General features: G+C 39.4%; 1 protein-coding gene and 1 long non-coding RNA gene across 2 annotated transcripts; one reads left to right on the forward strand and one right to left on the reverse strand.

Moving 5' to 3' along the window:
• The first annotated feature begins 25,935 nt into the window (after positions 1–25,935).
• On the forward strand, positions 25,936–26,640 carry LOC107816313 (uncharacterized). The gene has a single exon (XM_016642010.1). The coding sequence runs from the start codon at positions 25,936–25,938 to the stop codon at positions 26,638–26,640; it is 705 nt and encodes a 234-aa protein (XP_016497496.1).
• Positions 26,641–35,116: 8,476 nt separating this feature from the next.
• LOC107816315 (uncharacterized) lies at positions 35,117–40,277 on the reverse strand. Its single transcript, XR_001654911.2, has 2 exons — positions 38,574–40,277; positions 35,117–36,950 (listed from the first exon to the last, which is right to left on the reverse strand). It is a non-coding gene; the product is annotated as an uncharacterized LOC107816315 (long non-coding RNA).
• Positions 40,278–72,089: the final 31,812 nt, after the last annotated feature.

A 72,089-nucleotide genomic window follows, 5' to 3' on the forward strand; every position in this document is an offset into this window, starting at 1 on the left:
AGTGTGGGGTGCCCGCACAAAGGATCATGCCTGGGGGAAGTCTGAGTACCCCGTGAGCTCTGAATTCTTCGGCCTTTGGCCTAATAGGGAGTCTCTTCTACCTTCTTGTTATTTATAGCATGCATTGAGGACATTGCACAATTTTAAGTGTGGGGTGAGGAGATTGTCTAGGTGATTTTCTGTGTTATCTTAGCTTAGTTGTAATACTCGTTCTTAGTATAGTAGTCTTTGTTAAATCGGAAAAAAAGTAAAAAAAATTGGAATTTTCCCGACGATGGATCGCATTTAACAGGTTTCTTGAGGGATTCAAGTCGAAATAAAGGAAAAAGACAAAAAGATTTTCTTTTATTAGGTAGTGTAATAATTTTCCCTTGGTTTTTCTTTGTGCCGTGGTTCTTTTCCAAGGATTTTGTTTGAACCGGGTATAGTTAGTTTTATTTTTTAGGAGTAGGAGCCATTATGCTGTGAATTGAATTGAAGCAATATCTCTTAACTTTGTTATGCCTTGAGAATAGTGAGTACTTTGGTTGTGACGTTCAGGCTCAGTTTTTGACTCTTGTATAAGTACCTTAAATTGTATGATTTTAACTTTGCTTAACTGCTTTGACTAGAGTATCTTGATGAGTCCAATCTTGAGTGAATTATGTACCATGTGTGTGTAAGGTTTGTGTGTTATTCTGTGCATTGCATTTGAGTCTAGAACTTGCCCTGTGTGTTGGCAAAGTGTGACGACCCAGCCAGTCATCTCATGAGTTACCGCTCTATTTTCCCCATTTCTGCTTCTTTATGCTTTGTTTACCCGTGTTATGTGGTATCGGGTTGGTCGGATCGAATCCGAAATGATTTTGGTAAGGTTTGAGACACTTAGTCTCTTTTGAGGAAGCTTGTGTTAGAAAAGTCAACCGGCTGTTGACTTATGTGTTAGAGGGTTCGGATGTGCGTTTTGATAGTTCAGTTAGTTTTGGGAGGTGATTTATGACTTAGGAGCGTGATCAGAGTGAGTTTTGGAGGTCCGTAGTGGATTTAGCTTGAATTGGCGAAGTTGATATTTTGGCGATTTCCAGTTGGTAGGCGAGATTTTGATATAGTGGTCAGAATGGAATTTCGAGAGTTGCAGTAGTTCCGTTGTGTCATTTGGGATGTGCGTGCAAAATTTCAAGTCATTCGGACATGGTTTGGTTGGGTTTTTGATCAAAAGCGTAATTCGGAATATTTTAGAAACTTAGGCTTGAATCCGATGTGTTTTGGTTGATTTGATATTGTTTGAGGTGTTTTGGAGATTGGAGCAAGTTTGAATAAGGTTTTAGGATATGTTGGTGCCTTTGGTTGAGGTCCCAGGGGCCTCGGGTGAGTTTCGGGTGGTCAATCAGATCATTTTGGAGTTAAGGAAATTGCAGAAAATATGTTCAGCTGTTGCAGGGATTTTACCCTTCGCGTTCGCGAAGGGCTAAGGAATTGGAGTATCGTGTTTGCGAGAAGGGATTCGTGATCGCGTAGAGGAATGAGGTCAGCTGGGTTGGAGGTCAAGTTGTTCATCGTGTTCGCGGGAGATGGAGCGCGTTCGCGTAGGTTCGCCTGGGTGAAGCATCGCATTCGTGAAGGCTTGGTCGCGTTCGCGTAGGTTCGCCTGGGCAGAATGTTTTTAAACTCGTCTTGTCGAGGATTGGGTTTATTTCCTCCATAGTTGGTCATTTTTGGATATTTTTGAAGGAGATTGAAGAGGGATTCAAGGGGAATCGTTGGGAGGTAAGATTCTCGGACTTAAGACTCGATAATTATATGAATTCCACCTAGAAAATCATGGAAATTAAGCTAAAAATTGCAGAGCTAGGGCTTGGAAATTTGGACTTTTGATTGGGGATTTGGAGGACCATTTGGGGTCGGATTTGAGAACTTTTGATATATATGAACTCGTGGGAAGATAAGGAATCTATTGGTTTAAAAAAAATTTATTTTCGAAACGTGGGTCCGGTGGTCGGGTTTTGGTAATTTCGGAATTTGTGCCTTTTATTGATTGTTTTTGCTTGGACTTTGTTCCCTTAGCATATTTTGACGTCCTCGTTCTGATTTTGGATAGATTCGACGCGCGTGGAGGACAATTCGAGGGGCAAAGGTATCACGAGCTAGAGATTTAGCCGGTTCGAGGTGTGTAATGATTGTAAATGATGTTCTGAGGGTTTGAAACCCCGTATTGCACATCGTAGTGCTATATTGAGATGAGGCACACGCTCGATGACGAGCGTGGGATCGTGCACTATTGGGGTTCGTGACTTGGTCCATCCCGATTGATGATTTTACCGCGTATTTGATTGAAAACTAATTGTTATCATTATTATTTGGGCTGGATGCCATATTTGGGCCTTGTGCCAACTATTTGAACCCTTCGGGGCTTTTATTGATATTTTCTCACTGTTTTGACTTTATACTTGAACTCAGTCATGTTATTTTTCCACTGTTTTCGTACTCAGCCGTGTTTACTCAGTTTTAAGTCTTAAATGATATTTTAAATGATGTTTGGGCGTAGAAACGCGGTTTTACTATTGCTCGAGGGGCTTGTGAGGATTTTCGATTGAGTAAGGCCGCAGGCCTATGTTGTTAGGAAACACTGATATTGATTTGAGGCCGAGGGCCTGAGATATGTACGCCATACTGTGGCTTGATCGATATGAGGCCGAGAGCCTAGTGATGATGCCACGAGATGGCTTGATATTGCACTTGGGCCGTAAGGAGCCCTTCCAGGAGTCTGCACACCCCTGGTGAGCACGAGTACCCATTGTGATGTGAGATTGAGCCCGAAGAGCTGGTATTGTTCTGAGATGTTGCCCGAGGGGAGGATTTGTGGATACTGTGCCCGAGGGGAGAATTTCTATTTGTTACTTTACCTTTACTACCTGTCAATTACTTGTTTACTTGTTGAAAGAGGATTTTACTTGACTTTTCACTGGCTTACTGTTTTTAAATGATTTTACTACTTCATTACAGAATGTCGTGTGCCTTATGTGTTTTCTTACTTTCAGTCGTTATTTACATTTGTTACTCACTGAGTTGGAGTACTCAATTTACTCCTTGCACCCTGTGTGCAGATTCAGGCGTTGCTGGTTCCGCTCCCGAGTGTTTATTCCTCCAGCTTCAGGCGGCGTTTGGAGATTACGAGGTAGTTGTTGACATCCGCAGCTCCGTGTCTCTACTCCTTTATTGCTTCTGTTCCTTTTCAAACCTTTGTACTAGTTTATGGTTTTAGCAGAATTGTATTATGACTTATAGATGCCCATGACTAGTGTCGGTTAGGGCTGTGTTGGGTTGTATTTCTGCATTTTATCGATATTATCTATTACTTCGTATTATTAATCATGTCTTAGATTGTTTTACTGTTATTTTAACTGTTTAACGTCGAATTGGGAATAGTTGGCTGGCCTTGTCTTCACGAGAGGCGCCATCACGACCGGGTCCGGGTTAGGGTCAAGCCCGTTTCCATGCACTTCCAGGCAGACCCGATGCTATTGCTTCAGATGCTGTCATTACAGGTATTGTCTCAGTCTGCCACAGAGATGTCTCTGTATTATTTGATCCCGGTTCTCCTTTTCTTATGTGTCATCATACTTTGCTCGTTATTTGGGTACACCCTGTGAGTTTCTTGCTTCACCTATTCATGTATCTACCCCGGTGGGCGATACTATTGTTGTAGACCGTGTGTACCGGTCGTGTGTGGTGACTATTGGGGGTCTAGAGACCCGTGTGGATCTTTTATTATTGTGTATGGTGGATTTCGATGTCATTTTGGGCATGGATTGGCTATCTCCGTGTCGTGCTATTCTGGACTGTCATGCTAAGATAGTCACATTGGCTATATCGGGTGTGCCATAGATCGAGAGGTGAGGTGTGACTGATTATGTTCCTAGTAGAGTGATCTCATTCTTGAAAGTCCAGCGTATGGTTGGGAAGGGTTGTCTTTCGTATCTAGCCTTTGTGAGAGATGTCGAAGCTGAGACTCCCAGTATTGATTCTATTCCAGTTGTGAGGGATTTTCCCGATGTGTTTCCTGTAGACCCGTCGGGCATGCCACCGGACAGGGATATTGATTTTGGTATTGACTTGGTGCCGGACACTCAACCCATTTCTATTCCGCCATATCGTATGGCACCAGCGGAGTTGAAGGAATTAAATGAACAACTTCAAGAACTGCTTGATAAAGGGTTCATTCGGCCTAGTGTGTCACCTTGGGGTGCGCCCGTTCTGTTTGTGAAGAAGAAGGATGGCACTATGAGTATGTGTATTGATTATATACAATTGAACAAGGTAACAATTAAGAACAAGTATCCTTTGTCTCGCATTGATGATTTATTCGACCAGCTTCAGGGAGCGAGAGTGTTCTCCAAGATTGATCTCCGTTCAGGTTATCACCAGTTGAAGATCAGGGACTCAGATATTCTTAACACAACTTTCAAGACCCGATACGGTCATTATGAGTTCTTGGTTATGTCGTTTGGGCTGACCAATGCCCCAACAGCGTTCATGCATTTGATGAACAGCGTGTTCCGGCCTTATCTTGACCCGTTTGTCATAGTCTTCATTGATGATATTCTGGTATATTCACGTAGTCAGGAGGATCACGCGGAGTATTTGAGAGTTGTGTTGCAAAGATTGAGAGAGGAGAAGCTTTATGCAAAATTCTCCAAGTGTGAGTTTTGGCTCAGTTCGGTGGCTTTCTTGGGGCACGTGGTGTCCAGCGAGGGTATTCAGGTTGATCCGAAGAAGATAAAGGTAGTTCAGAGTTAGCCCAGATCGTCCTCAACCATAGAAATTCGCAAATTTCTTGGTTTGGAGGGTTATTATCGCCGTTTTGTTCAGGTATTCTCATCTATCGCATCACCCTTGACCAAGTTGACTCAGAAGGGTGCTCCATTTGTATGGTCAGATGAGTGTGAGGAGAGCTTTCAGAAGCTCAAGACAGCAACTCCAGTGTTGGTCTTGCCATCAGCTTCAGGTTCATATACCATATATTGTGATGCTTTGAGAGTTGGGATTGGTTGTGTGTTGATGCAGGATGGTAGAATTATTGCTTATTCTTATCGTCAGTTGAATCCCCATGAGAAGAACTACTCCGTTCATGATTTGGAGTTGGCTTCCATAATTCACGCATTGAAGATTTGGAGGCATTACTTGTATGACGTATCTTGTGAGGTGTTCTCTGATCATCGCAGTCTTTAGCATTTGTTCAAGCAAAAGGATCTTAATTTGAGGCAGCGGAGATGGTTGGAGTTGCTTAAGGATTATGATATCACTATATTGTACCATCCAGGAAAGTCCAATGTGGTGGCCGATGCCTTGAGCCAAAAGATAGTAAGTATGGGGAGTTTGACATATGTTCCAGTTAGGGAGAGACCTCTTGCAGTTGATGTTCAGGCCTTGGCCAATCGGTTCGTGAGGTTGGATATTTCAGAGCCCACTTGGGTATTGGCTTGTGTGGCTTCTTGGTCTTCCTTATATGATCGCATTAGAGAGCACCAGTATGATGATCCGTACTTGCTTGTCCTTAAGGACAGAGTTCAGCATGATGATGCTAGATATGTGACCATTGGATATGATAGGGTGTTGAGGATGCAGGTCCAAATTGTATGCCCAATGTGGATGGGCTTCGGGAGTTGATTTTGGAGGAGGCCCATAGCTCGCATTATTTCATTCATCCGGGTGCCGCGAAGATGTATTAGGATTTGAGGCTGCATTACTGGTGGAGAAGAATGAAGAAAAATATTATGGGATTTGTATCTCGGTGTCTCAATTGTCAGCAGGTGAAATATGAGCATCAGAGACCGGGTGGCTTGCTTCAGCAGATGGATATTCCCGAGTGGAAATGGGAGAGGATCAGTATGGACTTTGTTGTTAGACTTTCACGGACTTTGAGAAAGTTTGATGCTATTTGGGTGATTGTGGATAGGCTGACCAAGTTCGCGCACTTCATTCCTGTGTGTACTACCTATTCTTCGGAGCGCTTGGCAGAGATCTATATCCGAGAGATTGTTCGGTTGCATGGTGTCCCAGTTTCCATCATTTCAGATAGGGGCACTCAGTTTACTTTGCAGTTTTAGAGGTCTGTGCAGCGAGAGTTGGGTACTCGGGTTGATTTGAGCACAACTTTTCACCCTCAGACGGACAGGAAGTCCGAGCGCACTATTCAGATATTATAGGACATGTTGCATTCTTGTGTCATTGATTTTGGAGGGTCATGGGATCCGTTTCTGCCGCTTGCATAGTTTGCTTATAACAACAGCTACCAGTCGAGTATTTAGATGGCTCCATATGTGGCTTTGTATGGGAGGCGGTGTAGATCTCCAGTTGGTTGGTTCGAGCCCGGTAAGGCTAGGCTATTGGGGACCGACTTGGTGCAGGATGCTTTAGAGAAGGTGAAGGTGATTCAGGAGAGGCTTTGTACAGCGCAGTCGAGGCAAAAGAGTTATGCGGACAGAAAGGTTCGAGATGTGTCCTACATGGTTGGCGAGAAGACCCTGTTGAAGGTTTCGCCCATGAAGGGTGTTATGAGATTTAGGAAGAAATGGAAATTGAGTCTGCGATTTCTTGGAGCTTTTGAGGTTCTTCGAGGATTCGGGAGGTGACTTATGAGCTTGTTTTTCTACCCAGCTTGTCGAGTGTGCATCCGGTATTTCATGTTTTTATGCTCTGAAAGTATATTGGGGATCCGTCTCATGTTTTGGATTTCACCATGGTTCAGTTGGATGATGATTTGACTTATGATGTGAAGGCATTAGCTATTTTGGGTCGGTAGGTTCGAAAGATGCGGTCAAAGGGTATAGCTTCAGTGAAAGTGCAGTGGAGAGGTCGGCCCGTGGAGGAGGCTACCTGGGAGACTGAGTGAGAGTTGAGGAGCATATATCCTCACTTGTTTGAGGCTTCAGGTATGTTTCTTGATTCGTTCGCGGATGAACGTTTGTTTAAGTTAGGGAGGATGTGACGACCCGGTCAGCCGTCTCATGAGTTACTGCTCTGTTTTTTCCATTTCTACTTCTTTATGCTTTGTTTACCCGTTTTATGTGGTATTGGGTTGGTCGGATTGAATTCGAAATGATTTTGGTAAGGTCTGAGATACTTAGTCTCTTTTGAGGAAGCTTGAGTTGGAAAAGTCAACCGGATGTTGAATTATGTGTTAGAGGGCTCAAATGTGAGTTCCGATGGTTCGGTTAGCTTCGAAAGGTGATTTATGACTTAGGAGCGTGATCGAAGTGACTTTTGGAGGTCCGCAATGGATTTAGGCTTGAATTAACGAAGTTGATATTTTGGCGATTTCTGATTGGTAGGCGAGATTATGATATAGGGGTCGGAATGGAATTCCGAGAGTTAAAGTAGTTCCTTTGTGTCATTTGGGATGTGTGTGCAAAATTTCAGGTCATTCGGACGTGGTTTGGTTGGGTTTTTGATCAAAAGCGTAATTCAAAATATTTTAGAAACTTAGGCTTGAATCCGATGTGTTTTGGTTGATTTGATATTGTTTGAGGTGTTTTAAAGATTGGAACAAGTTTGCATAAGGTTTTAGGATATGTTGGTGCTTTGGTTGATGTCCCGGGGGCCTCGGGTGAGTTTGGGGTGGTTAATCAGATCATTTTGGAGTTAAGGAAATTGCAGAAAATCTGTTCAGCTGTTGCAGGGATTTTACCCTTCGCGTTCGCGATGGGAGCTTCGCATTCGCGAAGGGCTAAGGAATTGGAGCATCGCATTCGCGAGAAGGGCTTCGCGATCGCATAGAGGAATGGGGTCTGCTGGGTTGGAGGTCAAGTTGTTCATCGCGTTCGCGGGAGATGGAGCGCGTTCCCGAAGGTTCGCCTGGGTGAAGCATTGCGTTCGTGAGGTCTTGGTCGCGATCGCATAGGAGGAAAATTGGTCAAAGTAAAATTGTGCTTCACGAATGTGAGGGTTTGACCGCGTTCGCGAAGAAGGAAATAATGCCTGGGCAGAATGTTTTTAAACTCGTCTTGTCCGCGAGGATTGGGTTTATTTCCTCCATAGTTAGTCATTTTTTGAGATTTTTGAAGGAGATTGAAGAGGGATTCAAGGGGAATCGTTGGGAGGTAAGATTCTCGGACTTAAAACTCGATTATTATGTGAATTCCACTTAGAAAATCATGGAAATTAAGATACAAATTGAAGAGTTAGCGCTTGGAAATTTGGACTTTTGATTAGGGATTTGGAGGACCAATTGGGGTCGGATTTGAGAACTTTTGATATGTATGAACTCGTGGGAAGATAAGGAATCTATTGGTGTAAAAATTTCTGATTTTCAAGACGTGGGCCCGGTGATCGGGTTTTGGTAATTTCGGGATTTGTGCCCTTTATTGATTGTTTTCGCTTGGGCGTTGTTTCCTTAGCATATTTTGACATCTTTGTTCTGATTTTGGATTGATTCGACGCGCGTAAAGGCCGATTCGAGGGGCAAAGGCATCGAAGCTAGAGATTTAGCCGGTTCGAGGTGAGTAATGATTGTAAATGATGTTCTGAGAGTTTGAAACCCCGGATTGCACATCTTAGTGCTATATTGAGGTGAGGCACACACTCGATGATGAGCGTGGGGTCGTGCACTATTGGGGTTCGTGACTTGGTCCGTCCCAATTGATGATTTTACCGTGTATTTGATTGAAAACTAATTGCTATCATTATTATTTGGGCTGAATGCCATATTTGGGCGTTGTGCTAACTATTTGAACCCTTCAGGGTTTTTTATTGATATTTCCTCACTGTTTTGACCTTATACTTGAACTCAGTCATGTTAGTTTTCCACTGTTTTCGTACTCAGCCATGTTTACTCAGTTTTAAGACTTAAATGATATTTTTAATGATGTTTGGGCTGAGAAACACTGTTTTACTATTGCTTCTGTTCCTTTTCATACCTTTGTACTAGTTTATGGTTTTAGCAGAATTGTATTATGACTTATAGATGCTCATGACTAGTGACACCCCGGTTAGGGCTGTGTTGGGTTGTATTTCCGCATTTTTATCGATATTATCTATTACTTCATATTATTAATCATGTCTTAGATTGTTTTACTGCTATTTTAACTGTTTAATGTCGAATTGGGAATAATTGGCTGGCCTTATCTTCACGAGAGATACCATCACGACCGGGTCCAGGTTAGGGTCGTGACACAAAGTGAAATAGTAGTTTTGTTCAGTCTTGAAAGTCATATAGGCATTTCTTTGTTGAGCCAGATATTTATATTTTACCCGCCTAATTGTTATGTATCATAGTTAACCCTTTGAGCCTGTAATCCTATTTCTTTGGCAACCACATTATAAGTCTTACCCATTTGTTTGAATGGACCATCTATTTGAACCTTTTCACCTCTCATGAACACTTGAATTGTAATGAACTTTGTAAAAGTTAAAGTGTGGGGTGGTTGGTTTGGCTTTTGAGTGGAACCAATGAAATAAGGAGAAAGGTGCACTCTTTTGAAAAAGTAAAAGCTACTTGAATTGAAAAAGAAAGAAAAACAATAATTGTATTGCTGTGTAAAATATTCCTTGATAGTGGTAACTCTTGATGTAAATGTGCTTAAAGAAGTATAGAGTTAATATACATTGGTGTGAAGGTGGAGTTATGGTTTGACATAAGTGTGGGGTTTTAAATGTTAATGTGTATGTATTTCTGAGAATTAGTCCCACTTGATCCTAGACTGAATGAGCTCGATTAGTAGAGTAGTATACTACGGGCAAGCCTATGGAGCATCTTTTGTGGCATATGAATTTTATTTCTAAGAGTGAGTGAGTTCTTTCTATCTTGAGTTCCTAATTATTCATAAATTTTATTGTGTGTGGAACTACTCTCGTTTGTTATGTGATGACACTTGATTCATGAAGAAAAGGTAATGTCATTGACCTCTATGTTAGAGTAAATGAGTGAGTTGTGAATAATGTGTGGTACTTGTGAGTCAAATATTGAGGTGAAGATGTTACACTCTTGTGCTTAGTCTATTTTAAATATTCTTGGTGTGATGAGTTAGGAGAATTATTTAAAAAGGTCATGTTGTTGTAAAGTGTAGCTTGATTGCTCGAGGACGAGCAATGATTTAACTGTGGGGTGTTAATGGTAGGCTATAATTACGTATTTTAGTCTCTTATCGCACTCTAATTTACTACACTTTAATTGAGCATGAGCTTCACTCGCTAGTGTTTTGCACTAATTACGTGTTTTATACCTTGTAGGAGTGATTCCGAGCTATGTAGATATTAGGGAATGAATTCGAGCTATTTGGAGCTTTGAAGTCTGAGTAAAAGCCCAAACGATTAAGCCGGGATCGTGTTCGGGGTTTGCGGATCAATTCTGGACGTCAAAATTCAAGGAAGAAGCAACTCCTGAAGAAATGCACTAGTGCGACACACAGTGAGACGCATTAGTGCAAATCTTTGTCAGAAATTTTCAATTCCATATCTTCGGTTGTTTCTCTAATTCTGTGCATGATTGCTTAATTATCTGGCTAGCAGTTGAGTTCTATTTACTATCTATGCTATGCTTGGGAAAGTTGTGTTTAGATTAAAGTAGAATTAGAGAGAGTTTGTTTCTGAACCCATGGCTCGGGGAAAGATTTCGCGTTAGGATAGGAATATACCTAACAATCTTGCTTAGTTGAATACCATATTATATTCGTTCACGATAGATTCAAGACCTTAGGAATATAGAGTTGATATATTATGGATAGACAGATAGTATTATGAGAACATGCTACTTATATAAACGATCAAGTCAACTAGCAATCATAGATAATTCGGACTAACATGTGTAATTATAAAATCAATAGGATTGACAAACCGACCATAACCCCGGAATCTTCATCTCCTTTGATTAAAATCCAACCATAATCGCTTGCTCCTAATTAATTTATCTAATTACTTTTTAATTTCCACAATAGTAGTTTAGTAAAAAATAATATATTTTTATTATCTTGGACAGTAAATTGATTTTAGTTTTCTTAGTTAACGATCAATTTAAGTCTTTATGGGTTCGACATCCAACTTTCGAGTCACTTTATTACTTGACAACTACGTATACTAGCGTGTACTTGGGGAACCAACTAGTTTTTGGCGCCATTGCCGGGGACTTAGTTATTGATTATTTAGTTAAGTTAAGCTTTTATGCGTTATTGGTTCATATTTTAATTTTTTAGTTTGCTTTATTTTTGATAACGCAAGCTCTTCTCTTGAATGTGGAGGAGTAGAAGCGCAAACAACCTCCTTCCTCTTGATCCTGAAATCGAACGAACACATCATAAAGTGATGAGGGAAGTCGAAGCTAGAACTAGAATTGAAAAAGAGTTGGACATCGTAGTTAATCACAACCATTAGAGATGGCAGGTAATGAAGAGCGTCCGGTGATAGAAGCTGCAAGGCCCAATCTGGCTCTCATGACGCAGGAGATTGTGAAACCTGACATCACGGGTCACTTTGAACTTAAATAGTACATGGTACAGCTGATTCAATCCACATGGCAATATGTTGGATTATCTTATGAAGACCCATAGAGGCACATTCAGAACTTCCTGGAAATTATAGACATTTACAATTATCCGAACATTTCCAAGGACTATGTCAGGCTGACACTGTTTCCCTTTTCACTGATGGGGGAAGCTAAGGAATGGTTACAAAAGGAGCCCGCGAACTCAATCCATAATTGGGATGATCTGGCAAGGAAATTCTTAATCAAGTTTTTTACCACAAAAAAGACAAAGTTGCTAAGGAGCCAGATTCTTGGGTTTCAACAACGAGATGATGAGACCCTTAGACAAGCGTGGGAAAGATACAAGAAGCTACTCAAAGACTGCCCACCATTGTCAGACTGATGAGGTGTTGGGTCACACTTTCATTGATAGGTTGGACGAGGCATCAAAGATGAATCTTGAATCAGCATGTGGGGGTAGTTGCATGGCAAGACCGTACAGTGAGATCCAGATCATGCTAAATAATTTCACTGCTAATGATAATAATTGGCAAGGAGATACGGAACCACGAAGAGCGCTTAAACAAATGGCAGCAGGTGTGATCGAGCTTGATGATTTCTCAGCAATGAGGGAAAATATAGCGAGATTAACGAATCAGATGAATAAAATGACAATGTACCACACACAATAGATGCAACATGTGCAACAGATGTCTACTTGCTGCGAGTTATGTGGTAAAGGTCTCACAAGTGACATATGTCCCATGAATACTGAATTCATCTGCTACGTGGGGCAACAAGCTAGAGGGTCGATGAATCAAAATACTCAATAAGGTAATACATACAATCCGAACTAGAGGAATCATCCTAACTTATCTTGGGGTGTAAATTAGAATATTAGGCCTCAAGCGAATTACAATCATCTACCTCAACCTCCACAGCAAGCAGAGGAGAGTTTGTCTGACATGATGAAAAAGCTCTTGATAGATGATAACTAGGGATTTTAATGCATTTTATACTCCTTCTTGCTTATGTTTTGATTAGAAATTTGTACAAAATAGTCCCAAAAGGCTCACAAGTTGTGCATGATTGCAGGTTTGATCAACAAAGTGACAAGAAGTCAAATATCATCTCAAAAGGAGTGAAACTTGCATAAGTATCAAGACAAGACAAAGCTCAGGCAAAACAAAGCCAGTGCGGCCGCACACCATTCTGTGCAGTCCGCACTAAGATCAATGCGGCCACACTCGATTTAGTGCGGTCCGCAGTAAGGAGGATCAGAGAGTTGCCAAAATTAGAGTTCAAGCCAATGCGGTCCATGCTCTATTTTATGCGGACCGCACTAGAAGCCTCCGCGGCCGCAGTCCATTCTCTGCGGTCCGCAGTGCCCGAGTTCAGAGAGTTAGATTTTAAAGCTCAGAGCCTTAGTGCGGCCGCACACCATTTTGTGTGGTCCGCACTAGCCCCGCAGGGGTATTTTTGTTCAGATTTTTCAGCTTAGTATAAACAGCTTATTTTCCCATTTTTAGGGTATCAGATAGTTTTAGAACATAGCTGCGCTTGTGGATTCGAATATTTTAGCCATTTTGGGCAATTCTATCTACATTTCATCATTAAATCTTATTGTTTATCTTAGTAATTAATTAATATGAGTTGTTCTTCATCTATTTCTTGCTTTTCTTCTTTAATTATGAGTAGCTAGACTCATAAGCTAGGGTTGTGGCTCAACCCTAGTGTAGGTAATTGATGGGTCTTGAATTTTAGGGATAGATTGACTATGGGTGTTTGATATTTGGGCCAATTTCATGGTTAATTGCTGAATTAGTGGTTGCAAACACTAGTTTGTGTTTAGTTGACTTGAGCTCTTCTTGAGAAAGAGAGCCTAAGTTTCCGAAATTGGTCCAACAAGGAATTGGGGCGTACTCAATAGATTGATAGCCTCAATTAAAGGGATAAACTTCAAGAGAGTAATGCCCGACTTGAACCTTGATTGCTTGTGCAAATTTGCATACCCAATTGGTCTTGAGAAAGTCAATTCGGGCAAAATCACTCGAACCATCGAGAGGTGTAGAGTGGGTAATATCATGCAACGGTTATACCATACTCCCCAATTATGTTAATCGTGTCTTAGACTCAATTACCCGTCAATTGACCACCTAGGCGAAAGTCACTACCCTAGTGCCTTTAAAACCATTTGAACAATCCTCTTTAGTTTTACTCTTAGCTTAATCTAGTTTCATTTACCATTGTAGTTTGATAAAAGTAGAAGTAAATCAAAAAAACCAAAAATGATTAGAAGTGCAATTTGGAACACATTCGTAACTCTAAACTAGATAGATACCCGACTCCAAATTCTAGCTCTTTGTGGAAATCGATCCCGACCTAAATCGGGTAAAAGCTCTTTGACCCTCTCTTGCTACTTAATAGTAGTGCAGGGTAGGCTTCGATCAACGTTTTGGCACCGTTGCTGGGGAGCTAATGGTTTTGGCTATCTATTTAGTTAGTTTTGTGTATTGTTCTTCTTTCCTTCTTTGTTACTAACTTGTTTGTGTCATAACTGAGGTACCAAAGGGAAGCGAACAACGCAAATGACCCTCTTGGAAATGTGATTGCGGGGGAGGAGGTAGATGATGTCGGAGATGATGAGATGCCTTTTGTACCTCAAGGACAACGTAGAGGCCGCCAGGCTAATGCTAATGTTAATGACAATATTCCAGACCCTCCTCCGCCACTTCCAAGAGTGGCTCCTAGAGTGCTTCTGAACCAAGGATATGCAAGTGCTATTGTCCCACCCGAATCCGGGTGGGCAATTTTCAAATAACCAATGTTATGTTGATTGTTGACCTTACTAGAGCAATGCGAGTATTTCACGGGCGCTGCAAATCAAAATGCTTACAAACATCTCAAGGGATGTTTGTGGATACATGTTGGGGGAGCAAGCAAACTAATGTGTCAATAGATGCTCTCCGGTTAAGACTCTTCCCATTCTCACTTTGGATTGGCTCGAGCGACTTCCCAACCATTCCATCACTACTTGGGATAAGTTGGCAGATAAGTTCATTGCTAATTTTTTCTCAACGGGGCATATGGCGGCATTGAGAGATGAGATATTGGCCTTCAAGCAAGAGCCCATGGAACCTTTGCATCAGATTTGGGAGCGTTATAGAACAATGGTGAAAGAATGCCCCAACAATGCTATGACCGAGGCTATGATCCAACAAACTTTCTACCGGGGCATTAAAACCACAAACCAATGCATAGTGAACCAACTTGCCAGGGGCAACTTTATGAAGCTATCATATGATGAGGCATATGATATACTTGAAGAGATGGCTGACACTTCTTCTGCATGGAAAAGTAGAGCCAATGTGCCTCAAGGTGACCCCACGGTCACTAATTTGCACAAGGAATTACATGATCACGGGCAAGCTATTGCTGAGCTGACAACTACTATGAACCAATTGGCAAAGACACAGTTGCAACAAGTCCAAAATCCTTGCCAAGTGAATGCCATGGAGGGTGTCAATATGCTTGTCAACAAAAGAAGGCAAAGTAGGAAACAAAATCAAGGAATTCTGAGTAATTTGATGATGACTGTGATGGATTTCAAAATGATGGTTATGATGAACAAAGTGAAGAGGTTCAATACGTGAATAATTATCAAGGCCAACGGGGCAACTCTTCCAACAAACAACAATGGAGACTTCAAGGCAATTGGGGCAATCAACAACAAAACAATGGTAATTGGGGGAACAACAACCAAAACAACAACTGGGGCAATCAGAACAACAATCAGAGCAACCAAGGGAATTGGAATGGTAATGACAACAATTGGGGTGACAATATCAATCAAGGTGGATGGAACAACGGAAACCAAGGAAATCGGGGGCAAGGCTTTCAAAGGCCCCCAATGTACCAACAACCGAACAATTCATCCCCATTTCTGTCCCGAGGTCCTAGTTTTTCTAGCAATGATATGGGTATAATTGAAATGATGTTTGAACAGATGATGAAGAAGAATGCGGACTCGGATGCGCAGTTGGCTTCCCACAATACCTCTATCAGAAACTTGGAGGTGCAGTTAGGCCAAATCTCATAGTCTTTAAATACTCGTCCTAAAGGTTCTCTACCAAGTGATACGGTAGTGAACCCGAAGGGTGGGAACAACCATGTTATGGCGGTTACAACAATAAGTGGGAGAGGCGGTGATGTGAATGCCTCTAAACAAAAACAAATCTTGGATGTTGATGTTGAGTTTCAAGAAGATGAAGTCCCTTTGGTAGTTGAAGATGCGGTTGATGAAAATATGAACAAAGAAGTGAGGATTGATATTCAAGATATCGAAGTGGAAACTCAAAATGATGTGAACCCGTCTAGGGAACACATATTAGACATGCCGGAGTCGGTTGTGCCAAAAGCCAAAGCTCCTTTGCCAAGGCCACCTCCACCTTATCCTCAAAGGCTTGCGAAGCAGAAAAATGAGAATCAATTCAAAAAGTTCATTGACATGATGAAGAGCTTATCCATCAATGTGCCTTTAGTGGAGGCTCTTGAACAAATGCCGAGCTATGCAAAATTCATGAAAGATTTGGTCACAAAGAAGCGTTCTATGCATTGTAAAACTATAAAGATGACTCACCAAGTTAGTGCTATAGCGCATTCAATGGACCTGAAGCTTGAAGATCTCGGTGCTTTCACCATTCCTTGCACCATTGAGAGTGTGGATTTTGCTAAAGCTCTACGTGATTTGGGGCTAGTATCAATTTGATGCCCTATTCCATTTTCAAGACTTTGGGTATCGGGTTGCCGAGGCCGACTTCTATGAGACTACAAATGACAGATAGAACAATGAAGAGACCATTGGGTATTATTGATGATGTGCTTGTCCGGGTGGACAAATTTATCTTGCCAGCTGACTTTGTGATCTGGGACTGCGAGGTGGACTATGAAGTTCCTATCATATTGGGAAGACCTTTCCTAGATACGGTGAAGGCATTAGTTGACGTGGAAGCAGGGGAACTCACCTTCCGGGTGGGTGATGAAAAGGTGGTCTTTCATGTGTGCAAATCAATGAAGCAGCCCAATAGTACCGAGGTGTGCTCTTTTGTTGACCTCGTCACAGCAGTGATAATTAATGACACCAGTGCAATTATCAATGTGGAGGACCCATTGGAGTCGTACTATTGAATCTTGATGTCAATAAGGATGCAAGCCAGGTGGAGTGTGTGAATGCTTTACATAGAATGGGCTCTTATTCTTATGAGCCTAGGAAATTATCTTTGGACCTCAATAATAGAAAGACTCTATCAACAAAACCTTCAATTGAGGAGCCTCTGGTGTTGGAGTTGAATCCACTGCCTTCACACCTTAGGTATGAGTTCTTAGGCTCAAATTCTACTTTGCCAGTTATTCTTTCTTCTTGTCTTACTAACCTGCAGGTTAATGCCACATTGGCAGTGCTTCAAAAGCGAAAAAAGGTAATTGGATGGACTTTAGCTGATATTCGGGGGATAAGCCTCGCATTCTATATGCATAAGATTATTTTGGAAGATGATGCAAAGCCTTCCTTGGAGCATCAAATGAGGTTGAACGAGGCAATGCAAGAAGTTGTGAAAAAGGAGGTGATCAAGTGGTTGGATGCCGAGGTTGTGTACCCCATCTCTGATAGCTCTTGGACTTCACCGGTGCAATGTGTACCTAAGAAGGGTGGCATGACCATGGTTGCAAATTCACAAAATGAGTTGATTCCTACTAGAACCGTCACCAGTTGTAGGGTATGCATGGATTACCGCAAGTTGAACAAAGTGACTCGCAAGGATCACTTTCCTTTGCCTTTTCTTGATCAGATGTTAGATCGACTTGCTGGGCTTGCCTTCTACTGTTTCTTGGATGGGTATTCTGGGTACAACCAAATCTTGATTGATCTGGAAGATCAGGAGAAGACCACATTCACTTGTCCATATGGCACTTTTTCCTTATCTAGGATGCCTTTTGGGTTGTGTAATGCACCAGCTACATTTCAGCGGTGTATGATGGCCATTTTCACCGATATGGTGGAAGACATTTTGGAGGTATTCATGGACGACTTTAGTGTTGTGGGGGATTCATTTGATGGGTTCTTGAAGAATCTTGATAGAGTTTTGGCCCGTTAGGAAGAAACCAATCTTGTCCTCAATTGGAAAAAATGCCACTTTATGGTGGAAGAAGGAATTATTCTTGGGCATAAAATTTCGAAGCATAGCATTGAGGCGGACAAAGCAAAGATCGAAGTGATTTCAAGGCTCCCTCCCCCTACATCTGTCAAGGGAGTTCGAAGTTTTCATGGGCATACGGGGTTCTACCGAAGATTTATCAAAAACTTTTCAAAGGTAATGAATCCCTTGTGCAAGTTGTTGGAAAAAGATACTAAGTTCGTGTTTGATGAAAAATGTATGCAAGGCTTTGAACTTCTCAAGCATAAGTTGACCACCACTCCTATCATTACCGCGCCTAATTGGAGCTTACCCTTTGAGCTCATGTGTGATGCGAGCAATATTACGGTTGGGACGGTTTTGGGTCAAAGAGTGAACAAAATATTTCATCCGGTGTACTATGCGAGCAAGACAATGAATGATGCTCAAATGAACTACACGGTGACCGAAAGAACTTTTAGCTATTGTGTTTGCAATGGAAAAATTTTGGCTGTATCTTATGGGTGCTAAGGTTATTATTCATAATGACTATGCCGCACTCCGGTACTTGATGACAAAGAATGATTCCAAAGCTAGACTGATGTGCTGGGTCTTGTTACTTCAAGAGTTTGATTTGGAGATTGTGGACCGGAAGGGTAGTGAGAACCAAGTGGTGGATCACTTGTCCCGCTTGGAGGAAGAGGGGAGGCCTCGTGACAGTCTAGAGATCAACGGTGTCGATGAATGATATGCCATGGTTTGCCGATGTTTCTAATTTCCTTGTGACTGGTATAATCCCATGTGAGCTCTCTTCTAACCAAAGGAAGAAGTTCAAGCGGGATAGTTTGGATTTCTATTGGGATGAGCTGTACTTGTTCAAGATTTGCACGGATGGTGTGATCCGAAGGTGTGTCCCGGAGGAAGAGCAATTGAGTATCTTGGAGGTTTGTCATTCCTCTCCCTATGGTGGCCATCATGGCGGGGCGAAGATGGCTTCTAAAGTTCTTAGTTGTGGGTTTTATTGGCCAACGTTGTTCAAAGATGCGGGTGATTTTGTGAAGAGATGCGACGAATGCCAAAGAGTGGGTGGAATTTCAAAGAAAGATGATATGACTCTCAATACCATCCTTGAGGTTGATATTTTTGATATATAGGGCATTGATTTCATGGGCCTATTTGTTAGCTCTTATGGGAACACTTACATTCTTGTGGCGGTGGACTATGTTTCAAAGTGGGTTGAAGTCGTGGCTTTGTCCAACAATGAGGCCCGAAGTGTTGTTGCATTTCTCAAGAAGAGCATTTTTATAAGGTTTGGTACTCCTCGTGCAATCATAAGTGACGGGGAGTCTCATTTTTACAATAGAGCTTTCAACACTTTGCTTTCAAAGTATGGTGTCAATCACAAAGTTTCTACTCCCTATCATCCTCAAGCAAGTGGTCAAGTTGAAGTCTCCAACAGGGAAATCAAAAGCATATTGTCAAAAATGGTCAATGCAAATAGGACCGATTGGTAAAAGAAATTGGATGACGCTCTATAAGCTTATAGGACTGCTTACAAGACTTTGATTGGTATGTCTCTGTATCGGTTAGTGTTTGGGAAAGCTTGCCATCTACAGGTCGAGTTAGAGCACTCAGAAGGTGCTCACAGAGGTAGTTGATTCACACAGCAAGGCTCTCAAGAAGCTTGCTAGGGAGCACAAGAAGCTGAGGAAGACACGAGCCTTCAAGGAGTCCGTAAAGGCGCTGAGGGTTGATGTTGATAGAATGAAGGTAGATCATCTGCCTTTGGACTTATTGCTACAAGACCCAATACCATCAGCTCATCCCCAGCCCGAGCAGTACCAGAGGCCTCCCAAGAGGAAGATGATGATTCCCAAAGCGGACGATGCAGTCATCCAGTTGGCAGACCCACCGGAGGCCTCCTCCAGTCAGCCATAGGATGCACCTCAGGAGCCTGTCCAGGCCTAGGTCCCAGCAGCACACAGTAGGCCACAGGGAACCAGTCTGAGGTTCCCGATCACAGTGAGGACCCAGGGACCACTCAGGAGCCCATACAGACAGACATGCCATAGGGAGTCCCTATATCCTTTTTCCCTTTCTCTTTTTGGTGCTTTATTTAGTTTAGTTGGCATTGGGGACAATGCTAGCTTTCATTTGAGGGGGTAGGCCCTACTTTTATAGATTCATTCGGATGATTGTATATATATTTGATACATTTTATGCTTTTCTTATTTTTCATCTTTGGGTTGTATATAATTTTAACATTTTGTTACATTTATCGCACTTTTATTTTACTTTGGGTTTATATATAAAGTTATGTTACATTGTACATATTCATCCCATCTATTGTATATTCGACAAATCCCCTCTTGTATATATTCATTTTACTTTCCGCAACTTTTCATTCTTAGATTCTTATTTATGATTCGTAGCTTCTTGTTTTGAAAGTTTGCAATAAGCCTTTGGTTTTCTTAATGTCATGGTTCTTTCCAAAGGTGGAGTTTTGTGTGAACTGGGTGGCTCTTCCTAATGATGGATGGCGTGACAAACCTTCTTAAAGTTTTGAGTCCATTTTTCTTTTTTATTTTTAGTAGTTAGTAGTTAAGGGTGCCTCAATAAAAGCTTCACTTGGGCCTAACACATTTGCCTTTGATCTTATGGTCAAAAACAATTTGTTGTGTTTAGGATGGTGAAAGTCGTGACCTTGAGATTCTTGTGTTGACCGATAATCATCAAATGGTTTTTTGGGACCAGTGTGTGCTCAAATCTTATCTAAGGTCGTTGTGGGCCCCTGACTCTATGTCTTTAGCGACCCCATAGCTTGTGTGGTAAGTAAGTGCAATGCAAGTCCAAGTCTCGAGCCATTGGTCTAGAACTTGCCCTGAATGTTTGTTGAGGCAAAATCCTAAGTGAATTTTGACTTGAGACATGATTATAGGCTCTCCTTGGTTCAAATGATAACTTGAACACTTCCATAACCTACCAATGATAAGATTCCTTTAGCACATGGCAGAAGCATAAGTTTGGGGGAAGAGAGACGAGGATTGCAACAAAGTGGTAAAAATGCACAAAAATGAAGAAAAGGAAAAGCAATGAAAAAGAAAGAAAAGCAAAAGGACAAAAAGAATGTTCAATGTGAAAAAGAATAAAAAGGGACTCAAGAAAAGCAATTAATGAAAGGTGTGTAAAGTTGAAAAAAGGAGAAAAGGCTTGAAATATATAAGAAAGAGTGACAGTGTGTCTCTCTAACCCCTTACAAAGAAGTGAAATGACTCAAAGAGTCAAGTGAATGTGTTCCAAATGAAACAAAAGAAGTGCTTAAGGGAATATGGAACCTACTTAGACCAAACATCTCCTACCTTGAACCAAAAGCCTTCACAATGTCTCCATAAAAGCCCTATATGATCTAGAGTTTAATGAAGCTTACATTAGTGGTGACTCACATAAGGGGCAAGCATATGGTACTTTGAGCCGGACTTGTGACTTTTTCTTGAGAGAGATGAGTGGATTTCTAATAACCTTGTTCTGAGTGCCACTATTCTAAAGGTGAGGTTTGTTGAGGGAGAGTTGAGTATGTGTGAGTTGGGTTCCACAATGACCAAAGTAATAGAAAGAATTCTTTGATGTGTTGAGTCAACTCTTGATGCTCATGTGTCGCACTTAATCCATGGAGTTTCAAAGAGTAAAAATTGTTAATGATTCATTTGTATTGAGGGCAATTGTTAGTCCCAATTGATGCTAGATGAAGTTACTTTAGGACAACTGGAATTTTCTTGGATGTTCTCTTGGGGTGGGTCTTATTTTGTTTGCTTGAGGACAATCAAAAGCTTAAGTTTGGGGGAGTTGATAACTAGGGATTTTAATGCATTTTATACTCCTTTTTGCTTACGTTTTGATTAGAAATTCGTACAAAATAGTCCCAAAAGGCTCACAAGTTGTGCATGAATGCAGGTTTGATCAACAAAGTGACAAGAAGTCAAATATCAGCTCAAAAGGAGTGAAATTGCACAAGTATCAAGACAAGACAAAGCTCAAGCAAAACAAGGCCAGTGCGGCAGCACACCATTCTGTGCGGTCTACACTGTGAGGTTTAGAGAGCATGACATTCAGGCACAAAGTCAATGCGGCCGCACACCATTCTGTGCGGCCTGCACTAAAATCAATGCGGCCGCACTCGATTTAGTGCGGTCCGCAGTAAGGAGGATCAGAGAGTTGCCAAAATTCGAGTTCAAGCCAATGCGTTCTGCACTCCATTTTATGCGGACCGCACTAGAAGCCTCTACGCCCGCAATCCATTCTCTGCGGTCGGCAGTGCCCGAGTTCAGAGAGTTAGATTTTCAAGCTCAGAGCCTTAGTACGGCCGCACACTATTTTGTGCGGTCCGCACTAGCCCCGCAAGGGTATTTTTGTCCAAATTTTTCAGCTTAGTATAAATATCTTCTTTTCCCATTTTTATGGTATCGGATAGTTTCAGAACATATGTGTGCTCGTGGATTCGAATATTTTAGCCATTTTGGGCAATTTTATCTACATTTCATCATTGAATCTTATTGTTTATCTTAGTAATTAATTAATATGAGTTGTTCTTCATCTATTTCTTGCTTTTTTTCTTTAATTATGAGTAGCTAGACCCATAAGCTAGAGTTGTGGCTCAACCCTAGTGTGGGTAATTGAGGGGTCTTGAATTTTAGTGTTAGATTGACTATGGGTGTTTGATATTTGGGCCAATTTCATGGTTAATTGCTGAATTAGTGGTTGCAAACACTAGTTTGTGTTTAGTTGACTTAAGCTCTTCTTGAGAAAGAGAGCCTAAGCCTCCGAAATTGGTCCAACAAGGAATTGGGGCGTACTCAAGAGATTGATAGCCCCAATTAAAGGGTTAAACCTCGAGAGAGTAATACCCGACTTGAACCTTGATTGCTTGTGCAAATTTGCATACCCAATTGGTCTTGAGAAAGTCAATTTTGGCAAAATCACTCGAACCGCCGAGAGGTGTAGAGTGGGTAATATCGTGCAACGGTTATACCATACTCCCCAATTATGTCAATCGTACCTTAGACTCAATTACCCGTCAATTGACCACCTAGGCGAAAGTCACTACCTAGTGCCTTTTAAACCATTGGAACAATCATCTTTAGTTTTACTCTTAGCTTAATCTAGTTTCATTTACCATTGTAGTTTGATAAAAGTAGAAGTAAATCAAAAACCCCAAAAATGATTAGAAGTGCAACTTGGAAAACATTCGAAACTCTAAACTAGATAGATACCCGATTCCAAATTCTAGCTCTCTGTGAAAATCGATCCCGGCCCTAAATCGGGTAAAAGCTCTTCGACCCTCTCTTGCTACTTAATAGTAGTGCATGGTAGGCTTTGATCAATAGACAATCAACAATTACGCACAGAATTCAGAAATCTGGAGAGGCAGTTTGGGTAAATGGCTAACAATCAGAATACTAGACCTGCTGGAGCTCTTCCGAGTGATACTGAGCCTAATACTAAGGCTCAAGTCAATGCGGTTATCTTGAGAAATGGAAGAGAATTAGAAGAAGTTCCAGATAAAAAGAAGTATACAGCTAGACCTGAAGGAGAATTAGTTCCTAAGCCCTTTGAGGAGAATAAGAAAGAAAAGCCAGAAATTATGATAAGGCCGCCACCTCCATTTCCACAAAGACTGCAAAAGCAAAAAGATGATGCTATGTACAAGAAATTCTTAGATATATTGAGCCAAGTGCGGGTGAATTTGCCTTTGGTGGAAATTTTGCAAGAAGTGCCTAAGTATGCGAGGTATCTCAGAGCTATCGTGGCAAACAAGCGAAGACATACAGAGTTTGAAACAGTTGTACTTACTGAAGAGTGCAGTGCTAGAGTTCAGAATAAACAATCAATAACTAAACAATCAATAACAAAAGCATTAGTGCGACGCACTGGGCGACGGATGAAAAGCAATAAGTTTGCAAGTTTTCCTATTTCGGCTTGGAAAAAGAGATTTCATCTAGGCCCAACCCTACTTGGTATAAATACATGGAAAAAATATTATTTTCTGACTTTTGACACATCTTAGACCGAGAGAGACTATTTCGGAAGGGAGAAGACGTTTGGAGCATTCTTTGGAGGAGAAATCATGAAGTTCTTCATTCTTTTATCTTTTCTTTATAATTTGTTTATGCCAAATACTTGGAAAATTATTGCTACGAACATGAGTGGTTAAGCACTCTAGTTTCTAGGGTTGTGATTGACATGATTATTAACGTTTATTAATTACATCTTCGTTAATTCGGATTATCATCTTGTGGTTGTTTCTTTAATTCTAGTTTTAACTTGTGAATTGTTGTAGCTACTAATTCACCCTACTATCTATGCTATGCTTGGGAAAGCCATGTTTAGATTAGAGTAGAATTTAAAAAGAGCTTGTTTCTGAACCCGTGGCTCGGGGAAAGATTTCGTGGTTACGATAGGAATATACCTAATGGTCTTGCTTAGTTAAATACTGTATTATATTCGTTCATGATAGACTCAATACCATAGGAATATTGGATTAATATATCGTGGACAAGCGAGTAGTATTGTGGGAACATGCTATTCATATAACCGATCCGGTTAATGAGCAACCATTGATAATCTAGATTAATAAGTGTGATTATTGAACTTAATAGGATTGATAAACCAACCACAACCCTGGAATCTTCACCTCCTCTGAATTACAATCTCATCATACATATTTTCATTCTTAATAAATTAGTTTTTACTTGTTCAATTTCCGTAATAGTAGATTAATAGAAAAATATTACTCTTGATTATATTGGACAATTATCTAATTTTAGTTTGCTTAGTTAACAATTGATCTAAGTCTCTGTGGGTTCGACATTCGACTTTCGAGTCACTTTATTACTTGACGATCACGTATACTTGCATGTATGTTTGGTCCCAATAAGTTTTTGGCGCCGTTGCCGGGGAACTTAGTTATTGATTGTTTATTTAAGTTAAGTTTTTATTCGTTATTTGTTCAAGTTTTATTTTTTAGTTTGCTTCATTTGTGATAACACAGGCTCTTCTCTTGAATGCGGAGGAGTAGAAGTGCACACAATCTCCCTCCTCTTGATCTTGAAATCGAACGAACACTGCACAGGGTGAGGAGGGAAGTCGAAGCTAGAACTGGAATAGAAAGAGAGTTGGGCATCGTAATTCAACCACAACCAATAGAGATGGCATGTAATGAAGAGCGTCCAGTGATAGTAGCTGCAAGGCCTAATCTTGCTAATATGACTCAGGCTATTGTGAAGCCTGATATCACGGGTCACTTTGAACTCAAACAGTACATGGTACAACTGATTCAGTCCACCGAGCAGTATGTGGGTCTATCTCATGAAGATCTACAAAGGCACATTCAGAATTTCCAGGAAATTATGGACACTTACAATTATCCAAATGTTTCCAAAGACTATGTTAGGCTGACACTGTTTCCCTTTTCATTGCTGGGGAAGCTAAGGAATGGTTGCAAAAGGAGCCCGCAAACTCAATCAACACTTGGAATGATGTAGCAAGGAAATTCTTAATGAAGTTCTTTCCCACTAAGAAAACAAAGTCCCCGAGGAGCCAGATTCTTGGGTTTCAACAACGAGATAGCGAGACTCTTCGTCAAGCTTGGGAAAGATACAAGAAGCTACTCAGAGACTGCTCACATCATTGTCAAACTGATGAGGTGTTGGGTCACACTTTCGTTGATAGGTTGGATTTGGAATCAAAGATGAATCTTGACTACACATATGGAGGTAGTTGCATGGCAAGACCGTATAGTGAGATCCAGATCCTGCTTAATAGTTTTACTGCTAATGATAATCACGAAGAGCACTTAAACAAAAGGCAGCATGTGTAATTGAGCTTGATGATTTCTCAGCCATGAGGGCAGATATAGCAAGATTAGCAAATTAGATGAACAAAATGACAATGCACCAAGCACAATAGATGCAACATGTGCAACAGATGTCTACTTGCTGCGAGTTATGTGGTAAAGGTCACACAAGTGAAATATGCCCTGTGAATCCTGAATCCATCTACTATGTGGGGCAATAAGCTAGAGGGCTGATGAATCAAAATGCTCAATATGGTAACACATACAATCCGAACTGGAGGAATCATACTAACTTCTCTTGGGGTGGAAATTAGATTATCAAGCCTCAAGCTAATTACAATCAGCCACCTAAACCCCCACAGCAAGCAGAAGAGAGTTTGACTGACATGATGAAAAAGCTCTTGCGAGACAATTAGAAAGTTTTGGCTGATAATCAATAATTGTGCACAGAGTTTAGAAATCTAGAGAGGCAGTTTAGGCAAATGGCTAACACTCAGAATACTAGACCTACTGGAACTCTCGCAAGTGATACAAAGAAAAATCCTCAAGTCAATGCAGTGATGTTGAGAAACGGGAGAGTGTTGGTAGAAGTGCTTAAGAAGAAAAAGGAGCAGTCTGGGCTTGAAGAAGAAAGAGTGCCAAAACCTGTAGAGGTAGATGAGAGAAACAAAATAGAGTCTAAGCACATATCAGAAAGGGTGCCACCCCCTTTTCCTCAAAGATTGAGAAAGAAGAATGATGACCACATGTTTCACAAATTTCTAGATATGCTGAAGCAGATACACTTGAACATCCCTTTGGTGGACATGCTCTGTGAGATACCAAAATATACAAAATATATTAAGGATATAGTGGAAAATAAGAGGAGGTTAACTCAGTTTGAGACCGTCACACTTACTAAGGAGTGCACTTCCAGGATTCAACATAAGCTTTCACAAAAGCTTAAGGATCCGGGTAGTTTTACCATCCCCGTGAGGATTAGTGAAATCCATGTGGGTAGAGCCTTGTGTTATTTGGGTGCAAGTATCAATATGATGTCATTGCCAGTGTTCAAACAATTGGGCTTAGGAGCTCCGAGACCCACCACGGTGATGCTACAATTAGCTGATAGATCTTATGTTTATCCTGAGGGGGTAATTGAGGACATCTTGCTACAAATTGGGAAGTTTATTTTCTTATCATCTTGAGACGACCTCTCTTGGCCACTGGAGATGCAATTTTCAAAGTCCGAGAAGGTAATATGATCTTGAGGGTGGACAATGAAGAAGTAGTCTTTAATATATTTCGAGCAATTCAGTTGCCTCGTCATTATGTGGACCTGGCCATGATTTCTGTGGAGGAGATAAATGAACCAGCCGTAGAATCAAGTGCATTTAAAGAAGAAGCACTAGAAAAGGCATTGATGTTGTTCAATAACTTGGAACTTGAAGAAGAGGTTCAGGAGATGTTGCAAATTTTGGATGCATCTTGTGAATACATAAGAGAAGGATCCCAGTTTGAGCCTCTGGATAGGCCAATCGGCCCGCCCCCTAAACCCTCAGTTGAGGAGGCCCCAAAATTGGAACTTAAACCCTTACCATCTCATCCTCATTATGCATATTTGGGAAGTTCTAACACTTTACCTGTGATTGTTTCTTCTCATTTGTCTAAATTACAAGAAGAAAAGCTTTTAAGAGTGCTGAGGGAGCACAAACATGCCATTGGTTGGACAATGTCTGACATAAAGGGTATTAGCTCTGCATTCTGTATGCACAAAATACTCATAGAAGAGGGAGACATGCCTAGTATGGAACATCAACTCCGCCTAAATCCAATCATGAAAGAGGTGGTAAGAAAAGAAGTGATTAAGTGGCTTGACGCAGGTATAGTATTTCCTATCTCCGACAGTAAGTGGGTAAGCCATGTTCAATATGTACCTAAAAGGGGGGTATGACTGTTGTAGTGAATGAGCAAAATGAATTAATCCCAACCAGGACTGTGACTGGTTGGCGAATATACATAGATTATAGGAAGTTGAATAATGCTACACGAAAAGATCACTTCACTCTCCCCTTCATTGATCAAATGCTTGACAGGTTAGCCGGACATGAATACTATTGTTTCCTTGATGGTTATTCGAGGTATAATCAGATTGCTATTGCCCCGAAAGATCAAGAAAAGACCACTGTTACATGCCCTTATGGCACTTATGCATTTAAGAGAATGCCATTCGAGTTGTGTAATGCACCTACAACTTTTCAGAGGTGTATAATGGTCACCGATATGGTGGAATGGTTTTGGAGGTCTTTATGGATAATGTTTTGTGTTTGGTCCTTGTTTTGATGAATGCTTGACCAATCTTGCTAAAGTGCTTGCTAGGTGCGAGGAGACTAATCTGGTACTGAATTGGGAAAAGTACCATTTTATGGTGCGTGAAGGTATAGTGCTGGGGCACAAGGTGTCCAAAGATGGAATAGAAGTTGACAAGGCTAAGGTGAAAGCAATTGAAAAGTTGCCACCACCGATCTCAATGAAAGGAGTTAGGAGTTTTCTGGGACATGCAGGTTTTTATCGCTGATTTGTAAAGGATTTCTCAAAAATTTCCTCTCCTTTGTGCAGGTTGTTAGAGAAGGATGTGTCGTTCAAGTTTGATGATGCTTGTCTAAAAGCATTTGAGGAGATGAAAAAGAAGTTAGTGAGCGCACCAATCAGAGTGGCTCCTGACTGGATCAAGACATTTGAGCTGATGTGTGATGCTAGTGATGGTGCCATTGGGGCCGTATTGGGCCAGAGGAGGAGCAAAATATTTCACTCCATTTACTACCCAAGCAAGACTCTCACTCCTGCTCAAATAAATTATATTGTGACAGAAAAGAAGTTGCTTACTGTAGTGTGGGCGTCTGATATATTTCGGGCCTATTTGGTTGGCACCAAAGTCATCGTCTACATAGACCATGCAGCCTTCAGGTATTTGTTTGAAAAGAAAGATGCTAAACCAACGCTAATCCATTGGGGTTTACTCTTGCAGGAATTTGACTTGGAGATCCAAGACCATAAAGGAACAAAGAATCAAGTGGTTGATCACTTGTCCAGGTTAGAAACTTGGAATCATGTAGCTGAGGGAGATGTCATCAAGGAAACCTTCCCGGATGAGCAAATTGGTTGTTACTGCTGGGGAGGTGCCATGGTATGCAGATTTTGTGAACTATTTGGCAAACAGGGAAATGCCGCTTGATCTGGAACCTCATGCTAAAAAGAAGTTCTTGCGAGATGTGAGATCATATGTGTGGGATGAGTTATTTCTGTTCAAATCTTGTATCGATTAGTTAATGAGAAGATGCGTGCCTGAATCTGAAATAAATGATATCTTACATGACTGTCATGCATCGCCTTATGGTGGTCATCATGCAGGTGACAAATTAGCAGCTAGGTGTTGCAATCAGGTTTCTATTGGCCTAGGGTGTTTAAAGATGCCCATGAGTTCGTGAAGAGGTGTGATAGGTGCCAAAGAACAGGAACAATTACAAAAAGGGATAAGATGCCATTGCATGGTATTATGGAGGTTGAAATCTTTGATGTGTGGGGGATTGATTTTATGAGTCTGTTTCCCTCATCCAGTGGGTGTAAGTACATTTTGGTGGCCGTTGACTCTATGTCAAAGTGGGTGGAGGCCATTGCTCTTCCTACCAATGATGCCAAGGTTGTGGTCAACTTTGTGAAAAATCATATCTTTACAAGGTTCGGCACCCCGAGAGTGATGATAAGTGATGGGGACACCCATTTCTATAACAAGCTATTGGACAATGTCTTAGCAAAATACGGGGTCAAACATAAGGTTGCAATCGCTTACCATCCTCAGACTAGTGGACAAGTTGAAGTGTCAAATAGAGAGATAAAGTAGATTCTGGAGAAGACAACTAGTGCAAGTAGGAAAGACTAGGTTGCAAAGTTTGATGATGCTCTATGGGCATACCGAACCGCCTACAAAACTCCAATCGGAACCTCCCCTTAAAGCTAGTTTATGGAAAGGCATGCCATTTACCGATGGAACTTGAGCACAAAGCCTATTGGGTGACAAAGAATCTGAACTTTGATGTAGATTTAGCGGGTAGAAAGTGGTTGATGCAATTGAACGAGCTTGATGAGTTTCGCTTGTACGCATATGAGAATGCCAAGTTATATAAAGAAAAGACCAAGTGCTGGCATGATAAGCATATCCATCATCACGAGTTCGAATCGGGCCAATTGGTTTTCTTGTTTCGAGGCTGAGACTCTTTTCGGGGAAGCTCAAATCAAGATGGTCGGGCCCGTTTGAGGTAGTGAGAGTCACTCCACATGGTGAAATTGAGTTGCGCGTCTTAGGTGGCAAGAGAACGTTCTTATGAACGGACAAAGAGTAAAGCACTATTATGGAGGTGACTTTAATCGCCAGAAGTCTAAGGTGTAACTTGCCAATGACTAGACGAGATTCTGAGTCGTGTCGTGACATTAAATTAGGCGCTTGTTGGGAGGCAACCCAGCTTTACTGCTTTCTTTTAGTTTTAATTTTTCTTCTCTTTGTGTTATTTTTGTAGTGTCTGTTTTGACTTTGTAGGATTTTTAGCATAGGAAGCAAATCCATTGGAAGTGTGCAAAAGCGAGCTAGATGGTGAGAACTAAGTATGGGGTGTCCACACAAAGGACCATGCCTGGGGGAAATCTGAGTACCTCGTGAGCCGCTATTGCTCCGGCCTTTAGCCTACCATGGAGTCTCTTTTACCTCTTGTTATTTATAGTGTGCATTGAGGACATTGCACAATTATAAGTATGGGATGAGGATATTGTTTGGGTAAGTTTCTGTGCTATTTTAGCTTAGTTGTAATACTCGTTCTTAGTGTAGAGTTTTTGTTAAAATCGAAAAAAAAACAGAAAAATTGGACTTTTTCGACGATGGATCTCCTAGACAGTTTTCTTGAAGGATTTAAGTCTAAAGAAAAAGGAAAAAAAGATTTTCTTTGTAGGTAGTGTAGTAATTCCCCCTTGGTTTTTCTTTGTGTCGCGATTCTTTTCCAAGGGTTTCTCTTGAACCGGGTGTAGTTAGTTTTAACTTTTTAGGAATAGGAGCCATTGTGGTATGAATTGAATTGAAACAATCTCTTGACTTTTTTATACCTTGAGAATAGTGAGTATTTTGGTTGTGATGCTTAGGCTCAGTTTTTGACTCTTGCATAAGTACCTTAAATCGTATGATCTTAACTTTGCTTAACTGCTTTGACTAGACTATTTTGATGAGTCCAATCCTGAGTGAGTTATGTGCCATGTGTGTGAGAGATTTTTGTGTATTCTGTGCATTACATTTGAGTCTAGAACTTGCCCCGTGTGTTTGCAAAGCGAAATAGTAGTTTTATTCAGTCTTGGAAGTCATATAAGCGTTTCTTTGTTGAGCCAAATATATATCGTCACACCTCTTTTTTTGTCACGACCCCGGTTCACCCTCCGTGAATTATCGTGAGTCACCTAGTTTCTACGACTAGGTAAGCCTAAAATACGGAAGATAAACCAATTTGCGAAAAAAACAATTTAAAATAGAAATAGTGTGATATAACAACGTTTAAAAGTGTTGCTCGGCATACACAATATAAATCCTCAAAACTAATACATTTTCCCAAAACTCGGAAACCCATAAATCACAAGCTAAGGATACTACATAATGCTCTAACTCCGGAATAGTCTAAAACAAGGTAAATACAGAAGGGTTGTAACTACAAGAGAGAATGGAGAGAGACTCTTCGGTCTGCGGACGCGGCAGATATACCTCAAAGTTTCTGAAGGGTCGCATCGCTTCAAGGATGGTAAGATTGAGTCAAGGTACCTGGATCTGCACATGAAAAACATGCACAGAAAGGGCATGAGTACACCACAGTGGTACTTAGTAAGTGCCAAGCCTAACCTCGGTCGGGTAACGAGGAAGGTCAGGTCCCTACTGAGGTTAAATAAAATATAAAGTTCAACAGTGTAGAACAGAACGGTATAAATAAGTACAACAATAAAAGTAACACAAGATATAAAGGGCAACAACAATTATTACAGAGACAAGGTAAACACAGAAAGAAATACGGTTCAACACCAAAATAATAATCGGAGATCTCCCAGGATACCGTCCTGTAGTTCCAAATATACATATCCAATGGATCTCCTAGGATCCCGTCCCATAGTCCAACTCATAGTGCGCAGGGATCTATCGGAATCCTGTTGCGTAGTCACAAATGTAAATACCCAGTACTAGGGGAATCTACCAGGTGCATTCCCGTAGTTCCATATAACTGTGTAGGAGGATCTACCGGAATCCCATATCCGTAGTCCCAAAATAAACAGACAAGGGGGAGCTACCGGAATCCCATATCCATAGTCCCAATGTAAATACACAACAGCAATAGGAAAATATTCAGAAATGGCAAATTTCATATTAAGGCAAACAAGTAATTCTAGCCTAGCATGCTGCATAGAATTCAGGTAAGGCAGTTTGAGCAAGTAAAGCAATTAAGTCACTTAGACATGTTTTCCTAAGCTAACAACATGCTTAATAGTGCAGGTAATAAAAACAGGAAAGAAAACATACTAGTAATTACTTAATGAAAATCGAATTTCCAATAATTAGTACAAGTACACACTCGTCACCTCACGTACAAGGCATTTCAATTACCAAATATACCAAATCCTAAAGGGAAGGTCCCCCACACAAGGTTAGGCAAGCCACTTACCTCGAACCAGCTCAAAATCAACTCGAAATCACGTTCTTGCCACGAGTATTCGACTCCAAATGGCCCAAATCTATTCAACTCAATTGCATAATGTAAATAACACTTCAAGTAACTGATTCTACAATTAAATTCTAAGATAATACGCAAAATTTGGTAAAATGACCAAAACACCCCTCGGGCCCACGTCTTGGAATCGGGTAAAATTTATATTTTCAGAATCCTCACACTCTCACGAGTTCATGCATACCAAAATTATCCAAATCTAAGGTCAAATTCCCAATCAAAAGTCGAATTCTAGGTCTAAAAACTTTCTTCCAACTTTTTCCCACTTTTTCACCTCCAATCCGAAATTAAATGATGAAACTAACTATAGATTGATGCCATATAACTAGAAAGGGTTAAAGAATTGTTACACAATGACCTCCTCTTCAATTTCCTCTCAAAATCACCCTCTCTCGAGCTCCAAATCGAATTTCTAACTTTTGAAACTAAACCCTCGAAATTTCATATTTCTGCCCAGCTATTACCACATTTGCGGTCAAGGGACCACATCTGCGGTTCCGCTTTTGCGGAATAATGGCCGCACCTGCGACCTTTCACTTAAGACCAGCTTCCGCATTTGCGACTCCCCATCGGCAGATGCGGTACCGCTTCTGCTGAACCTCCCTATTTCCACTTCTGCGACCACAGAGCCGCTTCTGCGGCGCCGCACCTGCGGTCCTACACTCGCAGGTGTGGTTATGACAGAAAAACTAGCAACTGAAGCTATAACTCCAAACTCCAAAATCCTTCCGTCAATCATCCGAAATCATCCCGAGGACCCCGGGACGTCAACCAAAAGCACCAACAAGTCTAATACCACTGTTCAAACTTATACCAATCCTTAAAACACCTAAAACAACATCGAAACGACGAATCAACCACAGATTCAAGCCTAAGAACTCCAAAACTCTAGAAATACGTTTTCGATCAAAAAGTCTATCAATCCTCGTCCGAATGACCTGAAATTTTGCATACACGTCACATTCAACTCTACGGAGCTACTCCAACTTCCGGAATTCTATTACGACCCTCATATCAGAATCTCACTATCGGACCGGAAACTTCAAAAGTTGACCTTTCGGCATTTCAAGCCTAAATTAGCTACGGACCTCCAAAACACAATCCGAACATGCCCCTAAGCCCGAAATCACCCAACGAAGCTAACAGAACCATCGGATTTCCATTATGAGGTCGTCTTCATACTGCTCCGACTACGGTCAAATTTCCAATATTTAAGCTCTCATTTAGGGACTAAGTGTCCTAAAACTCTCCGAAACTCAAAACCAAACATCCCGGCAAATCAAAATAGCAGAAATAAACATGGAGAAAGCAGTTAATATGAGATGAGGGCGTAAATTCTTAAGACGACCGGCCAGGTCGTCACATTTTTACCTGAAAGGGGTATATAGGGGAGTTTTTTCAATTAAAGTGACAATAATCGAAACGAGATTTTTTTTATCAAAAGAAAATATATTTTCATCAAAAGAATGTATAATAAAAATATATTTTGTCATGTCTAAACTTCTTGTTATTGTGTTATTCGAAAGTTGTCATACATATCATAAAAAGCTGGTCATGCTCCTTTACCTAGGATTTAATTAATTTAGAGCAAATGGTCCACATAATGGGCATATTCACCTTTCAAATGATGCACATATACGTGATAAGGTGTCACTTAGGGTTAAAAACCCCACTTGGACATTTAGGTAAGGTTAACTAATGGATTTAATACACCTCGGGTATTAAATCACCTAAGGATAAAAATGATGGATGCTCTTAAAAGGGTTTTGGTTTAGCTCTATCTTAGGTTGACTAAGAGTGGATTTTTCTAGATTGGTCTTCTCCCAAGCGGATAACTTGAGAGTGGAAAGCTCGTGACTGTCGACTGCACCGCTGATCGACTTACCCACGAACTTTCCCCTAAAAGGTATTTTTGAAAAGTGCACGGCCGCAAACCACGTAACCGCTAGGTGTGTGCTTTGTGTGAATTTTCCAGGAGTGGATGAAGTGAAACGGAATGACAATTTATATAAGGCAATAAGAATAAATAATTCATATAATAACCAATTTATTCAATAAGAATAAACAATTCATATAAATAAACAATTACAAACACACAAATCAATTTTTATTAACCTAAGTTTGTTATGGTTTAGAATCTAGAATCCCTAGCAGAGTCGCCAAGTTGTTATACCCCATTTTAACACGGGTCAAATTAGAGTATAACATATTGGTAAATCTGAGGTTTAATTAATTAAGAGAGTCGCCACCTAATTATTTTAGAGGTGAATTAGGACACTTATATACTAAATAATGGTTAAAGTTAACTCTATTTTTACGATATGCTTAACCTTAAGATTAGAGGTAAGGGTTCTAATTAATCCTATAGGGAAGGTTATAAAAGCACCATATGTGATCCGTTAATTACGAGTAACCGGCCAAACTTACGTTAAATAATAGCTTTAAAAAAATGTGAGACCAAATATAAAATAACTAATGTGAAGTGGTTAAAATCTTTTATAATGATTGAAAAAAAAGTGCCCGGCAAAAGCTAGATGCGAAGTAATTTTTGAAATGGTTTAAAGAGTAATTCAAAACCAAACTTAAGATTAAAATATAGGAATAAAATCAAGCGAAAATCCATTGCCAAACTCTGATTTGTTGCAAGTTTGAAACCAATTTGGATTTGGATTTTGTTGGAATACGCAGCGATTTGTAAAACTCCTTTTAAAGGACTTAAGCAAAGAAAAATCAATTTTGGTTATAATGGAAATATCAAAGGCTGATTTTCCTTAAGGATGTTTAACAAATCACCTAACTAGCTTCTAGAATAAAACTCCAATTAGTAACTGATTTTAAGTCTTCATATCTAGATGCATTATTCTATGTGATGAAAAAAAGGTTTATTAATAATAAGACCAGGATCCTGGATGATTAAATAGACTTCACTGTTAATCTTATGCTAAGTGTAAGACAAATCCCAAACACACAAATAAATAAACCATAAAAAGAAGATAGATAAAATGAATGATAACACAAAAAAAAGAACGCTTTCGCTTGTTTTTTCCCTATCCGGTGCATTTATAGGAATATGCGATATGATGACTCCATGCTCGGGTAGTGCTGAGTCTCGAGTGAGACTCCATTTTTTGCTCCACGTATATATGCAAAAGGAAAGAAGAAGAAAAGAGAATTAGAGAAAAACTTAATTTTTATTATATGTGACGATAAAACATACAAGTCAAGAATGACAATTATCTCCTCAAATCTGAAATATTCCACGAAATAGAACGAAACAAACAGTAGTATGCTACATATAAGCAATTCCATTTTAAAATAGCGCTCTAAGTGCCTTTTTGAAGTTTTTCCCTTTTAGATCAACCTAACAAACAAAGTGGGATTTACACTTCTTTAAGCCATTAACAACACTTAAACTTAATTCTTAAAGGTATAAGAGATTACGACAGCAAAAAATTACAAGGTTATTTAATAAACACATGCTAACGGGTTTCATCTACATCATAATTAGACAATCATACTACATGTAATAAAGACAACATCAATGCTACGAATAGGAGGACACACACGTGGATCAACAACAACAACAACAACCCAATATAATCTCACTTAGTGGGGTCTGGGGAGGGTAGTGTGTACTCAAACCTTACCCCTATCCTGGAGTAGAGAGGCTATTTCCTAATAGACCCCCGACATCTTTCCATCCAAGAACTTCTCACCTTGCTCTTGGGGAGACTCGAACTCACAACCTCTTGATTGGAAGTGGAGGTTGCTTACATGGATCAGTTATGAGAAACAGTGAAGAGCTTCTTGTATTTTACAAACAAGCACACCACATAAGCATGAGTTTTTAATTAAGGATCTTAACAAACAAACTATAAAAGATCCATGAAGGCTTCACAAGTTGGTGTTTCAGGTACAAACATGAAAGGGGATAAATGTTCATATGTTTAGGCCAAACAATAACAGCAAATGCGATCCCTAGATAAGTCTATATGGCGAGATTTCAACGAGACTAAACACTACTATTGTTTAATGGTCATTTAGCTTAGATCTTTATTAAGTTATAACATGAAGAGAACCTTATGTCAAAATCTATAGTAGATATTTTGTCCGGTAAACCAAACTAACTTATAGCCACATTTTCTATACTTCAATGACACCATCTTAAGAAAGGATCTCGAAAATCAGTTCCGTTAAAACACATGAAATTCTCCAGTCATAACAGGTCACTAACAGGTGCAAACACTATAAATAAGCCTTCAGCCTAGTGTAACAATAAGAGAGGATTACTTGGCTTGTATTGTATTATTTGCTTTCGACAGTAACTAAAAGGGACTGATTGCGACTAGCTCAGAGCTAATTAAATTTTATAAGCATGGTCTCTAAGTTTCAAACAAAATCTAAGGCCGGGTAACCTTATAATAAGGAAATATACATCAGTTAACCTATAAAAGTTAGTATTTCTTTTACAACAGAGCATACGAGCCTTTCATCCATATTAACTAATCAGAAATCGACAAGAAACATCCCAGATAATTAATCAAAAAATAAATAAATTAAGAGCTCATTGCCAACTAGATACTGAAACATTAAAACACTAAAATTCCAGAAGCGAAACAAGAAGAAAGATACCGACCTTTTGCAGGGCAGTGAACTGAGGTGCGGATCTTAGATGCACTATTGAGCTCCGACCTCGAACCCGCTTCTACAAACAACTAATAAATGTTGAAGCGAGCAAATTAATGGATATGTTATGATTAAAAGAGAACTAAATAGAAGCTAAAAGGTCGCAAAATGATAACACTAGGTTTTAGAAAAATATTTTTAGAGTAGTAAAAGTATAAGCTTCTGAATGGCGGCCGAAGCTTAAGGATTTTTAAGGGAGAGGTGCGGCTGAAGCTTTCAACTTTGGGGGTGAAAGTGGGCGGCTCTGAGCTTAAGGTTAAAGGAGGGGCTGAAGCTTAAGGATTCTTAGGGGGGTCCAAAACATAAGGTTAAAGGAGGGGGTTGAACTTGGTCGAAAATCTTTTCAAAGGCGGGTATTTATAGGCTGATTTCTAGGGTTCTTGATATGGGCGGGATTTCGAAATTGAGTGAAAGCTATTGAATGTTTGAAATTTGAACATTGATGTTGAAGAAAATTAAATGAGGTGCAGAACTTCTTGTTCAAAAATGGTAATGGCAAGTTCTGCCATGGCTGAGCAAGGATGGAATTTTGTGAAGAAGAGGAAAGGGAGGAGAAGAAGCGTCTATTGGTTTAGGAGAGAGAGAACAGGGTTAGCAAATTGGATTTAATTGATGGGATAAATATTGGTCATTGGATTAAAATAATGGATGGCTCAAATTAGGCTTAGAATAAAACAAGATAAAAATAAAGAAAAATACATAGAATTCTCTAGAAGATGTGGGGTCAGAGTGTGAGTGAAGGGTGTGCTAGTTGGCGTGTGTTTTAGACCATTGGGGCCTATGTGGCGCTGACATGAGGCTTATATGGAGCTGACATGGAAAAGAAGTAGAGTAGGTGGGCTGGTGGGTATGGGCCTCCGATTTGGGCTATGGAAAAGGCTAAATCTCTTTCTTCTTCATCTTTTATTTGGGCTTCTTGAATCTTAAATCTTGATATGCTTAGTAATAAATATTTATATTAAATAATTTGCTAGTGTTTAAATAATTACAAATTTTTGTTGTAAAAATCTACTTAGTAGATAACCACTAATAAATATATTACAAATAAGAGTAGAAACAATGCAATACAATGAAAAATATTTGTAAAGGAGAATATTATTAGTTGATTGGCGTTGAATGAAATTATTTGAGAGATAAAATCGTCGTCGGGCAATAATAGTAATAGTAGTAGTAGTAATAATAATAATAATAATAATAGTAGTAGTAATAATAATAATAGTAATAGTAGTAGTAGTAATAATAATAATAACATTATCTAATGATGATAACGACAAAATAGAATAATAAAATAACGATACTAATTAGATAAAATAGTAAAATAAATATTCTTACATAATAAAGAATATTAGCAGCTCAAAGAAATAATTTGGAAGAAAGGAGAGATAAAATTGGATGTCAACAACGCCTAAAACAAGCTACAAACAAGCTACGATGTTTATACCCGCTCAATTCGTTCTTATCAATAAGGTACTTGGTCGCAAATTCTTGTTCATTTTCGTCCACCAAAACAACAGTATCATCATGCTTTGGCAAATAAGAATCGTAAAATTTTCTTGGGAAACTCTGTTGTACCGAAATATCAAAAGAAAGACTATATCACCAAGAAAATTTTCAATTTGTTCTAATTCTATCAAGATAAAAATTTTACTTACCAACCAAAGTCCACGACTGACATGTGAATGGAGCATATACTTGACAAAACTAGGAAATTGAGAGGGCAAATTTGCTGGAACTTCTTTTGCCCGCAGTATGGCAGATGAGTTTGCATCAACAGTGCTAGTTTTGTAAGTCTTCTTTTAAGGACTTTATTAATGAATCTGAAGTTGAGAGCTTGTAACTCAATAGACCAAATGAGACAACGACCAAAATGAGCAACAAGTGAACTCAACCAGCAGGAACCATCGATCGGAGAACTTCCATGCCGACCTCGACGGACTCGAGCTCAACCTTGAGGCTGTTGTTTTTTGTGCGTAAAGGGGTCAGTTTTTGGCTGAAATTTAGGGCTTTTGGGGGCTGTTTTCCAGCTGGGTTTGGGAGGTGCTTTTCAGCTCGTGCTTGGAGCTATTTTGGGTAATTTCAGGCCAATTTTAGGACCGTTTGGTACTGTTTTTCCCTGCTATTTTTGAGTATTTTTTGAAATGGTTTTTGGCTCGTTTTATAGGCTAGTTTGGGGGCTGTTTTTGTGAGCTTTAAGGAGCTGATTTTGGATGAAGGAGAAGGACTAATTTGGGGTGGTTTAAGACTATTTTGACAGTGAATTTATGGGTATTTACTGACATGAGTTTGGGTGGTTTAAGATGAAATTTGTGGCTGCTTTTTGAGGAGGAAAAAGAAGAGCAGCTCCATTTTTGCCTTAGCTCTAAGGTGATTTTTGTTCCCTTTTTGTGTGGTGTCCGTTTTTTGTCTCCTCCAGTTGAGAGAAAAGAGATTGAAAAATCAGAAGGGGGGTGCGTCTAGCTTAGAGGTGTACGGAAATTGGTTTAGGGTTTGGATGTAATGTGTATTTCATATGAGAGCGAGAAATGAATCTCAGCCTTTGGATTGAAAGCATTTTAACGGCTGCGATTTCATCTTTATTTCTAAAAGAGCTGATGGGTCAATCTATTTGGGCTCAACAACAATACAACAACAACAACGATCCAGTATAATCCCACAAGTGGGGTCTGGGGAGGATAATATGTACGCAGACCTTACCACTACCCCGAAGGGTAGAGAGGCTGTTTCCAGGAGACCCTCGGCTCAAAAAAGCAACAGGAGCCGATATATTAGTACCATAAAAATGCATAATAAAATAACAGCAATATAAGAGATATGAAATACAGAATACGAAATACGAAATAGATGGCTGGTATAGTAAAACTAGCAGGTAAAGCCCTGCATCAATAGACGACCAATGACATTCTTAGTCTAAATCCTAACTGGCTAATCTCACTCTATTGTGCTGTAGAAATATTCACAAGTTTCCCCTAACCTACAACCTTAATGCTCGACCTCCATAATTCCCTGTCAAGGGCCATGTCCTCAGTAATCCTAAGTCGCGCCATGTCCTGTCTGATCACCTCTCCCCAATACTTCTTAGGTCGCCCTCTACCTCTCCGCGTGCCCACTACAGCCAGTCGCTCACACCTCCTCACCGGTGCATCAGTGCTCCTCCTCTGAATGTGCCCGAACCATTTGAGTCTTACTTCCCGCATCTTGTCCTCCATGGGGGCCATGCCCACCTTCTCTCGAATATCTTCATTCCTAATCTTATCCATCCTTGTATGCCCGCACATCCACCTCAACATCCTCATCTCTGCTACTTTCATCTTCTGGATGTGTAAGTTCTTTACCGGCCAACATTCAGTTCCGTATAACATGGCAGGCCTAACCACTGCTCTATAAAACTTACCTTTTAGTAACAGTGACACTTTCTTATCACACAAGATTCCCGACGCTAACCTCCACTTCATCCACCCCACCCCTATACGGTGTGTGACATCCTCGTCAATCTCCCCGATCCCCTGAATAACCGATCCAAGGTACTTGAAACTACCCCTCTTGGGAATGACTTGAGAGTCAAGCCTCACTTCAACTCCCGTTTCCGTCGGCTCAACTCCAAATTTGCACTCGAGGTATTCCGTCTTCGTCCTGCTCAACTTGAAACCTTTAGACTCAAGAGCATGTCTCCAAATCTCTAGCTTCTCGTTGACGCCGCCTCGTGTCTCCAAATCTCTAGACTCAAGAGCATGTCCAATTTGGCCCATGACTTGGACATTTGAACAAAGCAAGATTTTAGAAAAAATAGTCCAAATTAAATCTTCTTTCTTTCCTTTTTTTAATTTTGATTTCTTTTATTGATTAATAGATGAAAATAAAAATACTACTCCTATAATTAAAACAACAATTATCTACTTCTAATTTAAAAATTATTTAAAATAATTCAGAATCACTAACATACTAAAGTTAGAAGAAAAAAAACATATTTTTTGTGAGTTTTCTTTCCTTTTGCAAATTGGGACGAAATTTAATACTCTAAAAATGTGAATATTTTTGTGTGATTTTTAATTTTCTCAAATAAAACCTATAAAAAGGTGAAATAAAAGCTAAAATATAGAGATTAAACTTAAAATTATTTGAATAATAAAAAGTGAGTAAAAATCCAAATATGATCAAAAATTAGTTGCTCACAGCTGCCCATCTTTGCTTGGAAACATGAAGAGTTTTCAAGTAAAGACAAAGTGAGTCGTGTGACTAATTTTGACCAAATCGTTATTTAAAAGAGGAAGAAAAGAAAAGAAAAAGGTGCAACCGAGTCCTGGTTTTGGACAACCTACATATCCCGAGTTATAAGGGAACCAGGTCGCGTGTAGTTCAAGAAGAATGATGGAGTGATAAGTTCGAGAGTCGAGCGAGGTTCCGTCGAGGCTCAGGTCCGTGGTCCTGTTATTACATCAAAATCAAAATTGAAAAGACTAACTAAGCTTATCAGCTACGAGTTACAAGATTCCTATCTATGAGTCTTCTGAAACTTAATGTTGAGTCTTGGTTGGTTCTTCATACGGACTCTGATCTAAATCTTGATACTTGTTAGTTGCGGGTACCGGTTCCTTCCTTTTTCAACTTCTCGGATCTAAGGCGGGACATACACAGCTTGTGACTTCAATCACGTCTTGAGCAGTCCCCATCTTTTCTACATTTCTACACTTTGAGTTCACTTCTTTTTCTTTTTCTTTTTCTTTTTCTTCTTTTTTCTTTTATTCTGGATTGAGACTCCTTCTTTTGGTCGTCTCAAACCCTGTTCCTTGAGGTAAAACCTGCTCAGACACCAAAACAAATAAACGAACAAATTTTTTTTGCCCAGTTTTCACTTGGAAAATTTCGCGAGTTATTTTAACAAAATTCTAAACTACTTCTTTATTGAAAGCAATAAAAGTCAGGATTGTGTATCCTTAGGAAAAAGAGATTATGGAGTGGAGACCCTATATCTAAAATGAGATCAACTAGGGATTGGAGACCCTATTGTTGGAAAATCATCAACTAGGGAATGGTGACCCTATATTGGCATCAGGTTATGCTGGCATCAACTAGGGAGTGGAGACCCTATGTTGGCATCAACTAGGGAGTGGTGACCCTATGTTGGCATCAGGTTATGCTAGCATCAACTAGGGAGTGGATACTCTGTGTTGGCATCAACTAGGGAGTGTTGACCCCATGTTGGAAAGGAGACTAGGGAATTGCGTACTTTATGCTAAAATGAACCAAGAAGGATTTATTTTTTGGTATTTGAGAAAATCATTCTTTTAAACAAATTGCTCCAACTCTTTCATCAGACTAGGTTTTCTTATCTTAGGAGAAAGATTCATCAGACTAAGACTTCGCATCCTAGGAGAAAATTCATCAGACTAAGATTTTTATCCTAGGAGAAAGTTCATCAAACTATATTTTCTATCTTAGGAGAAAGATCTCGACTAGGTTCTTTTTCTTTTTCTCCTTTTTTTTGGTATCTTAGGAGAAAGATTCATCAGACTGAGATTTATATCCTATGAGAAAGTTCATCAGACTAGGTTTTCTATCTTAGGAAAAAGATTCATCAGACTAAGATTTCGATCCTAGGAGAAAATTCATCATACTAGGTCCCTTTTTGTTATCTTAGGAGAAAGATTCATCATACTAAGATTTATATCCTAGGAGAAAAAATTCATCAGACTAGGTATATTTTTCTTGTTATCTTAGGAGAAAGATTCATCAGACTAAGATTTCTATCCTAGGAGAAAGTTCGTCAGACTAAGTCTTCTATCTTAGGAGAAAGATTCATCAGACTAAGATTTTGATCCTAGGAGAAAATTCATTAGACTAGGTCATTTTTTTTGTTATCTTAGGAGAAATATTCATCAGACTAAGATTTTGACCCTCGGAGAAAATTCATTAGACTAGGTCCTTTTTTTGTTATCTTAGGAGAAATATTCATCAGACTAAGATTTGATCTTAGGAGAAAGTTCATCATACTAGGTCCCTTTTTTGTTATCTTAGGAGAAAGATTCATCAGACTAAGGTTTCTATCCTAGGAGAAAGATTCATCATACTAGGTTTTCCTATCTTAGGAGAAAAATTCATTAGACTAAGATTTTTATTGGGAGTAAAATCTATTAGACTAGGACTTTTTATCGTAGGAGACAAAATGAGACGAGCAAATGGCAAAATTTATGCACATGAGCAAGATAGAAAAAAAAAGCAAAGATTTGAGAAACTTCCCTTTGTCGGCTCTTTTCTTCTTTTCATTTTCATTTTTTTCACGTTCCTTGCACTGCTTTGTTCCTATTTCAAACAAAGAAAATTTTGTCAGTTTTAAAAGTGGTGGCCGGTTTGTGGCCTTGAGTCTTGGGCAGCTTGGCTTTGTGCTCAATCAGCTTGAGTCGGTTTCAAGAGACTTTTGCTCTGCATCAACCCTAATTGTTTCACACTCAGTACCATTTGTATTTGTGGCTCAATTAGCCTTATCCCAACTGGAGATCTTTTCTTAGGTGATATTTTCTGATATCTTGAATGACTTCTTGCTTTCTGAGCAATTTGTCTGTCAGAGAGAATCACCAATTATATGTGCTTGCGCCAAGTAGGCTGACAAGAGTCTGTTGGGGGAGCCTTTGCATGAATCCTCAAGGTATGTTGATAGTAACAACTGAGTGTGCTGGCCAAATTTACTTTGTGCAACTGAAAAGCTGGTAGCAGATTTTGAAATCTTTTCTTGCTTGTTTTGACAAGGACTGACTCTAAATGAAGGGCACAATAATGAAAATAAACAATATTAAAAGGAAATGCCCTTGCCGTGAAGGACAGAAGAACAGTTTTTTTTTCAATAACTAGCCTTAATGATCATGACATGCAGGACTCAATGACCAATCTGTCAAACTAATCTAATCTTTCCTTTTACCATTCTTATGACCTTTGAAGTCGGGCTTGTTTATGTTAATTTTTTGCATCAGCTTCACGACTCACTTTCGACTAGTGGTGCTTCGAGGGGTTTTTACCAACAAGTCTCTCTCATTTATTTATCTCTACTTATTGTCGCATTGCAGTGTCCGTGAGAGTTTTCACTAGTAAGACTCTCTCATTTTTTTTTCTTTCCCTTTTTTTTGTGAACTTTTGTGAGCAAATTGACAGTGTTTGTTGCGTGAGAACCGTTTCTCATTGCATGCTTCTCTTGGCATTCTTGAAGGCATATCGAGAGGTCTTTATTTGGAAGGTTTTTGGATAGAGTTGGAAAGAAAGGACTGCATGAAGGCTCAAAGTAGACTCAAACTAAGGGGTTGTAGACTTACAAATCTTGGAATCGACCCCTTCAAAAGTGAAATAAAATCTTTGCCCCAGTTTCAGCTATTGGGTATTTTGGGAATTTTTTTTCTTTCTTTCTTTTGAATTCTTATTTGGTTGGACCGAACCGTGAAGCTGTCTATGTATCCTTTTTTAAAAGAATTAGGTCAAACCTAGTTCAAACATCTGACCTAACTATTTTTTTCATCTTTCTTTCTTTTTCTTTGTCTTTTTTTTTCTTTTGTCTCTTTTTTTGTTGGTTTCAAAACAAGTTGCACCAACTTCTATTTTCTGGGGGCATGGATCTTTGACGGTTCTTTTCTTCTTCATGTTTTTTCACGTGAACTTTCTGAGAATTACCCCAGTTTGTACTCTTTTCTTTTTCTTTTTTTTTTTGTTTTTTTTTGTTTTTTTTTTGACTCTTGACTCTAAACTTGATTCCAAAAGAGGGTGGTCAAAGAAAATAGCATAGGCTCAAAAGGGGTAGTGAAGGATATAAAGTGTTTGGATAGCAGAAAAAGGGCCTCTTAGCCTCGAGAATGCCAATCATGTTATCTTTTCGCGATCACAGCATTGACGAACATTTCTGTCTTCTTGTTGTGTCGTGGTCGAAAGACACTTTCCATCCATTAATGTCGAACTTTCAACCAAGCTTCAATTGATTAAACATCCCCAAGCCTGATCCTCACAATGATTTGAAGGTGAATTTTACTCGACCTTAATTCCTAAGTATTTCAACTCTTTATTCATCCTCAAAAACATCTTGTTCTAAGTTATCCAATTCAATCTTAAATCAATTTTCTAAGATCTGACCAAAAATTTCGCATGCATGTCATATCACTAGAACTAGCGGGAAAAGAACTAAGCATGGAATAACACAAAAGGACAAAATGTATTTCATTGAGTAAACAACAAGACAAACAACCTAAAATTCGAGTTACAACTCTAAAATAACCCAGATAATGAAAATAGCAACAAAACAGACAGACAAGACTCACACAAACAGAATAGAGAGATAGAATGGTTTGACTCAATAAAATAAATAAAATCTGAATGACAACCCTGAAATAACCCAAATAATAGAAAAAACATCAAAACAAGCTACCAAGATTCCTTCCTAGTGAGGAGGGAATGACTTTTCAATTGCTAAGCTTGACATTTAGCCACAAATTTGCTCATCATAATCACCATGGCCTTCTCCAATTTCAATCAGTTTTTCCTGGATCATCCTTTCTATTTCTCTTTTCAAATCCCGACAACTTTCAATATCGTGCCCCTGGGCATTGGAATGGTATTCACATCTTTTAGAAGGGTCAAAGCTTTTTGTACGTGGGTGCACATGATTTGGAGGAATGGATGCAATCATGTCATAATGCTTTAATTTTTCAAACAAGTTTGCATAGGACTCTCCTATTGGATTAAAATTATCTTTCAACCTTTGTTCCCCTTTATACCTCTGGCTTGGATGTGAGTTATAGGACGCCTGAAAATTTTGTGGAGGCTAGTAGAGCTTTTGTGATGCTCGTGCTTGCCTTCTTGGGTGATTTGGTGGCTGGACAACATACCGAGGTGGAGCAATAGAGTATTGTGAGTTCTGAGGTGGATAGTAGTGGTCAGGAGCATCATCAGAAAATAGACGAGGCTAGTCATACCTTCAAGATGCTCTCCTAGGACCTCTTCTCGACCCTGATATCATCATGATTTCCTCTTCCTTCTCATTCATGTCATTAAAATTATCAAATTCAATCTGGACAGCCTGAGTTGTGGCTTTGAGAACTACTTGACTTATAATTTTGCCTGTCTTAAGACCATTCTCAACCATTTCCCCCATTTTGATTGCTTCCGAGAAGGATTTACCCACTGCGAATATCATGTTTTGAAAATAATCTGGCTCTTGAGCCTGAAGAAAGACAGTGATTAGCTCGTGGTCATCCATGGGTGACTTAACTCTAGCCGCTTGCTCTCTCCATTTAATGGCATATTCCTTGAAACTTTCAGTTGGTTTCTTCTTCAAGTTTGAAAGGTAATTGCTTGTCCGGGGTGATGTCGATGTTATATTGGAACTGTTTGACAAAGGCCTGGGCCATGTCATCCCAGACATGCCATTGAGCAGTGTCTTGATCCATAAACCATTCAGAGGCTACTCCCGTAAGTCTTTCCCCAAAATAAGCTATTAGCAATTCTTCATTTCTTCCTACACCTCTTAGATAATTGCAATACCTTTTCAGGTGGGCTATGGGGTCTCTATGTCCATCATATTTTTCAAATTTAGGAGTCTTGAAACCAGGTGGCAAACGAACATCAGTGAACATACGTATATCTTTGAATGCAATACTCTTCTGACCTGCCAACCCCTACATGTTTTTCAACTATTGTTCTAAGCTTTTCAGTCTTTGGGTCATTTTTCCCTGTTCTATCTTTCGGGCAGGCTTCTGAATCTTTGCAGAAAGATCAAATAGGTACGAGTGATATTGCTTTTGCTGGGTAGCAAATTGTGACTCATGAGTTTTCCTCTGTACCACTGTCGGCTTTGGGATGGTGAAGACAGATATAACACTAGTGGTTGTCTGATTGGTTGTCAATGACAAACTTTGAGAGCATGCAGCAGAAGTTCCAGATGTAGTCGTACAATTGGGATAAGGACTGAACCCAGGTGGATAGGATTGATCAGATAATGAGACCGGAAAGGAAGTAGTCGAGATAGGTGTGAACTTTAGGAAACAATGAGAAGAAAAGGGCGGTCCTTGGCCATTGGCCCATGCTTGACATATTTCAGTCATCTTTTGTTTCAATACTCTATTTTCCTCAACCACAGTAGACTCTTGTTGAACCCTCTGACCCTGAGTTTCATGACCGCTTGCAACAGCTTCGATGTCGGTTGTCATTTTTCCATTGGATTTTGTATTGTTAGCTTACCAAAAGCCGACCACCTCAAATTTCTTCACGATTCAAAACAAAAACATGTTAGAATGGACTCAGCCAGTCCTTATTATTATCATTCTTCCTCTCTTTTTTCTTTTTCTTTTTTCAAAATCATTTGATTGAACCTGATGTGGGTTGCCTACGTATCATGTGGGAACATGAATCATATCTTGCGTAGTTCGGGAAGATCAGGAATAAAGTAAATAAACTAACACTTTTTTTTCGGATTTTGATTTTTTTTTAAATTTCCTAATGAAAGACTTATAAAGAAGAAAGAAAATATTTTTGGATTTCGATTTTTTTAAAAAAAGAAAAAGTTCTAAAGAAGAAAGAAATATATATATATATATATATATATATATATATATATATATATATATATATATATATATATATATCTTTTTTGAATTTTCGTATATATTTTTTGGGGGGGAATTTCGAAAGAATAACTTCTAAAGAAGAAAGGAAATATTTTTGGATTTTTGGACCTTTATGTTAAAATTATGAAAGAAAGACTTCTAAAGAAAATATTTTTGAATCTTGAATTTTCTTTTCAATTTTCGAAAGAAAAACCTCTAAAGAAGAAGAAAATATTTTTTTGGATTTTTAGAAGAAATTAAAAGAAAATATTTTGGATTTTCTTTTTTAAATTTGGGGTCTCAAAGAAAGACTTTTCTAAAGAAGGAAGTAAAGGAAAATATTTTGGATTTTTAAAAATTGGGATCTCAAAGAAAGACTTTTCTAAAGAAGGAAGTAAAGGAAAATATTTTTGGATTTTTAAAAATTGGGATATCAAAGAGAGACTTTTCTAAAGAAGGAAGTAAAGGAAAATATATTTGGATTTTTGAAAATTGGGGCCGAAATCGAAGAGGTTTGCCTATATCTCACATCCGGTAAGAATCAGACCCGCGTAGTTCGGCCAGTTTTGACAAAACATGGGAAGCATGACTTTTGAAAACATTGGGTTATTTCGGTAGAGTTTCGAAATTTCAAATACCTACCTCTCACTCTTTTCTTCTTTTTATTCTTTTTTTTGTTTCCCTATTCTAGAAGTCAATCAACATGCAAGTCGAAACAAAGAGATGCGCAAGTAGCACGTAATATGCATCAGGATGGTCTTTTAATTTGGGGTACACCTATCCTAGACGGACCCAACCCCTGTGTTGAGTCCCTAAAGTCAAATGCAAGTGATGCAATCAAGCGTTCCTACTAGGGATCTTGCAAGAGGCTATGCTATTCTAGGTGTAAATTATGGGTGTATTGTCCTAGACCTAGCTTACCCGAGCGGGCAACTCGAGCCGAGGGGGCAGTGTACCGGAAATACAGAAGCTTCACCGGCTTTGCAACTTGTCTGAACCTCGTTCTAAAATTGGGATATGACTCTAACAGAAAATAAGCCACGCGAAGCGCACGCTTCCCAGATGATTTAGAAGAATCAGAGAGAAGAGGGTTTCGTAACAGTTTATATACAGTTCAAGCAATATCAAAACGGTAATTAAAAAGCGGCATTTAGCACATTAGGCTCAAACACATAAAAATCAGATAATAAATAAAAGCCAACTATAACAATTATTATAAGCTCGAATTCTGAACCTCGAACCAGAGATTCTAGGTTTGGTCCCCAGCAGAGTCGCCAGAGCTGTCACACTTTCTTTTTACCCGAAAGGGGTATATAAGGGAGTTTTTCCTATTAAAGTGACAATAATTGAAACTGGATTAATTATTCAAATTCAGAGTCGCCACTTGGGATAATTTATGGTGTCCCAAGTCACCGGTTTAAAATCCCGAATCGAGGAAGTTTGACTCTATTTTTAGTCCGTGAACACATAAGACCGAGTAAGGAATTCTGTTAATCGGAAGAAGGTGTTAGGCATTCCTGGGTTTCGTGGTTTTAGCACGGTCGCTCAACTATTGATAATTGGCCTGATTATCTGATTTATTACATGTTTTAAACCTATTGTGCATTTTAAACATTATAACCCTTTTATTTCTTTAATCGCTTTTTAGGATTTATGGAATTATTTCTTGAACAAGTTACGATTGTCGTACACTTGTCGTTTTTGATACACATTGCAAACCGTACTACATGAAATGCACCCGCGGTTTACAACATATTTATTTTATTATTATTTGAAGTTATGGTCGAGTCACATGAAACGCACACTCAAATTGGCGATTATGTATCATGACTATGCCACGAGAACCGTAACCAGAGTCACAATGATTTATTATTAATCATGCCTAAAACAAGCTACGATGTTTATACCCCACTCAATCTATTCTTATCAATAAGGTACTTGGTCTCAAATTCTTGTTCCTTTTCGTCCACCAAAACAACAGTATCATCATGCTTTGGCAAATAAGAATCGTAAAATTTTCTTGGGAAACTCTGTTGTACCAAAATATCAAAAGAAAGACTATATCACCAAGAAAAGTTTTAATTTGTTCTAATTCTATCAAGATAAAATTTTTACTTACCAACCAAAATCCACGACTAACATGTGAATGGAGCATATACTAGATAAAAGTAGGAAATTGACAAATTTGCTGGAACTTCTTTTGCCCGCAGCATGGCAGATGAGTTTGCATCAACAGTGCTAGTTTTGTATGTCTTCTTTTAAGGACTTTATTAATGAATCTGAAGTTGAGAGCTTGTAACTAAATAGACCAGATGAGACAATGACCAAAATGAGCAACAAGTGAACTCAAGCAGCGGGAACCATCGACCGGAGAACATCCACGCCAACCTCGACAAACTCGAGCTCAACCTTGAGGCTGCTGTTTTTTGTGCGTAAAGGGGTTAGTTTTTGGCTAAAATTTGGGGCTTTTGGGGCCTGTTTTCAAGTTGGGTTTGGGAGGTGCTTTTCAGCTCGTGCTTGGAGCTATTTTGGGGTAATTTCGGGCCAATTTTAGCACCGTTTGGTACTGTTTTTCAATGCTGCTTTTGAGTATTTTTTGAGCTGGTTTTTGGCTCATTTTTATAGGCTGGTTGTGGGATTGTTTTTTTAGCTTTAAGGAGCTGATTTTGGACGAAGGAGAGGGGCTAATGTAATGACCCGGCAAGTCGTTTTAAGAATTTATGCCCTGATCCCCTATTAACTGCTTTCCCCGTGTTTGTTTCTGCTGTTGTGAGTTGCCGGGGGAAAATTATTGGGAGTTTGGGAGAGTTTTGGGACACTTAGTCCCTAAATGGGAGCTTAAGTTTTGGAAATTTTACCGTAGTTGGAACAGTGTGAAGACGACCTCGGAATGGAATTCCGATGGTTCTATTAGCTTCGTTGGATGATTTTGGATTTAAGAGCGTGTTCGAATGGTGTTTTGAGTTCCATAGCTGATATAGGCTTGAAATGCCGAAAGTTAAATTTTTGATGTTTCCGGTTCGATAGTGAAATTTTGATCCGAGGGTCAGAATGGAATTCAGGAAGTTGGAGTAGCTCCGTAGTATTGAATGTGATGTGTGTGCAAAATTTCAAGTTATTCGGATGAGGTTTGTTAGAATTTCTGATTGAAAGTGTATTTTGAGAGTTTTGAAATTCTTATACTTGAATCTGATGCTAAATTGGTGTTTTGATTTTGTTTTGAGCGTTCCGAAAATTGGAACAATTTTGAATGATGTTTTAGGATTGGTTGACATATTTGATTGAGGTACAGTGGGCCTCGGGTGTGTTTTGGATGCTCAATGGGGCATTTTGGAACTTGTTGGAATTGCAGAAAAACTGCAGCAGCCCAATTCTGGTTTCCTTCTTCTTGTTCGTGAGTAGGGTCTCACGTTTGTGAAGAGGAGCTGGGGGAGTTTTTGTGCTTTGCATTCGCGAAGAGTTTCCCGCGTTCGCGAAGTTGGGATGTTTTATACATACGCGTTCGCGATAGTGTTCCTGCGTTCGCGTAGGAGGAGGAGGTTTTGCATCGCGTTCGCAATGAAGGAATCTGGACCCAAGCGAATTTTTGCTTTGCGAATGCGAGGGGCCTTCCACATTCGCGAAGAAGGGATATCTAGGCAGTATTTAAATAGTCCATCCGCGACCCTTCTTCATTTTTCCACCATTTTTGAACGGGATTGAAGCTTTTGAGGATGATTTTTGAGGAAACCAAAGGGGAATCACTTTGAGGTAATATTTTTGACTTCATAACTCGTTTATATGTGATTAAAGGCATAATTAGTGGTGAAAAATTTGGGAAAAATATGTAATTAGGGCTTGAGATTAAAAGACCTTAACATGGGTATTTGAGGGATCAATTGAACTCTGATTTCAGTGTTCTTATTATGTATAGACTCGTGAGAGTATGAGAATTCTGAAAATGTAAATTTCACCTGATTCCGAGACGTGAGCCCGAGGGGCATTTTGGTCATTTTACTTAATTTCGCGTATTAGCTTAGAATTTATTTGTAAAATCAGTTATTGAAGTGTTATTTACATTATGCAATTAAATTGAATAGATTTAGGCCATTTGGAATCGAGTACTCATGGCAAGGACGTGGTTTCGGGTTGACTTTTGAGCCGGTTCGAGGTAAGTGGCTTACATAACCTTGTGGGGGGGCATCCCCCTTAGGATTTGGTATTGTAGTAATTGAAATGCCTTGTACGTGAGGTGACGAGTGCGTACTTGTGCTAATTGTTGAAAATCATGTTTTCACTTAAGTAGCTTTAATTGTGTTTCTTACTCTACTTGAAATTTAAATCTACTGTTAGCTTAGAAAAAGCATGTTTAATTTACTTAATTGCTTTATTGTTTAAACTGTCGTAATTGTATTATATGAAGCATGTTAGGTTAGAATAACCTGTTTTACTTGGTATGAAATTTATCTTAATTGAGTATTCCTTGTGTTGTTATTGTGTGGTTTACTCTGGGACTATGCGACGACATTCCGGGAGATCCCCTGTACGTATTTATGGTTTGAGTTGAGGTGCGGGATACTGAGAGATCCCTAGCATGTATATTGAGGATACCAAGAGATCCTCGGGATACCAAGAGATCCCTGGAATGTATTGAGGGAACTAAGAGATCCTCGGGATACTAAGAGATCCCCGGTTATTATCTTTGATGAGAGTGGTATTCCTGGTAATTGTTTCTGTTTCTTGTTGTAGTTACCCTTATTATCCTATATTGATTCTTATTGTTATCTTCTAACTGTACTACTTTATCTTATACTGTCGCACCTTATATTTTATTTAATCTCAGTAGGCCCAAACCTTCCTCGTCACTATCCGACCAATGTTAGGCTTGACACTTACTGAGTACCCCTGTGGTGTACTCATGCCCTTTTTGTGCATGTTTTTCATGTGCAGATCTAGGTACCTCCACTCAGACTGATAACGCTTGAGTCGGCCTAGTGTATCACCCTGGGGGGCTCCTATCTTGTTTGTGAAGAAAAGAGATGGTTCTATGCGTATGTGTATTGATTATCGCCAGTTGAACAAAATTACAGTTAAGAACCATTATCCTTTGCCTCGTATTGATGATCTGTTTGACCAGCTTCAGGGTGCACGAGTATTTTCTAAGATTGACTTGCGCTTAGGTTACCATCAGTTGAAGATTTGGGAGCCAGATATCCCGAAGACTGCTTTCAGGACTCGGTATGGTCATTCCGAGTTCCTTGTTATGTCATTTGGGATGACCAATGCCCAACAGACTTTATGCATTTGATGCACAGTATGTTCCGGCTGTATCTTGACTCGTTCATCATTGTCTTTATTGATGATATTTTGGTGTACTCTTGGAGTCGGGAAGATCATGAGCAGCACCTGAGGACAATGCTTCAGACCTTAAGAGAAAAGAAGTTATATGCTAAGTTCTCGAAATGTGAGTTTTGGTTGGATTTAGTGGTATTCTTAGGCCAAGTGGTATCGAGTGAAGGTATTCAGGTGGATCCGAAGAAGATAGAAGCCGTGTAGAGTTGGCCCAGACCATCCTCAGCTACCGAGATCTATAGTTTCCTTGGCTTGGCGGGCTACTACCGTCATTTTGTGGAGGGGTTTTCATCGATTGCAGCCCCTATGACCAGGTTGACCCAGAAGGGTGCTTCGTTCCAATGGACGTAGGAGTGTGAGGTAAGCTTTGAGAAGCTCAAGACAGCTTTGACTACAACCCTAATTTTGATACTGCCTACAGGTTCGGGGTCTTATACGGCTTATCGTGATGCCTCGAGGATTGGCCTCAGAGCAGTGTTGATGGAGGACGGTAGGATGATTGCCTACGCATTTATATAGTTGAAGGTACGTGAGAAGAACTATTCGGTCCACGACCTTGAGTTAGCTGTCATTGTTCCCGCCCTGAAGATCTACCGCTATTATTTATACGGTGTGCCTTGTGAGATTTATACTGACCATCGGAGCTTGCGCCACCTGTTAAAGCAAAAGGATCTAAATTTGCGGCAAAGGAGGTGGTTAGAGTTGCTGAAGGACTATATATCACTATTTTGTATCACCCGGGCAAGGCCAATGTGGTGGCCGATGCCTTGAGTCGCCGGGCATAGAGTTTGGAGGGTTTTTCTTATTTACCAGCATTGGAGAGGCCTATGGCGATGGATGTTCAGGCCTTAGCCAGTCAATTTGTGAGATTGGATCTTTCAGAGCCCAGTCGAGTTCTGGCTTGCATGGTTTCTCGGTCTTCCTTATTTGATTGTACTAGGGAGCGTCAGTATGATAACCCTCATTTGCCTGTCCTCAAGGACAAGGTTAAGCATGGTGATGTCAGAGATGTGACCAATGGCGATGACAGTGTATTGAGAATGCAGGGTCAGATTTGTGTACCCAATGTTGATGGGCTTCGAGAGTTGATTCTAGAGGAGGCCTATAGTTTGCGGTATTCCATCCATCCGGGTGACGCGAAGATGTATCAGGATTTGAGATAGTACTATTGGTGGAGGCGAATGAAGAAAGATATAGTTGGATTCGTAGCTCGGTGTCTCAACTGTTAGCAGGTGAAGTATGAGCACCAGATATCGGGTGGGTTACTTCAGTAAATAGAGATTCCGGAGTGGAAGTGGGAGCGGATCACCATAGACTTTGTAGTTGGGCTCCCACGGACATTGAGAAAGTTCGATGCTATTTGGATGATTGTGGATCGGCTGACCAAGTCCGCTCATTTCATTCATATGCATACTACTTATTCCTCGAAGCAGTTCACGGAGATCTATATCTGGGAGATTGTTCGTCTGCATGGTATTCTAGTTTCCATCATTTCAGATAGAGGTACTCAGTACACATCACGATTCTGGAGAGCCGTTCATCATGAGTTGGGGACTCGGGTGGAGTTGAGTACAACATTTCACCATTAGATGGACGGATAATCCGAACGCACTATTCAGATTCTTGGGGATATGCTCCGTGCGTGTGTGATTTAGTTTGGAGGGTCTTGGGATCAGTTCTCGGTAAAGGTTCTGTGGTGGGGTCAGCCGGTCAAGGAGGCAACCTGGGAGACCAAGAAGGATATGCACAGCCGTTACCCACATCTTTTCACTACTTCAGGTATGTCTATATGCTCGTTCGAGGATGAATGAATGCTTAAGTGTAGGAGGATGTGACGACCAGGCCGGTCGTTTAAGAATTTACGCCCTAATCCCATATTAATTGCTTTCCCCGAGTTTATTTATGCTATTTTGATTTGCCGGAATGTTTGTTTTTGAATTTCAGAGAGTTTTGGGACACTTAGTCCCTAAATGAGAGCTTAAGTGTTAAAAAGTTGATCGTAATCAGAATAGTGTGAAAGCGACCTCGGAATGGAAATCTGATGGTTCTGTTAGCTCCGTTGGGTGATTTGGGGCTTATGGGCATGTTCGGATTGTGTTTTGGAGGTCCGTAGCTAATTTAGGATTGAAATGCCGAAGTTCGAATTTTGAAGTTTCCGGTTCGATAGTGAGATTATGATCCGAGGGTTGGAATGGAATTCCGGAAGTTGGAGTAGATCCGTAGTGTTGAATGTGACGTGTGTGCAAAATTTCAGGTCATTCGGACGAGGTTTGATAGACTTTTTGATCGAAAGCGTCTTTTAGAGTTTTTGAAATTCTTAGGCTTGAATCCGATGAAAAATAGATGTTTTGATGTTGCTTTGAGTTTTCCGAAGGTTGGAACAAGTTTGAATGAAGTTATGGAATATGTTGATAGGTTTGGTTGAGGTCCGTGGGGCCTCGGGATGATTTCGGATGGTTGACGGAAAGATTTTTTGGATTTGGAGTTGCAGCTTCAACAGTTTTACTGTCATAACCACACTTGCGAGTGTGGGACCGCAGGTGTGCAGCCGCAAAAGCGGAAAAAGGGAGAAGCCAGCAGGGACCGCAGAAGCGGAAGCTTCACCGCAATAGTGGCCCCGCATATGCAAAGGGTTAACCCTAGATGCGGAAAATAGGCTTTAAGTGAGAAGTCGCAGATGCGACCATTGTTCCGCAAAAGCAGGACCGCAGATGCGGTAACAGCTGGGCAGAAATATGAAATTTCGAGGGTTTAGTTTCGAAAGATGGAAATTCGATTTGTAGCTCGGGAGAGGGAGATTTTGGGAGGAAGTTGAAAAGGAGATCAGTGGGTAACAATTCTTTAACCCTTTCTAGTTATATTCCATCAATCTATAGTTAGTTTCATCATTTAATTTCGGATTGGAGATGAAAATTGGGGAAAAGTTGGAAGAAAGTTCTTAGACCTAGAATTCGACTTTTGATTGAGAATTTGACCTTAGATTTGGATAATTTTGGTATGCATGAACTCGTGAGAGTATGAGGATTCTGAAAATATAAATTTTACCCGATTCTGAAATGTGGGCCTAAGGGGCGTTTTGGTCATTTTACCTAATTTCGCGTATTAGCTTAGAATTTAATTGTAGAATCAGTTACTTGAAGTTTTGTTTATATTATTCAATTGAATTGAATAGATTAGGGCCATTTGGAGTCGAGTACTCGTGGCAAGAACGTGATCTCGGGTTGATTATTGAGCCGGTTCGAGGTAAGTGACTTGTCTAACCTTGTGTGTGGGGGGGGGGGGGGTTTCCCCTTAGGATTGGTATTGTGATAATTGAAATGCCTTGTATATGAGGTGATGAGTGCGTACTTGTGATAATTGTTGAAAATCCGATTTTCATTAAGTAACATTAATTGTGTTTTCCCCTTTCTATTTATTCTACTTGCACTTTAAACCTGCTGTTAGTTAGAGAGGCATGTCTAATTGACTTAATTGCTTTATTTGCTTTAACTGCCTTATTTGTGTTACGTGAAGCATGCTAGGTTAGAATTGTCTATGTTACCTTATTATGAAGTTGAGTTTATTTGAGTATTCCTTGTGCCATTATTGTGTGTTTTACTTTGGGACTACGAGACGACATCCTGGGAAATCCCTATATGCATTTACGATTTCAGCTGAAGTGTGGGATACCGAGAGATCCCCAGCATGTACATTGAGGATACCAAGAGATCCTCGAGATACCAAAAGATCCTCGAGATACCAAGAGATCCCTATCATACATTGAGGATACCAAGAGATCCTCGGGATACCAAGAGATCCCTATCATACATTGAGGATACCAAGAGGAGATCCCTATCATACACTGAGGATACCAAGAGATCCTTGGGATACCAAGAGATCCCTAGCATATATTGAGGATACCGAGAGATCTTCGGAATGCCAAGAGATCCCTATCATACATTGAGGATACCAAGAGATCCTCGGGATACCAAGAGATCCCTAGCATACATTGAGGATACCAAGTGATCCTCGGGATACCAAGATATCCCTAGCATACATTGAGGGTACTAAGAGATCCTCGGGATACTGAGAGATCCCCAGTTATTTCCTTGTGATTGTTTTTGCCTCTGTTTCAGTTATTGAATTCCTTGTTTTCCTGTATTAAATTCGTATTGTTAGTTTTCAACTGTACTGCTTATCTTATATTGTCATACCTTATATTTTTTATTTTACCTCAGTAGGGCCCTGACCTTCCTCGTCACTACCCGACCGAGGTTAGGCTTGGCACTTACTGAGTACTGTTGTGGTGTACTCATGCCCTTTCTGCGCATGTTTTCATATGCAGATCCAGGTACTTTCACTCTGTCTTATCATCTTTGAGGCGAGGCGCTTTGGTAGAGATTTCGAGGTATATCTGCCGCGTCCGCAGACCGAAGAGTCCCTTTCTATCTTTCCGTGATAATATAGCCCTTCAGTATTCCCCTTTTGTTAGACATTTCTGGAGTTAGAGCTTCTTATGTATATCTTAGCTTGTGATTCATGAGTTTCCTAGTTTTGGGAAAGTGTATTGGTTTTGAGAGTTATATATTGTATGCCGAGCGACACTTTTAAAATGCTATTTTGTTACATTATTTCTATTTTAAATTGTATCCTTCCGCAAATTGGTTTATTTTTTGCGTTTTAGGCTTACCTAGTCGTATAGACTAAGCGTTGTCATGATGGTTCACGAAGGGCGAACCGAGGTTGTGACAAGTTGGTGTCAGAGCTCTAGGTTCATAGGAGTCATGGATCGCAAACCGGTTTATTAGAGTCTCGCTGATCGGTACAGAGATGTCTATACTTATCTACGAGAGGATATGTAACTCTTAGGAAACTTCCACTTCATTTGATTTCCCTGTCGTGCGAGATTTTTGGCATTACAATCCTAAACCTCTGTCTTCCATTCTCTCACAGATGGTGAGGACATGTGCTACCAGAGATGATCAGACACCCGTGCCTCCTGCGAGAGCCGTCAAAGGTCAGGGCTAGGGTAGAGGCTGAAAATGCGCATGCGGTACAGCTAGAGCACCCGCGCAAGCTACCACCGAGGAGCCACCAGTAGTTCCATCTAGAGCCCAAGCACCGGATGCACCTACTGCTACTACTGCTCCAGCACTTCAGGAGACATTAGCACAGTTCTTGAGCATGTTTGGTACATTAGTTCAGGCGGGGTTGATTCAGTTTGTACCAACTACTTCACAGATCAGGGAAGGGACCTAGACTTCCTCCACCCCCACTCTAGAGCAGCGAGTTCTCATTGGTCGGGTTCCGGGCATCATAGCGACACAACCTATCGTCCCAGTTTAGTGGGTGGTGAGGACCTCTTGCCGAGTAGAGGACAGGTGGGTCCAGCAAAGAGAGGACAGACGAGGTCAAGAGAGAGAGTATAGGGAAGTGAGGAGACCTCGTAGGCTGGAGAGACCCACTGGTCCTTATTTTAGAGGGAGAGTACGGCATGGTAGAGGTTTTGTGGGTCAGCCAGCTCAGTTTGCATCTCAGATTTCACACAATGTTTCAGGTGTTCAGAGGTCTTGGAGTACCCGTACCGCACAGTTCCCACTACCACATCCTCCCAGAGCTTGTTTTGAGTGTGGTGACACACGCCATGTGGTGAGGGATTGCCCTAGACTTGGGAGGAGTGCACCTCCACACACTTCTCAGCCACAGCACACTCCGCAGAGTTCTCAGGATATGATCACCGCACCAATTGCTACCCCACCTGCCCAGCCAGTTAGAGGGGAAGGCCAGGCCAAATATTATGCCCTTTTTGCCCGTACCGAGGCTGTCGCCTCTGATTCTGTCATCACAGGTATTGTCCTAGTTTGTCATAGAGATGCATCGATTTTATTCAATCTAGGCTCTGCCTATCCTTATGTGTCTTCTTATTTTGCTCCGCACTTGGGTGTACCTTGAGATTCTTTGTGTTCCCCTATTTATGTTTCTACTCCTGTGGGAGATTCTTTTGTTGTGGACCGCGTTTATCGGTCATGTTTGATTGCTCTTAGTGGTTTTGAGACCAGAGTCGATTTATTATTGCTCAGCATGGTAGATTTAGATATTATCTTGGGCATGGACTGGTTGTCTCCCCATTATGTTATTCTTGATTGTCACGCCAAAACCGTGATGCTAGCCATGCCAGGTGTACCACGTGTTGAGTGGAGGGGTACTTTAGATCACACTCCCAGTAGAGTTATTTCTTTTCTTAAAGCTCAGTGTATGGTTGAGAAAGGTGTGACGCGTATTTAGCCTATGTGAGAGATGTTAGTATTGATACCCTTTTGGTTGATTCAGTTCCAGTAGTACGGATTTTCCCGATGTGTTTCCAGCTGATCTTCCAGGCATGCCGCCTGATAGAGATATTGATTTTGGCATTGATCTGTTGCCGGGCACGCAACCCATTTCTATTCCTCTGTATCATATGGCTCCTCCTGAGTTGAAGGAGTTGAAGGATAAGTTATATGAATTGCTTGATAAGGGTTTTATTCGGCCTAGTATATCACCCTAGGGTGCTCCTATCTTGTTTGTAAAGAAAAGGGATGGTTCTATGCGTATGTGTATTGATTATTGCTAGTTGAACAAAGTTACAGTTAAGAACTATTATCCTTTGCCTCGTATTGATGATCTGTTTGACCAGTTTCAGGGTGCACGAGTGTTTGCTAAGATTGACTTGCGCTCAGGTTACCATCAGTTGAAGATTAGGGAGCCAGATATCCCGAAGTCTGCTTTCAGGAGTCGGTATGGTCATTACGAGTTCCTTGTTATGTCATTTGGGCTGACCAATGCCCCAGCAACCTTTATGCATTTGATGCACAGTGTGTTCCGGCCGTATCTTGACTTATTCGTCATTGTCTTTATTGATGATATTCTGGTGTACTTCCGGAGTCGGGAAGATCATGAGCAATACCTGAGGACAGTGCTTCAGACCTTGAGAGAAAAGAAGTTATATGCTAAGTTCTCGAAATGTGAGTTTTGATTGGATTCAGTGGCATTTTTAGGCCACGTGGTATCGAGTGAGGGTATTCAGGTGGATCCAAAGAAGATAGAGGTCGTGCAGAGTTGGCCCAGACCATCCTCAGCTACCGAGATCCACAGTTTCCTTGGCTTGACGAGCTACTACCGTCGTTTTGTGGAGGGGTTTTCATCGATTGCAGCCCCTATGACCAGGTTGACCCAGAAGGGTGCTCCATTCCAGTGGATGAAGGAGTGTGAGGCGAGCTTTCAGAAGCTCAATAAAACTTTGACTACAGCCCCAATTTTGATACTGCAAACAGGTTCAGGGTCTTATACGGTTTATTGTGATGCCTCGAGGATTGGCCTTAGAGCGGTGTTGATGCAGGATGGTAGGGTGATTGCCTACGCGTACAGACAGTTGAAGGTACATGAGAAGAACTATCCGGTCCATGACCTTGAGTTAGTTGCCATTGTTCATGCCCTTAAGATCTGGCGCTATTATTTATACGGTGTGCCTTGTGAGATTTATACTGACTATCAGAGCTTGCAGCACCTATTCAAGAAAAAGGATCTAAATTTGCGGCAGAGGAGGTGGTTAGAGTTGCTGAAGGACTATGATATCACTATTTTGTATCAGCCAGGCAAGACCAATGTAGTGGCCAATTCCTTGAGTTGTCGGGCAAAGTGTTTGGGGGGTTTGGCTTATTTACCAGCATTGGAGAGGCCTATGGCGATGGATCTTCAGGCCTTAGCCAACAAGTTTGTGAGATTGGATCTTTCGGAGCCCGGTTGGGTTCTAGCTTGCGTGGTTTCTCGGTCTTCGTTATTTGATCGTATCAGGGAGAATCAATATGATGACCCTCATTTGCTTGTCCTCAAGGACAAGGTTCAGCACGGTGATGCCAGAGATGTGACTATTGGCGATGACGGTGTATTGAGGATGCAGGGTCAGATTTGTGTACCCAATGTTGATAGGCTTCGAGAGTTGATTCTAGAGGAGGCCCATAGTTCGCGATATTCCATCCATTCGGGTGCCGCGAAGATGTATCAGGATTTGAGACAGCACTATTGATAGAGGTGGATGAAGAAAGATATAGTTGGATTCGTAGCTCGGTGTCTCAACTGTCAGCAGGTGAAGTATGAACATTAGAGACCGGGTGGGTTACTTCAGCAGATACAGATTCTGGAGTGGAAGTGGGAGCAGATCACCATGGACTTTGTAGTTGGGCTCCCACGGACATTGAGAAAGTTCAATGTCATTTGGGTGATTGTGGATCGGCTGACCAATTCCGCTCATTTCATTCCTGTGCGTACTACTTATTCCTCGAAGCGGTTGGTGGAGATCTATATCCGGGAGATTATTCGTCTGCATGGTATTCCAGTTTCCATCATTTCAGATAGAGGTACTCAGTTCACACCACGATTCTGGAGAGCCGTTCAGTATGAGTTGGGTACTCGGCTGGAGTTGAGTACAACATTTCACCCTCAGATGGACGGACAGTCTGAGCGCACTATTCAAATTCTTGAGGATATGTTCTGTGCGTGTGTGATTGAGTTTGGAGGGTCTTGAGATCAATTCTTGCCATTGGCAGAGTTTGCTTACAACAACATCTATCAGTCCAGCATTTAGATAGCACTGTATGAGGCCTTATATGGTAGACGATGTAGATCCTTGATAGGTTGGTTTGAGCCAGGTGAGGCCAGATTATTGGGCACAAACTTGGTTCAGGATGCTTTGGAGAAGGTCAAGGTGATTCAGGATTGGCTTTGTACAGCCCAGTCCAGACAGAAGAGTTACGTGGACTGGAAGGTTCGTAATGTATCCTATATGGTTGGAGAGCGGGTTCTGCTTCGGGTTTCGCCTATGAAGGGCTTTATGAGATTTGGGAAGAAGGAAAATTTGAGTCCAAGGTTTATTGGTCCTTTTGAGATATTGAGGCGTGTTGGGGAGGTTGCTTATAAGCTTGTCTTGCCTCCCAGCTTGGCTGGAGTTTATCCGGTATTTCATGTCTCGATGCTCTAGAGGTATCACGGCGATCTGTCGCACGTGTTGTATTTCAGTTCGATCCAGTTAGACAAGGATCTATCTTATGTTGAGGAGCCGGTGGCAATATTGGATAGGCTGGTTAGAAAGCTGAGGTCAAAGAACATTGCATCAGTAAAGGTTCAGTGGCGGGGTTAGCCGGTCGAGAAGGCGACCTGAGAGACCGAGCAGGATATGCGCAACCATTACCCTCATCTTTTCACTACTTCAGGTATGTCTATATTCTCGTTCGAGGACGAATGAATGTTTAAGTGTAGGAGGATGTGACAACCTAGCCGGTCGTTTTAAGAATTTACGCTCCGGTCCCCAATTAACTACTTTCCCCGAGTTTATTTCTGCTATTTTGATTTGTCGGGATGTTCGATTTTGAATTTCGAAGAGTTTTGGGACACTTAGTCCCTAAATGAGAGCTTAAGTATTGGAAAGTTGACCGTAGTCGGAAAAATGTAAATATGGAGTTCGAATAGAAATCTGATGGTTTCGTTAGCTCCGTTGGGTGATTTCGGGCTTAGGGGCATGTTCGGATTGTGTTTTGGAGGTCCGTAGCTAATTTATGCTTGAAATGCCAAAAGGTCGAATTTTGAAGTTTCCGGTTCGATAGTGAGATTTTGATCCAAGGGTCGGAATGAAATTCTGGAAGCTGGAGTAGCTCCTAATGTTGAATGTGACGTGTATGGAAAATTTCAGGTCATTCGGACGAGGTTTGATAGACTTTTTGATCGAAAGCATATTTTAGAGTTTTTGGGATTCTTAGGCTTGAATCCGATGAAAAATAGATCTTTTGATGTTGTTTTGAGCGCTCTGAAGGTTGGAACAAGTTTGAATGAAGTTATGGGATATATTGGTAGGTTTGGTATGAGGTCTAGGGGGCCTCAGGATGATTTCAGATGGTTGATGGAAAGATTTTTGGGATTTGGAGTTGCAGCTTCAGCTGTTTTACTGTCATAACCGCACCTGCGAGTATGGGACCACAGGTGCGGAGCCACAGAAGTGGCGGAGATACCGCCGAAGCGAAAAAAGGGAGAAGCCAGCAGGGACCGCAGAAGCGACCCCGCATCTGCGAAGGGTTAACCGCAAATGCGGAAGATGGGATTTAAGTGAGATGTCACAAATGCGACCATTGTTCCGCAATGGGACCGCAGATGCGGTAACAGCTGGGCAGAAATATGAAATTTCAAGGGTTTAGTTTCAAAAGTTGGAAATTCGATTTGTAGCTTGAGAGAGGGCGATTTTGGGAGGAAATTGAAGAGGAAATCAGTGGGTAACAATTATTTAACCCTTTCTAGTTATATTCCATCAATCTATAGTTAGTTTCATCATTTAATTTCGGATTGGAGATAAAAATTGGGAAAAAGTTGGAAGAAAGTTCTTAGACCTAGAATTCGACTTTTGATTAGGAATTTGACCTTAGATTTGGATAATTTTGGTATGCATAAACTCGAGAGGGTATGAGGATTCTGAAAATATAAATTTTACCCGATTTCGAGACTTGGGCCCGAGGGGCGTTTTGGTCATTTTACCTAATTTTGTGTATTAGCTTAGAATTTAATTGTAGAATCAGTTACTTGAAGTGTTATTTACATTATGCAATTGAATTGAATAGATTTAGGCCATTTGGCGTCGAGTACTCGTGGCAAGAACGTGGTCTTGGGTTGATTATTGAGCCTAATCGAGGTAAATGACTTGTCTAACCTTGTGTGGGGACTTTCCCCTTAGAATTGGTATTGTGATAATTAAAATGCCTTGTAGGTGAGGTGATGAGTGCATACTTGTGCTAATTGTTGAAAATTCGATTTTCATTAAGTAACTTTAATTGTGCTTTCCCCTTTCTATTTATTCTACTTGCACTTTTAAACCTGCTGTTAGTTAGAGAAGCATGTCTAATTGACTTAATTACTTTATTTGCTTTAACTGCCTTATTTGTATTACGTGAAGCATGCTAGGTTAGAATTGTCTGTGTTACCTTGTTATCAAGTTGAGTTTATTTGAGTATTCCTTGTGCCATTGTTGTGTGTTTTACTTTGGGACTACGGGACGACATCCTGGGAGATCCCCTGTACGCATTTATGATTTGAGCTGAAGTGCGGGATACCGAGAGATCCCCAACATGTATATTGAGGATACCAAGATATCCCTATCATACATTGAGGATACCAAGATATCCCTATCATACATTGAGGATACCAAGAGATCCTCGAGATACCAAGAGATCCCTATCATACATTGAGGATACCAAGAGATCCCTCACCAAAAGATCCCTAGCATATATTGAGGATATCTAGAGATCCTCGGGATTCCAAGAGATCCCTATCATACATTGAGGATACCAAGAGATCCCTAGCATACATTGAGGATACCGAGCGATCCTCAGGATACCAAGAGATCTCTGGTATATATTGAGGGTACTAAGAGATCCACGGTTATTTCCTTGTGGTTGTTTTGCCTCTGTTTCAGTTATTGAATTCCTTGTTTTCCTGTATTAAATTCGTATTGTTAGCTTTCAACTGTACTGCTTATCTTATACTGTCATACCTTATATTTTTATTTTATCTTAGTAGGGCCCGCACCTTCCTCGTCACTACCCGACCGAGGTTAGGCTTGGCACTTACTGAGTACCGCTGTGGTGTACTCATGCCCTTTCTGCGCATGTTTTTTATGTGCAGATCCAGGTACTTTCACTCTGTCTTATCATCCTTGAGGTGAGGCACTTCGGTAGAGACTTCGAGGTATATCTGCCGCGTCCGCAGACCAAGGAGTCCCTTTCTATCTTTCTGTGATAGTATAGCCCTTCAGTATTCCCCTTTTATTAGACATTTATGGAGTTAGAGCTTCTTATGTATATCTTAGCTTGTGATTCATGGGTTTCTGGGTTTTGGAAAAGTGTATTGGTTTTGAGAGTTATATTTTGTATGTCGAACGACACTTTTAAAACGTTGTTTTATTACATTATTTCTGTTTTAAATTGTATTCTTCCACAAATTGGTTTATCTTCCCCGTTTTAGGCTTACCTAGTCGTAGAGACTATGTGTCGTCATGATGGTTCACGGATGGCGAACCGGGGTCATGACAAAAGGATTAAGCCGAGATCGCGTTCGGGGGTCGAGGATCAATTCAGAACGTCAAAATTCAAGGAAGAAGAAACTGCTGAAGAAATGCACTAGTGCAAGGCACTGTGCGAGGTACAGTGCGATGCATTATGCAAATTTTTGTCAGAAATTTCCAAAGTTCAGAGACTGGATTTTTTTGGTCTGATAGGAAAATGTACTAGTGCGACGCACTATGCGGCCGCATGAAAAATAATAAGTTTGCAAGTTTTCCTATTTCGGCCAGGAAAAGGAGATTTCGTCTAGGCCCAACCTTACTTGGTATAAATACATGAAAAAATATTATTTTATGACTTTTGACACATCTTAGAACGAGATAAACTATTCGGAAGGGAAAAGACGTTTGGAGCATTCTTTGGAGGAGAAAACATCGAGTTCTTCATTCTTTCATCTTTTCTTTTTATTTTGTTTATGCAAAATACTTGAAAAATTATTGCTACGAACATGAGTGGCTAAGCACTCTAGTTTTTAGGGTTGTGGTTGACATGATTATTAACGTTTATTAATTACATCTTCGTTAATTCGGATTATCATCTTGTGATTGTTTCTTTAATTCTAGTTTTAACTTGTGAATTGTTGTAGCTACCAATTCACTCTACTATCTATGCTATGCTTGGGAAAGCCATGTTTAGATTGGCGTAGAATTAAAGAGAGCTTTTTTCTGAACCCATGGCTCGGGAAAAGATTTCGCGGTTAGGATAGGAATATACATAACGGTCTTGCTTAGTTAAATACCGTATTATATTCGTTCATGATAGACGCAATGCCATAGGAATATATGATTGATATATTGTGGACATGCGAGTAGTATTGTGGGAATATGCTATTCATATAAACGATCCGGTTAATTAGCAACCATAGATAATCTGGATTAACACGTGTGATTATTGAACTTAATAGGATTGATAAACTAACCACAACCCTGGAATCTTTATCTCCTCTAAAATCTCATGATACATATTTGCATTCTTGATAAATTAGTTGTTACTTGTTTAATTTCCGCAATAGTAGATTAATAGAAAAACATCACTCTTGATTATCTTGGACAATTAGTTGATTTTAGTTTGCTTAGTTAAGAATTGATCTAAGTCTCTGTGGGTTCGACATCCGACTTTCGAATCACCTTATTACTTGACGACCACGTATACTTGCGTGTGTGTTTGGTCCCAACAAGTTTTTGCCTTTGAATATATTATCACAAGATCTATCCTCAAAACCAAAAAAAAAAAAAAAAAAACAAGATCTCTCTTATATAATGCTAAATAACAAAATATTATATTAGTCGAACAATTTCACTTTGTTGCTTCTTTTTCTATACTCGAATTTTTATTGTTTTTCTCTAAAGTAATATTTTTTTTTTCATTTCCTTCCGCTTTGTTATATCAACACTCATTAAGAAATATTTCAATTTGAAATTTCTGATTTTCTTAAGTAAAAGAAAATAAAAGAACAAGAACATTAATAGAAAAACATGATCTTAACAAAAACTACAATACATAATTTGGTTTAAAATTACTCTTTAGAAAAAAATATTTATTCTTCAAAATTCTTAAAAAGTGAAATTTAAATTAGTTACGGTTAAATTGGTTAAATAAAAAGAACGGCAAAGGGCCAACTATACCCCTGTACTTTAGAAAATGGTTTAAGAATACCTCTCGTTATACTATTGGACTATTTATGCCTCTGCCGTCATATTTTGGAACAAAAATACCCTTATTTTGGAGTTTTACGTGGCAGTATTTGATTAAAATGGCGCATTTCTTTTTTTTTTTACCCGATCCATTTAAAAGAAACCCACCACCCGACCCAAATTTCAAGAGTTGTGGACCGTTTTCATGAGTTGTGGACTTTTTGCTGCAGTTGTTTTCTTAGTTTTGGAATTTTTTTCTGCTGTTTTTAGTGTACCTTTATGGGGTTCAATGCGCTGAAATATGCAGCCTTGTTTGAATTGTGTTCTACAGTATTTTAGTTATAGTTCTCAACTATTTTGTGTTGGTTTTAGTGATATGAAAAAAGAGTTACTAGGTATTAATTACAAAGAAAATACAAAATTATGTCCTGTTGTGTGATGTAGTTTTGGTACATTATGTAAGTGCGTTACTCTTTGATTTCCAGTTTTACTTTTGGCTAATTATCCAGATTTGCATATATATGTTAGTTGCAGTTTTCCAATTTTATTTTTCTCGTACCTAGTCTATTTCTATTTAGAAAGCATGTGAGAGAAATTGACGTGCAAATTATTAGTTGGCCAATATTTATTTCCTTAGCATGGATTTGTTTTGGCTTTTCTTTTGGTTTTATTCTGTAAATACGTATCAGTTGAAATGGTTGTGAAATGCTAGAATAGAGATACAGTAACGTGCGCAACAAACAGTACACAACTCTTGAAATTTGGGTCGAGTAGTGGTTTTTTTTAAATGAATCGGGGAAAAAAGAAATGAGTCATACTAATTTGGTGTTGCCACATGACATTCCATCCAAAATAAGAGTATTTTTATTTCAAAATATGACGATAGGGACATAAATAACCCAATAATATAATGAAGGGTATTTTTAAATCATTTTCGAAAATACAGGAATATAGTTGGTCCTTTGCCGTAAAAAGAAACATAAATTTGAAATCAAGAAGAATAGAGGAAAGAATGGAAAAGTGGAAAATAAGGACAAAAGTGAAAGGCTTGGTGAAGTTTGTCCAGATAACTTTCTTTTTCTCTTTATACTTGAAGGAAAGCTTAACTAGGTTATCTATTTTCTAGACTCTCGCAGAGGTATATTGAGAATTTTTAAAAGATGAGTGTAATACTAAGAAGAGGTGAATTTGTATTCGAGAGATTCATTCTTTAGGTTTTTTATCATTAATTTATTATACTTTTGAAATTATAGAGTCAAAATTTATTATTTTTGCAATTTTAGTGATATTTTTTCATAAATATATATACTCTATACTAAAAATACCAGGATCAGTTGAACTTATTGGATATATGTTACATCCTCCATTGCTGCTAATTGAATATCGACATATGCTTTAATTATATAAATTTAACGATGAAGACAAAAAGAGAATAAAAATTTCAATGTGTAAATCTTGAGGATTTTAAAAAATAAACTAAATAAAGAAAAGAAAAAAGGCTTAATTAAAACGCAAGAGAGGACACAAGACATGCTCATCTCTAATTGGTGGACCCAATTTTGAAAGAGAAAAAAAACAAGACGGATACGAGATCTGAACCTTCAGGTTCAATTCAAGAAGAAAAAAAGAAAAATACAATAATATAATATGGGATTTGAAACTCCGTAAAGGTGCACCTAATAATCGGTGCATCATAAAACCATTTGCGCTTGCGTTTATAAGTATATCTATAAATAATCTTGAAGAAATATAAAATTATTATATATGGTCCAGGGAATCAAACATGGGTTTTCGTGAATCCATTCATTTCGACCAATTGAACCTTGTCAAAACTCATTTTTTAAGAACCAAAGATTTATACTGAAATAACATATGGCAATAAGAAACTCCAAATTTTTCTTAGACGTAGCTATATTTCAAAATTTTACACACACACATATTTATCTTAAATTAAATAAATTATTTTGTATCTAAACTTGCATTTTTTTTTATTATCACCTGACACTTTAAGGTGATAATAAACAGCCAAATTGTAGTTCCGAGAGATCAATGTTTTAAAAGGCGGGGGTGTGAGGCGAGGCGTTTTACCTCTGAGGAGGCGAGACGTAAGCCCTGAGACATGGGGCATAAGTCTCACGGATCTTTAAATTTTACTAATTTCAAGAATTTTAAGATAGTATAAAATAAAAAATAATTACAAAAATTACATTAAGATCACAAAATTATAACAAATAATCTATTTAAAATATTTATAAATTATAATTCAACTATGAATAAAACGAAAAACATTACATATATCATAATATGCAAAATAGCTGCAACGTCGTTACAACTCAAACATCAAAAGTAATGTATTCGATACGAAATCTTATATGTATCTCTTAAGGAGTAAAGAATCTTGAAAGAATTTTGATATTATAATTTGATATTTTTCTTAAAATACTCCTTTTATTTAACATGCTTTCTATTTGAAAGAGAATTTATATAAAACATCATTCACAATTTAAATATGATTCTCTAGCATCATTTATTTTTAAGTTTCAACAAGTTAATAAAGTGACACATAATTCACCATACAATACCATGATAACTAATTAGTTGTAAATAGTTACTAGCTAATACTAAGCTATTAAATTAATAAGTATTTGTATCTCGTAAACGTGAAAAAAAAATATTTAGAAAAATAATTATAAAAAAAAATTATGGACTATTATATAGTAAAAACATAACAAAAGTTAATAAATAAATACTTTTTAAATGAATGATTTATTTAAAATTAACTATCACAGCAGTCTTAGTAGCTAATGTGCAATAATTTTTATTTTAATTATGATATAAAATACTCTCAATTGAATGATTTATGATTAAGAAAAAAATAATTTTGAATAGTCAACGATTTATTAAGAAAATTTGAGGATTACAAAGTTAGTTACATACAATTGCATAAAGTTCTATTAGGCGAGCCCAGTAAGCTGGGTGTTGGGCGTGTCCGGGGCGTAAGCCCCGATGGCTGAGGCGTAAGTCTCACGGAACTAAGTCCCACACATAAGCTCTGGGGCGTTTTACGAGTGCTCCGCCTCGGGGCGAGCTCCGGGCGAGTCCCAATTCTGCCTTTTAAAACAAAGCGTGAGATAATAGAAACCTCACATAATTTATTTGTGCAAGTTACAAAATGAAAACAGAATTTTAGAAGGGTTTTTGTGTAATAACACAAGACGCTACTTTAAATACCAAACCAAGCCTAGAGACCATCCTCTGCTCGTTTACCTTCTTGTGTGTAATAGAGTCGTAGTAATTCCAAATTAGCAAACGGCCTAAACTGCAAAGAATATTTATCAGTAACGAGCTCTTCTGGTGCTTCTATTATTCTCTTGGGAAATGACATTTGTGCTGTTGAAAATCTTTCTTCCTTTCCCTTCATTATAACTCGATGTACAGCTGACTATATTCTTCCATTGCTCCATGCCTGACCCCAGGAAAACAAATTGGTCACATTGGAGGTGTTTAGGACTTAATATATAGACATAAATATTTTCAATACTAGTAAAAAGTTTGATCAGAACACTATTCGCTTTGTTGATATTATTATCAATCTTTAATAAATGTATTTCTGAATAATATTTTCCTCTATCCACTGAAAAACTGAAAATATTTTTCAGAAAATAAGTCATTTTCCAAAAATCATTATCCATGCCTGACCCGGGAATATAAATTGGTCACCTTCTGGGGGACACAATATATACTATGAATGATTAAAGGCGTGCTTGATATGTCGGCAAATATTTTGTGAAAAATATCTCTTTGAAAATAAGTCATTTTTAGTGTTTGGTTATTTGACAAAATTTTGCAGGAAAATATTTTCTACGAGAACGGAAAAAATAATTTCCCTCGTTATCTTTCTCAGTACTCTAAACTTCATCACTATAAATACTTAGACATTATATTAATTTTTAATACTAGAAAGCAGGGGTATTTAAATCTAGAACCCGGTAATTAACACTTGAAGTTATGGTCCCAAAATTCAGAACCCATAAGATTGAAATCTTGGCTACGCCTCTTCTAAAAAGTTTCACCAAAACACTATTCGCTTTGCTAATATTATTGTTATTATCAATCTCTAATAAATATAATTTCAAAAAATATTTTCCTATATCCAGTGAAAACTGAACATATTTTTCAGAAAATAAGTCATTTTCCAAATATTATTTTCCTGAAATGGTTTCTCTGGTACCAAACACACTCTTATTTCTTCTTCCTTTAATGAATAATGAAAGTTTCAGATTAACGTTTAGAAAATAGTAGGAAAAAAAACAGAGAGGAAAAGGAATTGACTCTAAGTCCTTCACCAGCCATGATAACAAAGGAAGAAGGGGGAAACTGAACAGAGATCCAATTTCCATCCTTAGTTTTGACCTCCAATCCATCAACACTCTTTGATTTATCAAAGTCGAGTTGACAGTGATGATTGAAACAACAAAAGTGTTGACCAGTGATGATGTCAAATCAATCATAAAAATTAATCAACAAATTCAGAGACAAGATTGAAATGACTGCATGATCTAATCAGTTGAGTAAAATAACATTACCAAATGTTTAAGAAGATGTAGTAGTAACATTCAAAGGAATGCCTGATTATAAAGGAGTGAACCATTTAATGAATAGAAAGTCACGGGTTCAAGGTGTGGAAACAGCCTCTTGCAGAAATAGAGGGTAAGACTTTGTACAATAAGCGCTTATGGTCTGATCCTTCTCCGGACTCGTGCATATTGGGAGCTTAGTGCACCGGGAACCATTTAAGAAAAAAGAGAAAAAGTATAGGTCATACTCAATCTATTTCATTATAAATGGTGATGTTTAATCAAACATGATGTTTAACTAAAAATAGAAGATTTTGTCACGTACCAAAATTATCCTTAAAACTTGTGATTTTAAGGACATTATGACATTTCTATGATATAAGAGCGTATCATTAATAGTAAAATGAGATACCGCATGGTAATAGCCTAGGATCAACTGCCAAGGTATTGTCGGCTCTGATCCAATCTTATGGGCCTCGATTTTATCCTTTTGGTCTTTAACGCAAAAGATGCCTCAACAGTTGAATTCTTGGTTACACCTTATATAATTTCGGGGGGATTTATATATATAATCGTTTTTGGGTCACGTTTTAACTTGTGTTTGTTGTGCAAAAAAAATTGCAAGCGTACTCACTTTTTCGCGTAACTTCAGCATACGAGGCTGAAGTAGTAAAGACAATCACGCAAAATTTCAGCATTCTAGTAGACGGACCTGAAGTAACAAGTATACTGAACCAAGTGTGCTGAAGTTTTTGTTTGTAATTGTTGAACTTAAGCATTATAGCTGAAGTTTTGTTCTCTATTTGCTGAAGTTTTTGTTTGTAATTGCACTAAATAAGCTGAAGTTTTTTTGCCTTGGATTCATTAGTTTTGTCATTAAGCTTTTTCAAAAACTTCAGCAGAAGATGCTGAAGTTATTTAGTTCATTTATAAAAACTTCAG

The sequence above is a fragment of the Nicotiana tabacum genome, chromosome 1, assembly GCF_000715075.1.
Source record: "Nicotiana tabacum cultivar K326 chromosome 1, ASM71507v2, whole genome shotgun sequence".
In the NCBI taxonomy this organism is placed as follows: Eukaryota; Viridiplantae; Streptophyta; class Magnoliopsida; order Solanales; family Solanaceae; genus Nicotiana; species Nicotiana tabacum.

Excerpts from the sequence above, each read along its gene's own strand:
- LOC107816313 (XM_016642010.1), top strand. The coding sequence starts at position 25,936 with ATGGCTAACACTCAGAATACTAGACCTACTGGAACTCTCGCAAGTGAT.